Raw genomic sequence first — 72089 nt, 5'->3', positions numbered from 1 at the left:
CAGTTCTGTATCCAAATAGCTGGTTCTCCCTGTATTCCATGAGATCTAACCTTGCTAACCAGTCTCCCACAGGGAACCTTGTTGAACACTTACTAATGTCCATATAAATCACATCCACCACTCCGCCCTCATCAATCCTCTTTGTTACTTCTTCAAAGAACTGAAATCAAGTTTGTGAGACATGATTTCCCACGCACAAAGCCATGTTGACTATCCCTAATCAGTCCTTGCCTTTCCAAATACATGTAAATCCTGTCTCTCTGGATTCCCTCCAAACTTGCCCACCACAGACATCAGGCTCACCGGTCTATAGTTTCCTGGCTTGTCCTTACCACCTTTTTAAATAGTGGCATCACGTTAGCCAACCTCCAGTCTTCTGGCACCTCACCTGTGACTATTGATGATACAAATATCTCAGCAAAGGTCCCAGCAATCATTTCCCTAGCTTCCCACAGAGTTCTAGGGTATACCTGATCAGATCATGGGAATTTATCCACCTTTCTGCAGTTGAAGACATCCAGAATTCTTCTCCTCTGTAATATAGACATTTTTCAAGATGTCACCAACTATTTCCATACATTCTGTATCTTTCACGTCCTTCTACACAGTAAACACTGATGCAAAGTAGTTGTTTAGTATCTCCCCTATCTGCTGCGGCTCCACACAAAGGCCGCCTTGCTGATCTTTGAGGGGCCCTATTCTCTCCCTCGTTATCCTTTTGTTCTTAATGTATTTGTAAAACCCCTTTGGACTCTCCCTAACTCAATTTACCAAAGCTATCCATGTCCCCTTTTTTCCCTCCTGATTTCCCTCTTAAGTCCACTCCTACTTCCTTCATGCTCTTCTAAGGATTTACTCAATCTATCCTGTGTATACCTGATATATGCATTCTTTTTCTTAACCAAACCCCCCAATGTGTCTAGTCATCCAGCATTCCCTACATCTACCAGCCTTTCCTTTCACCCTAACAGGAATATGGAGTCTCTGGACTCTCGTTATCTCATTTCCGAAGGCTTCCCATTTTCTAGCTATCCTGTTACCTGCAAACATCTGCTCCCAATCAGCTTTTGAAAGTTCTTGCCGCATACCATCAAAATTAGCCTTCCTCCAATTTAGAACTTCGACTTTTCAATTTGGTCTATCCTTTTCTATCACTATTTAAAAGTAGTAGAATTATTAGTTTTACTAATTGCTAAAGTGCTCTCCCCAATACCTCAGTCAGCTGCCCTGCCTTATTTTCCAAGAGTAGGTCAAGTTTTGCACTTCCCTTGTGGGTAAATCCACATATTGACTCAGAAAACTTTCTTGTACACACTTAACAAATTCCTCTCCATCTAAACCCTTAACACTATGGCAGTCCCGGTCTATGTTTGGAAATTTAAAATCCCCTACGATAACCACTCTGTTATTCTTACAGATAACTGAAATCTCCTTACAAATTTGTTTCTCAATTTCCCACTGGCTATTAACAGGATTTGTAATACAATCCCAAGAAGGTGATCATCCCTTTCTTATTTCTCAGTTCCACCCAAATAACTTCTCTGGATGTATTTCCAGGCATATCGTCCCTAAGTACAGTGGTAATGCCACTCCCCCTCCTCTCTTGCCTCCTTTTCTATCCTTCCTATGGCGTTTGTATCCTGGAACATTAAAGTACCAGTCCTGTCCATCCCTGAGCCAGATTTCTGTGATTGCTATGGTATCCCAGTCCCATGGCATGGGTTCATCTGCCTTCCCTATTCAGCCTCTTACATTGAAATAAATTTATTAATCAGTTCCACCTTATCATCTGCTTTGTTCCTGCCCGCCCTGTTTGACTCGCCTCTGTTCTCAACTGTACCAGTCTCAGATTGATCTCTTTCCTCACCATTTCCCTGTGTCTCCTCCACCCACACCCTACTCCTTACTAGTTAAAATCCTTCTGAGCAGCTCTAGCAAATTCCCCCTGCCAGTATATTAGTCCCCTTTTAATTCAGGTGCAATCCATCTTTTTTGTACAGGTCACTTCTACCCAGAAGAGATTCCAATGATTCAAAAATCCTTCCAATGATCCTTCTCCCATACACCAGCTCCTCAGCCATCCATTCATCTGCTCTATCCTCCTATTTCTACCCTCACTAGCTCATAGTACTGGGAGTAATCCAGATATTACTACCCTCAAGGACCTCCTTTTTAAATTCCTGCTTAACTTTCTATATTCTCCCTTCAGAATCTCATCCTTTTCCCTTCCCATGTTATTGGTGCTAATGTGTACAATGACCTCCTTTGGAGAACATTCTGAACCCTCTCTGGGACATCCTTGATCCTAGCACCAGAGAGACAACACACCATTCTGTTTTGTTTTTGCTGCTGGCTATGGCCACATATGTCTGTACCTCTGACTAGAGTGTCCTGTATTAACATCAATCGCTTGGAACCTAACGTACCTTTCATTACATTATAGCCTGTCTCGATACCAGAAACTTGGCTGTTCATGCTATATTTCCCTGAAAGTCCATCACCTGCTACATTTTCCAAAACAACATACTTGTTTGAAATGGGGATAGTCACAGATGACTCCGGTACTACCTATCTCCTTCTCCTACCTTTCTTGGAGTTAACCATCTACCTGACTGTATCTGCGGCTTTTCTCCCCTCCTGTAACTGCTATCCATCTCGGCTCCTAGGTCTTGTAAATTCTTCATTGCCTGCATTTGTCGCTCCAACAATCCATTCAATATGACAGGATTCGCAACCAATGACATTTATTGTTAATATAATCCTCAGTAACCCGTAAACTCTCTCAAAACTCCCACATCCAACAAGAAGAGCATATCACTCTTCTAAAGGCCACTTTGCTCCTTCTAATCTACAGACCCCAGAAAATAGCATCGTCTTACTGCTCTATAAAACATTGCTCCAGGCTAACTTAATAGTTATGTGTTACATTTTAAAAATTTAATCAAGAGACAGATCCTAATAAAACACATAATCAAGAAAGCACGGATTCTGCTCACTATTGTGGATTTACAGTAAGACTATTCTTAGAACTATTCACTAATCTGTTTCTGTGCTGTGACTACTGCCAAACAGGTTCCTTCAAGAGCAGTTGTGAATTTTGTTGCTTGTTAAGTTTTCCTAGATGCATTCTGATGTCCAGCAATACATGAATTCAAACAGCAAAGGCAGTAACTGTGCAGATTCACTGCTGTGTCAGTTAGCAGTGTAGGTTTCTTTCTCTATCTCTCCCTTACAGACCATGTGCTCAATGCCTTTGTCTGTCTTTTAAAAGTGCTGTTCTATTGATTTGTGTTTTTTCCAAAGCATATAAAACAGTAATTGCCGCTCCTGGAATTCGAGGAAATCACCTCCAATGCCTAAAATACCTCAAAAAAGGAACAGCTGTTACATCTACAAATCTTTCCCATCCTCCATCTTGAATTAGTGTAGGAGAGAAGTTCCAGTCCCCCCACATTAGCACCAACTTTTACCAAATTGATATTCAATGATGATTATTGGGAAATTTTTTTATGTCTTTCACGGTAATGGCAAATGCAAAAAAACTTGAGTAAAGCTTTGAACTTTGATTTTATTCATTTGTGATGTGAGCTTCCATGTTGGTACCCATTCCTGTTTGCCCTTGAGAGGGTGGTGATGAACTACCTTATGGATCCTTTTGGCATAGGTAGACTCACACAGCTGTTAAAGAGCAACTTACAGAATTTTGATCCAACAACATTGAAAGAACAGCGACATATTTCAAAATCGGGCTGACTGGTGGCTTGGATGCGAACTTGCAGATGGTGGTGTGCCCATGTATCTGCTGTTGCTGTCATTCCAGATGGTAATGCATGTGGGTTTGGAAGATCTGTTATCAAAGAAACCTGGATGATTTCTGCATTGTGTCATGTATATTGTACACATTGTTGTTACTGAGTGTCAGAGGTGGAGGGAATGAATATTTGCAGATTTGATCTAATGTTTGCAAGGCAATCATAGGGTTACTTTGTCCTTCATGGCTCTCAATTTATTGAGTGCGGTTGGAGATGCAAGACTACTTAAGCAGTCAAGAGGTCAGTTTTTTGTTGCATTGGTCTTGTACCACAGTATTTATGTGGTCAGTCCAGTTTATGTTCTGGTCAATGGCAAAGTAATCCATAGAATGTGGATAGTAAAGAAATCATTGATGCTAATGCCTCTGAAATTCAAGGGGCAATAGTTAGATTTTGTCTTGTTGAAGATGGTCATTCCCTCGCCATTTCCTGCCAATCTATTTGTGGAGTGACTGATTTTCCCAAAAGTGTATTTTCTAGCTGTTTCGGAAACTTTTGGAAGCAGACTCACCTCCCACCACAGTGTATTTTGAGTGTTACTATTTATCTCAAATTCATGCGAATGAGCTTGACAATCATCTAGTAATAAAATAGCTTGATCCATCATCAATAGTTGCCTATTTTTCTCAAATCTGAAAATGTGTCACTGGAAAAGCGTAGTAGGTCAGGCAGCATCCAAGGAGCAGGAGAATCGATGTTTCGGGCATGAGCCCAACCTGCTGCGCTTTTCCAGCAACACATTTTCAGCTCTGATCTCCAGCATCTGCAGTCCTCGCTTTCTCCTATTTTTCTCAAATGTTCTTTGAGTACACATGAGATGAATCTTATTTGTTTTGGCTGAGTGTCAATTTTGTTGAGGTTCACAAAGAGTTTCCTTCAAATAAGCCAAACGATTTTCTCATCATGTCTTCGCACATTTGTCTCATTAACTATCTATCCTACCCCAATGGTGTTTCGTGTGTCCGATTCTACCACTCTCTATTTTCAGAACAACTCGCTCCTGTTGGAATATTCTGAAATGGACCAGCATCTATGGTCCATTTCATGGGGGGGATATAATTGATACATTCAGTATGCTGAATGGTCTAGATGTTAGGAAGATACTTCCATTGGTAGGAGAGACCAAGATCTGAGGGTATAGCTGTAGAGTAAAGGGAAGGTCTTTTCGAACGGAGATAAGGAGAAACTTCCTCAGCCAGAGAGTAGTGAATCTATGGAATTCATTGCCACAAAAGGCTGTGGAGGCCAGGTCATTGAGTATATTTAAGACTGAGATAGAAAGGTTCTTGAGTATCAAGGGGATCAAGAGCTATTGGGAGAAAGCAAGAGAACGGGGTTCAGAAACTTATCAGCCATCCTTGAATGGCGGAGCAGACTCAGTCTGAATGGCCGAATTTCTGCTCCTATGTCTTATGGTCTTATAGTTAGATTATGATGAGAAATGACTTCTTAAAAAAGATTCCCAGTTATTTTCTGTTGTTTTGTAGTCAGCTGATTTTCTTTTTTACCAGATGCATCTAATCTTCTGATGCCATGATGAAATTTAAAACACAAAAGCGACACATCACAAAATGTATATTGTTCATTTAATCTCATTTCCTCAGGTAGCTTAGCTTGCCATTTCATGAGCTTTAAACTGCAGATAGTGGCACCTTATCAAGGTTTGAATGAACCTACAAACACTGCTTCATTGCTCTTTAGATATATATGGAGTAAAATGTCCTTAAGCACATTGGCTAACATTATCATTCCTCTTATCACCATCCTGCAGTATTCCTTCGTTCTGGCTCATTTGTTTTTAAAATCTCTGTTTAATCTAAAATCCTGTCTTATTTATCACTTTCTAAATAAGTTATGGTGCTGAGTTTGGTCTTCACGCATATTGGGATGAATGATTCACCAAGTCACTTGTGTATACATTTACATGGGTTGTTTCCTGCCTGAGATAGTCTGTGTGTCTGTGAGACTGCCTTTAAGTCTTGTGTCTTAACCACATTTAGAATCACCAATTATCAGAAGTTAGAATGTTAATTACAATTATGTGTTAGGGCTTAACATGTCCTTCTACCAGATTGCAATTTAAGTAGTAACATTTTAGACTTCGGTAAGCACTGCACCTAGTAACTTCCCTTCAAAAAGGTCAAACCTGTGGTTTTTACTGATGACAGCACAAAGCACCATTCGTAGACCACCAGATACTGACACAGTTTCTGTCCATACGCAGCAAGAACCAGACAACATTGCGACTTTGGTCTGTAAGTGCAGTAATGTTTGTGTCAAGCATATGTCAGGCACTGGCTACCTTAAACAGGATAGAATTTAACTGAACATAATGAATGCTGGAGATCACAGCAGGTCAGACAGCTTCCATGGCAAGCTAATGTTTCAAGTCCAGATGATTCTTCATCAGAGTTGAAGTGAAGTGTGAATGCTCAGCATTTATGCTTTGGTTCAGGGAGTTGGTAGTGGGGATAGTGGGTGTAGGGTGCTGATGGAGAAAATATGTTGATAGTTCAGATAAAATGATTGGAATGTGAAAATGGCAGAACAAAGATGTGTCTCCTGCCAGACTTGAAAGGACGGCCAGTGCTACTGGGGTAGTGAGGAAGGAAAGAAAAAATAAGAGCTTCACAACTTGTTAATATTAGTCCAGAAGGCTGTGAAGTGCCTAGTCTGAAGGTGAGATGTTGTTCCTCTAGCTTGTGTCACGATTCACTGGAACATTGCAGCAAGTGAGCAATTTAACCATCTCCTCTTGACATTCAATGGCAGTATCATTGCTGAAATCCCCACTGTCAACATCCAAGAAGTTTGACCAAAACCGGAATTGACTGGCCATGTCAATACTGTAGCTACAAGAACTGGTTCAGAGACTAAAAATTCTACAGTGAGTTATATATATCATGTGTCCCCAGTAACTGCCTACCATCCAGAAGAAAATGTGTTGCTGGTCAAGCACAGCAGGCCAGGCAGCATCTCAGGAATAGAGAATTCGACGTTTCGAGCATAAGCCCTTCATCAGGAATGAGAGAGAGTAGCCAAGCAGGCTAAGATAAAAGGTAGGGAGGAGGGACTTGGGGGAGGGGCGATGGAGGTGGGATAGGTGGAAGGAGGTCAAGGTGAGGGTGATAGGCCGGAGTGGGGTGGGGGCGGAGAGGTCAGGAAGAAGATTGCAGGTTAGGAGGGCGGTGCTGAGTTGAGGGAACCGACTGAGACAAGGTGGGGGGAGGGGAAATGAGGAAACTGGAGAAATCTGAATTCATACCTTGTGGTTGGAGGGTTCCCAGGCGGAAGATGAGGCACTCCTCCAGCCGTCGTGTTGTTATGTTCTGCCGGTGGAGGAGTCCAAGGACCTGCATGTCCTCGGTGGAGTGGGAGGGAGAGTTGAAGTGTTGAGCCACGGGGTGGTTGGGTTGGTTGGTCCGGGCGTCCCTGAGGTGTTCTCTGAAGCGTTCCGCAAGTAAGCGGCCTGTCTCACCAATATAGAGGAGGCCACATCGGGTGCAGCGGATACAATAGATGATGTGTGTGGAGGTACAGGTGAACTTGTGGCGGATATACCACCCCCCATCTTTTCCTCCGCTACATCGATGACTGTATCGGCGCTGCCTCGTGCTCCCACGAGGAGGTTGAACAGTTCATCAACTTTACTAACACCTTCCATCCCGACCTGAAATTCACCTGGACTGTCTCAGACTCCTCCCTCCCCTTCCTAGACCTTTCCATCTCTATCTTGGGCAACCGACTCAACACAGACATCTATTATAAACCGACTGACTCCCACAGCTACCTAGACTACACCTCCTCCCACCCTGCCCCCTACAAAAACGCCATCCCATATTCCCAATTCCTTCGTCTCCGCCGCATCTGCTCCCAGGAGGACCAGTTCCAACACCGCACAGCCCAGATGGCCTCCTTCTTCAAGGACCGCAGATTCCCCCCAGACGTGATCGACGATGCCCTCCACCGCATCTCCTCCACTTCCCGCTCCTCCGCCCTTGAGCCCCGCTCCTCCAACCGCCACCAAGACAGAACCCCACTGGTTCTCACCTACCACCCCACCAACCTCCGCATACAACATATCATCCGCCGTCATTTCCGCCACCTCCAAACGGACCCCACCACCAAGGATATATTTCCCTCGCCTCCCCTATCTGCGTTCCGCAAGGACCACTCCCTTCGTGACTCCCTTGTCAGATCCACACCCCCCACCAATCCAACCTCCACCCCCGGCACCTTCCCCTGCAACCGCAGGAAATGTAAAACTTGCGCCCACACCTCCACACTCACTTCCCTCCAAGGCCCCAAGGGATCCTTCCATATCCGCCACAAGTTCACCTGTACCTCCACACACATCATCTATTGTATCCGCTGCACCCGATGTGGCCTCCTCTATATTGGTGAGACAGGCCGCTTACTTGCGGAACGCTTCAGAGAACACCTCAGGGACGCCCGGACCAACCAACCCAACCACCCCGTGGCTCAACACTTCAACTCTCCCTCCCACTCCACCGAGGACATGCAGGTCCTTGGACTCCTCCACCGGCAAAACATAACAACACGACGGCTGGAGGAGGAGCGCCTCATCTTCCGCCTGGGAACCCTCCAACCACAAGGTATGAATTCAGATTTCTCCAGTTTCCTCATTTCCCCTCCCCCCACCTTGTCTCAGTCAGTTCCCTCAACTCAGCACCGCCCTCCTAACCTGCAATCTTCTTCCTGACCTCTCCGCCCCCACCCCACTCCGGCCTATCACCCTCACCTTGACCTCCTTCCACCTATCCCACCTCCATCGCCCCTCCCCCAAGTCCCTCCTCCCTACCTTTTATCTTAGCCTGCTTGGCTACTCTCCCTCATTCCTGATGAAGGGCTTATGCTCGAAATGTCGAATTCTCTATTCCTGAGATGCTGCCTGGCCTGCTGTGCTTTGACCAGCAACACATTTTCAGCTGTGATCTCCAGCATCTGCAGACCTCATTTTTTACCATACAGAAGACACAAGTCAGGAGTGATTTGCCTGCATTGGTGCAGTTTCAAAAACATTCAGGGAGCTTGATACAATCCAGGTCAATGCATGCTGTTTGATCGGCACTCCACTATCACATTCAGTATTCACTCACTTCACCACCAGAATACAGGGGCAGTACTGCATACTGTCTACAAGGTACACTGTGGCAGCTTACCAAGACTTCTTTAAAAGCACCTTCCAACCTGCCACCTCTACTGCCGAGAAGGCAAGGACAGTAGATGAATGGGAGGACAACAAATTGCAAGTTCTCCTCCAGACCATCCATTATCCTGACTTGACATCATCCATGTTCACCTTTCTTCAGTGTTTCATGGGACATAATTTTGAAACTTCATTCCGAACAAAATTTTAGATGTCCCGACTGCAGCATTTCAAGAAGGTAGCTCCTCACCATCTTCTAAAAGGTAGTTGGGGATGGACAATTAACATCAGAGTCAAAAAGTGTGGTGCTGGAAAGAACAGCCGATCAGGCAGCATCTGAGGAAAGCTCAAAACATCGACTCTCCTGCTCCTCGAATGCTGTGCTTTTCCAGCACCACACTTTTTGACTCTGATCGCCAGCACCTGCAGTCCTCACTTTCTCCATGGACAATTAAATGCTTGTTTATCAGTATTGCCTATATCCAATGGACAAATAAAAGATAGGAAGAATTTACAGTGAGTAATCATGTTATTAAAGTGTTCTTTTCACAGTTGGATGACACAGTTATATATAGGACATTGCTACTGGATTAGTAATGCTGAGGCTAACACTTCGCAGATTTGAGTTCAAATTGCATTAGGACAACTGGTGAAATTTAAAATCAATTCATAAAATCTACAATTGAAGACTTTTTTACAGCATTACGTGACCATGAAGCTATCATCAAGTGTTGTAAAAACCCAAATGGTTCACTAATGTCCATTCAGAAATGAAACCTACAATCCTTACTTGGTGCAGCTGCTACATGACTCCAGACCCACAGAAGTGTGCTTGGCTCTTCTGTCTGATATGAGCCTAACAAGCCACTAAATTCAAGGACAATTAAAGGTGTACAACAAATGCTAAGAGGTGCTCATAAAATATATTTTAGAAGTTCTTATGCTCCTATCTTTCTGTCAATATTTGATAATCAGTCTAAAATGTCACACGTTTTGAGATCACCTTTGTTAGGTGTTAGTGGTGATGGGTGGAGGAGGTATTAGTGTGCATTTCAAAGTCAATAAGGTATAACTAATAATAATTACTTACCTTAATATTCTTATTATTTCTGTTCTATTATCTTTCTTTATGTTCTCATTTATTTTCCTCTTTGTTTGATACTCAGTTTGTCATCCAAGTAGTTATCCACATAACTATTTTCCACCTGCTTGTCTGTTCTAGTGGCTGTTAAAAATCAGAAGCATGAATAGATCCTATGTCAACTTCAAAGAATGCACACACAAGGTATGCCATTGGAATTTTATATTGACCAAGGGATGACTCTGAAGAAATAAGAACTTGATAAATTCTGCAAAATGCTTCATTGATTGCTAATTTTGGAGGGTGGCATCTTTATTACAGGAATCAGATTTATCTTCTAACAATGCTTCCTGAACATCATTAGCCTTCCTTTCAAGGCTAAAGCTAACATATCTCCTTGTCTTTTTCTTACACAGCATGATCTGCCATCTTTTGTCAGAAGATGGAATTACATTATCCTAGCTCACTATGAGAAGAAATTAATATTTAGAATCATCGGATGGGATTTATAAGGGAATAGGAGAAAATCCCAGAGCCCAGTGAAAATGTAAGTGGGAGCTTGCTCATTCTTGATCAATTCACCCCAATTTAATACATTTTGTTAATTAGCTCATGTTGAGACCATTTTGATGGGGGAGCAATTCTGCTTCTGAGAGTTGCTGGCCAATCAAAATACTAACAACCCTCTGGTCGCAACAACTGTAAACAGTGACCATTGCTGGGACTACACCTAATCTCTAAGTCTGATAATCAATGGAGCCATGTATGAAGGCAATTATTTCGTGGGTTGGTTGGGTAGTTGTTGCATATTGGGATGTCCTTTGAATATGAGAACACAGGTCTACCTCTCACATTATTTCTGTAATAGCTAACTGAATTGTAAGAGGTTCCCTTTGAGAACCATTAATTTCTTCTTCCATCTTCCTCTCTTGGCCTCTGTTAGTCGCCCCATTACTGTTATACCCTCACCCTTTGCAAGAATTGAACCCACATTGTTGGCATCACTAGTCATCTCTCATGAGAGAGCAACCCTGTTGTCCTCCAGGACTATAGTGACTTTACCTTTACACTTCCAACCTGACTCACTTGATCTTCCTTATCCTTATCCATACAATGATATCTCATCAACAATGTGATACCATTGATCTTTCTTCATCCAATCACAAGTATTTATCAAATGGGTCATTTTACTAACCTTCTGGTTTCAGCTACTAAAGCTCTTATTCACTTAACAAAATTATTTTGCTTAATCCTCATTCCTAAATTTTAAAACCTTTGCCCTTAGCCTCAGGCTCTAAAACATATGCAGCCAAGATTTGGAGGTGCCAGTGCTGGATTGGAGTGGACAAAATTAAAAATCACACAACACCAGGTTATAGTCCAATAGGCTTGTTTGGAAGCACTAGCTTTTGAAGTGTTGCTTCTTCACCACCTAATGAATAAGCAGTGCATTGAAAGCCACTTGGACTATAACCTGTGTGCTGTGTGATTTTTCTTTAACTATACGCAGCCAATACAGTTTTTATTTTACAATATTGTTATCCTGAGAAAACTTCTTTGGAAGTGAAGTATAAAATTCAGGTGGTTTACTCGTCAACTCACACTGCATGAGCCTTTTCCAGTTTTATTTTACCCAATTCATCCGTCAAACAATTTTCTTGAAAGACTAAAGAATGCCCACATGTTCTTGTCCTCAAACTTAGTCAGGAACTGTGCAAACTTGACAGTTCCTTATTGGACTTTAAATTAGGACTGGAAATTTCTTAATCAGAGCCTTCTCTGGTTTTTGGTATCTCCTTCCTCAATTGCATCATTTTAAGCTTACATTTTTATTTCTCTTTTTCCCTCAAATCTCTAGCTCCATTTTGATTTTGTTTATTGACTTTTCAATTCATCTCTCTTTCTATACCTTGCTCTACCATTTTCTTGTCTTTTTCTGCCTATTCTAAATTTCACCACTTATTCATGTTAAAACTGGGTTCAGTAATAACCAAATATTACCTGGTTTCACTGTTTTATTTCACAGGATAAATTGTCTCTCTTGTATACCTAACAATCATAACTGATTTTATTTCTGTCTTGTTAGCTCTGCCAGGCAAAGCTACCTTTGGTTTATAGGACAGTTCAATCAGCTTCAATTTTAAAAATTCACTTAAGAGACCAATTCACTTATCAAAGACATCAATCCTTTGCCATTACCAGTGTAGTTTTTATTTCAAATGCAGTACAAAATGTAATGTTTTTATTCAGCTTTGTTATTTACTAATATTACACCCAAATCCTCATTGTCTGTTTCAAAGTATCCCAGATAGTTTCAGAAACATTGTAATGCCTCACTGGTGTAGCCTGCTGGAAATCATGCCCTGCTATTTCTGGAGTCAACACAAATATGTAATAATGTCCTGATGGATAGTCTCAGGTTTAACAGACAGCACAGACTGGGTTTCTATATGCAACAGAAGTTACTATCTAATCACAGATGTCAAAATATAACTGAAATTGTTAATCTATTATGTCCTTCTAACACTCTCCTTCATGCACATCAACAGACAGGCACAAACAGACAAAAAAAACTTTGGTGTTATGGGTGGAGGGGGAAAGAAATCTGGGGAATCAGTTCAATGACCCCAGGCTAGAAGGTCCGTTGAGATGATCCTTCTGTCTGCCAGGATTTTCTGCCCATCAATCCCTTTTCTTCATGCTCTCTTCGATTTTTCAGGTACCTACAGACACTAGAAGAGAATAAAGCACAAGAACATTAAACCTTACCCCAGCAGCTGCCTCACCACTCCCTCTGAGCATAAAGTGTCAAATACCTCAACAGATACAGCACCCTCCACTACTGCAGAGACGTTCAGGTTATTGGGTCCACACCATTTGCAATATGCTCAGCATCAGCGATGGGTGAACACCTCACAGATGAAAATCATGGAATCCCTACAGTGTGGAAGCAGACATTCGGGCCATCAAGTGCACACCAACCCTCCCAAGAGCATCCCACTCAGACTCACCACCTTCCAACCCCTATTGTATCCCTGTAACATTGCATTTCCCCTGGTTAATCCATCTAGCCTGCACATCCCTGGACACTATGGATAATTTATCCTGGTCAATCCATCTAACCTGCACATCTTTGGACTGTGAGAGGATTCTGGGGCACTCGGAGGAAACCATGCAAATACAGGGAGAATGTGTAAACTCCACACTGGCAGTCACCCAAGGCTGAAATCAAATCTAGGCCCATGGTGCTGAGGCAGCAATGCTAACCACTGAGATATTTTGCCACCCAATGAGTCTACAGCCAGTGCAGAAAGCAACACCTGAGGTTTTTGATATTTGGAGCACTGTTAAAGACCAAGCAACTGCTGAGCCCTATGCAGATGATGTGTCTCTGTACTCGGCCATAAGTGACAAATTGAACATGCAGAATTGGGAATAGGAACATCAGGCAGTGATTCTAGAGGCCTTCCCTGACCCAGAGCAAAAGATGGAGGACTCCATCCAAGTTCGGTCTTCTGTTGTGGCTCCAGCATGCAAGGTCTTGATTCCCTCCATGCAAAGGTCTCCAATAGCCTCAGAATACTACATCTAGAACACTCACTCAGTCGCCAACAGATATCATCATGTTCCTACATCCATCACAGAGCATCCATGGCAAGGTGAGAGGAGAATAAGGCATCTCACTGTTATCACAAGCAGGGACAAAAAAGCACCCACAGGGAGAAACACCAGGTTTGAATCCCAAGAACTTCATCACAGAATACTCCAGAGGTGCCCAGCCTTTCCACCTCTCCACTGCCAATAACCTCTCTGTCTACAGCAGGTCAGGCTTAGCTGAATGCATCTGCATCTCAGTAGACTCCAATCCCGCAAAGGACAAAAGCTGAAGTTACCACTTTCATCAGGGCATTACAATTAGCAGGCTCTCTCTACTTCAGCTAGGTAATGAAAGAAAGAAGAAAAAAACGTTAAAAGTAACTAGGCAGCGTAGTATCTATTATGTATACTTCGTCTACACTTCTGTAAATATATAATCGCTGCCATCACTGTCACTTTTCCCGAAGACTAATTACATTGTTAGGTAATATAATTACCTGAAGTGAAAGTAGTAACTTTCCTGATCATAAGGAGATGCTGACCTTCCATCAGTGCCTCTCTCAATGTCCCACATTGTCAGAACTATGTGTGATTGAAGATTTTTCTTTGCAACACCCAGTGAAGTATACATTTGCATGTCACAGTGAAGGTTTCCAATTTTTCTTTCAGGAGCACAGGTAGAGAATGGAGAAATGCAGATTAAGTCTGCAGAGCATATAAAATAAATATTTTCCCATGACCTGCATAGCCAAGTCAAGCATTCTGAGAATATGAGATGAAATGTAAAAGGCTTCTTTCTTTAAGGGGAATATATGAGAACTGTTCAGATTTATGCAACCCATCTTAGTTTAAGCACAGTTACTGAGGATGCTCAGCCATTACAATGGTCAAGTCAAGGAACCTAAAGCGCCTTGATACTAAACAAGATAGGATTGTGAGTGGTGACATAGATGTAAAGAACCTTGAGGCGTTTTAGACAGTAAGTGGGCGAAGGCATGACCGTTATAGTATAACGTGGATAAGTGTGAAGCTGTCCACTTCAGTAAGAATATAGAATGGCAGGGCATAATTTCAAAGTGATAGAATGAAAATACTGATGTAAAAAGAGACCTGGGTATCTTTGTGTACAGTCACTGAAAGTAAGCAGGCAGGGCTGTAAGCAGCTATGAAAATAAGTCCTTTGTTTGGCTTTCATTGCAAGAGGGTTTCAGTTCAGAAGCAAGGAAGTCATACTTCAGCTGAAAAGAGCCTGAGACCATACATAGAATTTGTCTGCACTTTTCTTCCCCTTACCTAAGATATGATATACTTAACACAGAAGGAGTGCAGTGAAGATTCACCAGTGGATTCCTGGGATGGCAGATTTGTTGTATTCACAGGCATTGAGAAGGAGAGGGGATTCTTTTGAAACAGAAAATGCAGAAAATTTTGACAGGGCTGGACACGCCAGATGCAAGAATGACAGAGTAACATTATTTTATTTATTCAGTAATGGGAAATGGGCATTGCTGGTTGATCAGCATTTATTGTCAACACTTAGCTTCCCCTGAGAAGGTAGTGAGGGGCTGCTTTCTTAAACCACCGCAGTCCATGTGCTGTGAGTTGACCAACTGCCATTAGGAAGGAAATTCCAGAACTTTAACCTAGTGACACTGAAGGAATGGTGATATATTTCCAAGTCAGGATGGTGAGTTACACAGAGAGGGGCTTGCAGCCGGTGGTGTTTCCATTTATCTGCTACCCTTGTCTTTCTAGATGGAAGCAGCTGTGTGATTGAAAGGTGCTAAGGATCTTCAGCAAATTGTAGGAATAAATGGCCACAGATGCTGGAATCTATAGTGAAAACAACAGATGCTGGACATCACAGCGGGCCAGACAGCATCCATGGAAAGAGCACAAGCTAATGTTTTCAGTCTAGATGACTTCATTTCTGATGAAGAGCTGCCTAGACTCAAAATGTTAGCTTGTTCTCTCTCCGTTGATGCTGTCTAATGCACTGTGATCTCCAGCATTTGTTGTTTTCAGTAGCTTCAGTGAATTTCCTGGTGTCTCAAATTGTCTGAAGTGGTGGTGACGGGTGGGAGCTGCAGAATAAGCGGTCATGGTAACAGGAAACAAGATCGTCTATTTCTGGACTGAGATGAGTAATGATGTTATAGCCCTATAAGAGAATATCTTTGCTCAGAGAATAGTGTAACTGAAATTCTCTACCTTGTAAAGCAGTGGAGGCCAAGTCACAGAATACTTTTAAGAGGGGAATCAGTTTTCTAGAGGCTAACTGCATCAAGACATATCAGGAGGGAGCAGGGGTCTGCTGTAGATATTCAGTGTCTGCCATTAGTGATGGAAGTGATTGCTGGGTCTTTTGCTGAGATGTTTGTATCATCAATAGTCACAGGTGAGGTGCCAGAAGACTGGAGGTTGACTAATCTAGAGCCACTATTTAAGAAAGGTGGTAAAGACAAGCCAGGGAGCTATGGACCGGTGAGTCTGATGTCAGTGGTGGGCAAGTTGTTAGAGAGAATCCTGAGCAACAGGTTGGACATGTATTTGGAAGGGCAAGGACTGATTAGGGATAGTCAACATGGCTTTGTGCGTGGGAAATCATGTCTCATACACTTGATTGAGTTTTTTGAGAAGTAACAAAGAGGCAGCACGGTGGATCAGTGATTAGCACTGCCTCACAGTGCCAGGGACTCGGGTTCGATTCCCACCTCTGTGGGAGTTTGCACATTCTCCTATGTCTGCGTGGGTTTCCTCCCACGATCCAAAGGTGTGCAAGCCAGGTGAATTGGCCACGCTAAATCGTCCATAGGGTTAGGTGCATTAGTCACGGGTAAATATAGGGGTAGTGGAATGGGTCTGGGTGGGTTACTCTTTGGAGGGTCGGTGTGGATTTGTTGGGCTGAAGGGCCTGTTTCCACACTGTAGAGAATCTAATCAGGATTGCTGAGGGCAAAGTGGTAGACATGATCTATATGGGCTTCAGTAAGGCATTTGACAAGGTTCCCCATCATGGGAGACTGGTTAGCAAGGTTAGATCTCATGGAATACAGGGAGAACTAGCCATTTGGATAGAGAACTGGCTCATAGGTAAAAGACAGAAGGTGATGGTGGAGGGTTGTTTTTCAGAGTGGAGGCCTGTGACCAGTGGGTTTCCATGCTGTACATCTCTAAGACTCTATGGGTCCCCTACTTTTCATCATTTATATAAATTATTTGGATGTGGGCATAAGAGGCATAGTTAGTAAGTTTGCAGATGATACCAAAATTGGAGGTGTAGTGGACAGTGAAGAAGGTTACCTCAGATTACAACAGGGTCTTGATCAGCTGAACAAATGGGCTGAGGGGTGGCAGATGGAGTTTAATTTAAATAAATGTGAGGTGCTGCATTTTGGGAAAGCAAATCTTAGCAAAACTTATACACTGAATAGTAAGGTCCTAGCATATGTTTCTGAACAAAGAGACCTTAGTGGGCATAGCTCCTTGAAAGTGGATTCACAGATAGACAGGATAGTGAAGAAGGCGTTTGGTATGCTTTCCTTTATTGGTCAGAGTATTGAGTATAGGAGTTGGGAGGTCATGTGGCAGCTGTACAGGACGTTGCTTAGGCCAGTTTTGGAATCTTGTGTGCAATTCTGGTCTCCCTCCTGTAGAAAGGATGTTGTAAAACTTGAAAGGGTTCAGAAAAGATTGACAAGGATGTTGCCAGGGTTATATGGTTTGAACAATAGGGAAAGGTTGAATAGTCTGGGGCTGTTTTCCCTGGAGCATCAGAGGTTGAGGGGTGACGTTATTGAGGTTTGTAAAATCATGACGGGCAGCGGGCTCGTTCAGAACTGGAGGGCATAGGTTTATGTTGAGAGTGGAAAGATATATAAAAGATCGAAGGGGTAGCTTTTTCACACAGAGGGTGGTGTTTGTATGGAATGGGCTGCCAGAGGAAGTGATAGACTCTAGTGAAATTGCAACATTTAAAAGGCATCTGGATGGGTATATGAATAGGAAGGGTTTGGAGGGATATGGGCCGGGTGCTGGCAGGCGGGACTAGATTGGGCTGGGATATCTTGTCAGCATTGATGAGTTGGACCGAAAGGTCTGTTTCTGTGCTGTACATCTCTGCAACTTTGTGACTCTATTATCATGTTGAATGGCAGACAGGTATGATGGGCTGAATCTTGCTCCTATTTCTATGTTTCTATGCTGATAGTGAAGGGATAGGATGTTATTTAACATTAAACAAGAAGTGGGAGAACTGGTGGGGGGGAGGTGAGTGTGGAAGAGTGCTCACTATTTTGCCTTCTCTTTGCTTAAGGTAAAGCCCATAATCTGATTTCTTCCAGGAGCCAATGGTAATGGGCATATGTAATAGTTGTATGTGATTAACACAAAGATTAGTTTTGTCCATTATTACAGCACACTGGAAATTACTGACGTCAATACAGAAGTTAAAGCTTTTATCAAAGTACACAGAATTTCACAATTTGCCTGCCTTTTCAGACACAGGTTGAGAGAAAACAGAGACCAGGTTTCTGTACTTAATAAAAATTACTGTTGATTACACATAGATAGATTCTAGCATCAGCAGATAAATAAATATGAACATATAACTACTGTTTAAAATTCTATCAACCTTATAATCAACACAAAGAACTGTGATAGGGTTAGAAATCTGAAACAAAAATCACTGGAGAAACTCAGCAAGTCTGGCAGCATCTATGGAGGGGAGGCAGAGTTAATGTTTCAGTCCAGTGACTTTTCTTCAGAATTGTTGTAGCTCAGAAAACTTTGGTTTTTATGCTGAAGATGTGATGGATGGAACGGGAAGGAATTAACAATAGGTAGAGATGGAGCTCAGAGAGAGAGAAAATCAGTTGGGTAGACAAAGGAATGAACAGCTGCTAATGGGGACCATTAGTGGCTGACAATGGCTTGTTTGTGGTAGCAGCTCATGTGATGACATGGTGTTGTGGGGTTAGGAAGTATGGGAAAAGGTGTTCAGGCCCTAAAATTATTGAATCAACATTGATCCTGAAGGTTGCAGGGTTCCCAAATAGAAAATGAGATTCTGTTCTTCCAGCTTGCGTTGAGCTTCACTGGAGCACTGCCTGAGACAGAGACTTTGGGCAGAAAACAGGGTGATTGCTGAAGTGGCAGGAAACAGAGACTCAGGGTCATTTTTGCAGACTGAATGTAATTGTTCTGCAAAGCATGCAGCCAATCTGCATTTTGTCTCTCCAGTGTCAAGAAAACCACACTGTAAGTAGTGAATATAGTAGACAAGATTGAGAGAAGTGCAGGTAAATCACTGCTTCATCTGGAAAGTGTGTCTGGGGCCTTCAACACTGAAGAGGGAGGAAGTAAATGGGCAGGGGGTGCAAGAAGATGTTGGGAGTGGAGAAGGAGTGAACCATGGAATTCCAGAGGGATCAATCCCTGCTGCAAGCTGACAAAGGAGTGGAGGGGTTTATGGGTCTAGTGGAGGCATCCGCTGGTGATGGCAGAAATGGCAGCTAATGATCCTTTGGATTAGGAAGCTGGGATATGATAGGTACAGATGAGGAGAACCTTTTCGTTGTTGTGGGAGGAAAGTGGAGGAGCAAGTGCGTAAGTGTGGGAAATGAGTCAGACTCAGCTGAGAGCTCTATCAATCATGGTGATGGAGAATCTTCAGTTGAGGAAAAAAATGGACATCTCTCAGGTGTCCCTGTGGAAGTTGGCATCATCAGAACAGATGTGTGGAGATGGAGAAACTGGGAAAATTGAATTGTGTCTTTATAGGATGCAGGGTGTGAAGGTGCATAGTCAAAGTAGCTGTGGGAGTCATTGGAGGTTTAGTGGATATTGGTGGCCAGTCTGTCTCCAGGGATGTCAAGAAAGGAAAGGGAGGAGATGCACTAGGTGCAGGTGAGAGCAGGGAGGAAATCAAAAGTAAAATTGATACATTTTTACAATAAGAGAAAGAAGCAAAAACTGATGATGTCATCAAAATAACAGAGAAAGAGTTGTGGGTGGGGGCCCAAGTAGGATTGTAGCCAGGAATGCTATATGCACCCCTCAAAGAATTAGGCCAAAAACTGAAATTGCTTGAGAAACTCAGCAGGACTGGCAGCGTTTGTGGAGACAAAGCAGAGTTAATGTTTCAGGTCCAGTGAACCTTTTTCAGAATGTGTGTGAGTACCCATGGCCACACTTTTAACCTGAAGAAAGTGAGAGGGGTTAAAGGAGAAGTTGTTCTCCTTAAGTAGCTGCAAAATGTTAAAAGGTAGGCTGTGTGAACTTTAGGGTGGACAGGCTAGCAGTGCTTAGTGATGGGATGTCGCATCAGAGTGAACAGGCCAGGGCAGATAGGAATTACAACAGAAGAGGTCCTGGGGTGAAGTCCATTCAAAAGTTTGATAACAGTGGGGAAGAAGCTGTTCTTGAATCTGTTCATATGTGTATTCAAACCTTTATATCTTCTGCCAGATGGAAGAGGGTGGAAGAGAGTATAACTGAGGTAGAAGGGGTCTTTGATTATCTTGATTGGTTTCCCGAAGCAGTGGGAAGTATAAATGGAGTCAATGGATAAAAGCTGGCTTGTGTGATAGACTGAGCCGAGTTCACAACACTCTGTAGTTTCTTGTGGCATTAGGAAGAGCCATATCACACTCTGATGCATCTGATAAGATCCTTTCTATGATGTATCTATAAAAAGTGGTAAGAGTCCTTGCGAACATGCCAAATTTCCTTAGCCTCCATTGTTGTGCTCTCTTGACTGACGCATTGATGTGGGTAGACCAGGCTCGTGACCATCACTCCTGGGAACATGATGCTCTCAACCACCTCCACCTCAGCACCATTGATGCAGACAGGGGCATGCTCTCCATTCTGCTTCCTCAAGTCAACGACCAGCTCCTTCCATTTTGCTGATGTTGATAGAAAGAATGTTGGTGGAGAAATTCCAAACTAATACTTTGATAAGAAATTCATATTCATTGTTTGGACAATTTCAACTGTGGATGGATCAAATTAAATAAACTTTCTTATTGAAAAGAAACTGTTTCTAACATGATGTAGACATTTAAAGAGTTTAATTCTATAGTCATAATGTGAAAGGAACATCGGCTTTTAATGCTTATTTTATGAAAATGTTGGATGTTGGAAAGTTCATAAACAATTCCAGGATGTGGGATTCCAGTCCAGGACATCACAGATGTCTTCCTACTTCCAGGACTGTAATTTCCCCTATCTCATGATTAATAATGCCCTCAACCACATTTCGTCTATTTCCCACCCCTCTGCCTTTAAGCACCCTAATCATACAAATAGTTGCAGTATCACAATCAATACAATGCAGAGCTGGAAGAGCACAGCAGGTCAGAGAGCATCGGCTGAGCAGGAAAGTCAGCATTTTGGGTCAGGACCCTTCATCAGGACGGGGGAGGGGGAAGGGAGCTCAGAAATAAATAGGAAGAGGTGTCACTGGGGTGAAGGTGGGTGGGGAATGGTGATAAGTGGATGCAGGAAAGATGGTTTGGGTCGTGAAAGGTGGATGCAGATAGCGGGTTATTGTGATTGGTCAGTGGGAAGGGTGGAGTAGATGGGTGAGAAGGAAGATGGACCGGTTAGGTCAGGTCAAGGAAGTGGGGGGAGAAGGAGAGTTGGACATGGGATGAAGTTGGGGGTGGAGAGGCTTTGAAGCTGGTGACTTTCCTGCTCAGCCGATGCTGTCTGACCTCTGTGCTCTTCCAGCTCTGCATTGTATTGTCAATGCTGCAACTATTTGTACGATTAGTGTGTGCTGTGATATTAGCACAATGGAATAACTACTTCTTTAAAAGTGAGGAGTTTGTTTTGTGGGAAATGGTCTGTGGATTGACCACAATTTGTAAAAAGACCAGCGACAAGTTCAGAACCTTACAGACAGCTTTGTATTTCCAAGGGATAAAAGCAAATTACTGCGGATGCTGGAATCTGAAACCAAAAAAGAGAAAATGCTGGAAAATCTCAGCAAGTCTGGCAGCATCTGTAAGGAGAGAAAAGAGCTGACCTTTCGAGTCTAACTGACCCTTTGTCAAAGCTAAAAAAAGGAGAAATAGGGAGGTATTTTTATGAGGATATACCTAGTACCGAGTATACCTAGTATAAATACCTCCCTATTTCTCCTTTTGTTTTAGCTTTGACAAAGGGTCAGTTAGACTCGAAACGTCAGCTCTTTTCTCTCCTTACAGATGCTGCCAGACTTGCTGAGATTTTCCAGCATTTTCTCTTTTTTGGTTTCTGTATTTCTTACTCCTAAGAGTCAGCACCAAACCGACTTACCAGCAGCAATCACAAGGAAAATGTGGAGAAGTATCAATCTGCTTGTTTACATTTCACTTCGAACACAGTGTAAGAATACAGACTCCGTTCTGGAGTCTGCCAAATAGATAAGCACTTAATAATTTACAGCAGCCTTCAATATTTTCCTTGAAGACACAATAGCGTGGTACAATGTCAACACTTGAAAGCCCTATTGTGATATCACAGATTTAATTTGACTGAGAACTTCTGCCACTCAAAATTAAGATCGGCAGGTCTGTCTCCAAAGTGCTCAGCTTGGATTCTGCAAGAACCATTTGCCTCCAGACCTCATGACAGACTTGGTCCAAATATGAGAGTCGAAGTCCAGAAGTGAGGTCAAAGTGACTCGTTTATTTAAGTGAAAATGCACCATTTCCAAAATGTTCCAGACATAGTATTATAGTGTCAAATTCATGAACAGAAGTAAGACTCTTTTTGAGTTGCTATTGAGTATTCATGTAACGAGATAAATCCTAATCTGTTGTGCAATATAATTGTCACTAAACAAGCTATACTCACTTACATTAACAAAGAGCAAAGGTTTCTAGCATAGTTAAAAGATTTTGATCTTGATTTCACATACAATACCATTGAGGAGTGACACAGTGGCTCAGTGGTTAGCACTGCTGCCTTGCAGCACCAGCGACCCAGGTTCAATTCCAGCATGGAGTTTGCACATTTTCCCTGTGTCTGCGTAGGTTTCCTTCGGGTGCTCTGGTTTCCTCCCACAGTCCAAAGATGCGTGGGTCAGGTGAATCAGCTATGCTTTAGGAGGGAGTAGGTGAGTGGGTCTGGCTGGGTTACTCTTCGGAGGGTCAGTGTGGACTTGTTGGACTGAAGGGTCTGTTTCCGCACTGTGGGGAATCTAAAAATAAACTTCTACAATATTAACAGCATGGCGTAGCATGATGCTCAGTAGTTCGTACTGCTACCTCACAGCACCAGGGATTGGGGTTTAATTCCACTCTTAGGTGATGGTCTCTGTGGAGTTTGCATATTCTCCCTGCGTCTGCGTGGGTTTCCTCTGGGTGCACCAGTCTAAGGATGTGCGGGTTAGGTGAGTTGGCTAGGGGATATGCAGGAATAGGGTTGGAGTGTCGGTCTGGCTGGGGTGCTCTTCAGAGGCTGAATGGGTCAAATGACCTGCTTCCACACTTTACGATTCTACCTTAAGCATCACTTACAGATGCTTAATGCATTCAAATATCCCCAGGTTTTCAGAGATTCGTTTTCATATAAAATATGGTGCTAAAATATGACGTTAGTACAGATACTCAAAAGCTGAACCAAAGAGATAGGCTTTAAGGATTATATTTTAGGAGCAATGAAATATTGGAGGTTAGAAAGGCATAGAGAGGAAATTCCAGAGCTTGAGGGCCAGCCAGTTAATATTATGGCCCTCAAGGGCATTTAAATGGGCATTGGACATACATATGGATAACAATGGAAAGGTGTAGGTTAGATGGGCATCAGATTAATTTCACAGGTTGGCACAACATCGAGGGCCAAAGGGCCTGTACTGCGCTATAATGTTCCATGTTCCATATGTTCGATAATCAAGCAGGCAAAGAAGAAATGGCTAACCACCAGACAGGCAAGAAGGACCAGACAGACAGCACAAGAATTCCCTGAGTGCATCTTGCTCTTGAAGTGGCACTCAATTCAAAATGTTAGCAAGGGTGCTTTTCTTTCTGGAGATTACAGCCAGAGTCAAGCCAAATGTGGTTCAGTTATACATGAGGAACTGGGTCAAAAACAGAAATTGCTAGAGAAACTCAGCAGATCTGGCAGTCTCTATGTGGGGAAGGCAGAGTTAATGTTTCGAGTCCAGTAATTCCACATCTGATGCTTTCTCTCCACAGATGCTGCCAGACTTGCTGAGTTTCATAGCAATTTCTGTTTATGTTTTGAATTCCAATTCCCACCTTTTCCCAATAACCTTTCTTTCACTTGCCGAACAAAATCTATTTAGCTTTTTCTTAAAAATATTCAGTAACCCACCTCCAACCTATTCTTAGTTAGAGATTTCCAAAATCACAAAATCCTCTGGAGGAAAAAAAATACCTAAGCTCAGTCCTAAAAGCTCCCCTTCGGGGTTCACCCACAAACAGGAAACATTTTTTTCATGTTGTCCTTGTCAAAACAATTCAGGACCTTACTGACTTTAAACAAGACACCATCCACTCTTCCAAACTCTAGTGGAAGCAAATTAGTCTATCCAACTTTCTATTGTGAGACAAGCCATTCATTCTAGATATCAACCCAGTAATATTTTACTAATTCTGGGAGAATTGAATATCAACTTAAGGTACAGTGTAAAGTTATTTTTTAGTTGTGTTAAAAGTAAAAGGTGAAAGCTGTTGCCTCTAGTTTAAAGTAAACTGTAGTTGACTATAAAAGCAGAGCTTGCCCTATAGTCTGGGTCTGGAAGTTACATGAAAAGTCTTAAATGCAAATGCCCTGGTATCTTTTCAAGTATCAATTGGAAGTTCAATTTTATCAGTCTCTGCAGGAATGCCAATAAAGCAGCAATATTGGATTACATTCCCTACAGTGTGGAATCAAGCCATTTGGCCCAACGAGTCCACACTGACCTTCAGAGAGTAACCCACCCTGACCCATTTCCCTCTGACTAATATACCTGGCACCATGGACAATTCACCTAACCTGCACATTTAGGACTGTGGGAGGAAACGGGCACAGAGAATGTGCAAATTCCTCATAGACAGTTGACCAAGGCCAGAATTGAACCCAAGTCCCTGGCACTGTGAGGCAGCAGTGTAAACTACTCAGCCACTACATTGCCCCAGAAAGTGAGCTGCAATTAAGTACAATGAGGTAAAAACAATGACTGCAGATGCTGGAAACCAGATTCTGGATTAGTGGTGCTGAAAGAGCACAGCAGTTCAGGCAGCATCCAAGGAGCAGCGAAATCAACGTTTCGGGCAAAAGCCCTTCATCAGGAATAAAGGCAGTGAGCCTGAAGCGTGGAGAGATAAGCTAGAGGAGGGTGGGGGTGGGGAGATAGTAGCATGGAGTACAATGGGTGAGTGGGGGAGGGGATGAAGATGATAGGTCAGGGAGGAGAGGGTGGAGTGGATAGGTGGAAAAGGAGATAGGCAGGTAGGACAAGTCCGGACAAACCTTCGCATAAACCAAATCATCCGCCAACATTTCCGCCACCTCCAAAAAGACCCCACCACCAGGAATATATTTCCCTCCCCACCCCTTTCCGCCTTCCGCAAAGACCATTCCCTCTGTGACTACCTGGTCAGGTCCATGCCCCCCTACAACCCACCCTCCCATCCTGGCACCTTCCCCTGCCACCGCAGGAACTGTAAAACCTGCACCCACACCTCCTCCCTCACCTCTATCCAAGGCCCTAAAGGAACCTTCAAAGTTTTACCTGTACATCCACTAATATCATTTATTGTATCCGCTGCTCCCAATGCGGTCTCCTCTACATTGGGGAGACTGGGTGCCTCCTAGCAGAGTGCTTTAGGGAACATCTCCGGGACACCCGCACCAATCAACCACACCGCCTTGTGGCCCAACATTTCAACTCCCCCTCCCACTCTGCCGTGGACATGGGAGGTCCTGGGCCTCCTTCACTGTCGCTCCCTCACCATCATACGCCTGGAGGAAGAACGCCTCATCTTTTGCTTCGGAACACTTCAATCCCAGGGCATCAATGTGGACTTCAACAGTTTCCTTATTTCTCCTCCCATCTCACCCTAGTTCCAAACTTCCAGCTCAGCACTGTCCCCATGACTTGTCCAGACTTGTCCTACTGCCATCTCCTTTTCCACCTATCCACTCCACCCTGACCTATCACCTTCATCCCCTCCCCCACTGTATGCTATGCTACTTTTTCCCCACTCTCCTCTAGCTTATCTCTCCATGCTTCAGGCTCACTGCCTTTAGTCCTGATGAAGAGCTTTTGCCCGAAACGTCGATTTTGCTACTCCTTGGATGCTACCTGAACTGCTGTGCTCTTCCAGCACCACTGATCCAGAATTAAGCACAATGAGCCAGACATGATTTGAACACACTACCTGCTGAACAGGAGTCAGACACTACTGTTACGCCACAAGTCAGGATGATGTTTAGGTTAGCTGGGAACATAGAACATAGAACAATATAGCACAGAACAGGCCCTTTGGCCCTTGATGTTGCACTGACCTGTGAACTAATCTAAGCCCATTCTCCTACAATATCCCATCATCATCCATGTGGCTATCCAAGTAGTGCTTAAATCTCCCTAATGTTAACTACATTGGCAGGCAAGGCATTCCACACCCTTACCACTCTCTGCATAAAGAACCTGCCTCTGACATCTGTCTTAAATCTATCACTGCTGTACCCCTTGTACAAGCTGACATCATCATCCTAGGAAAAAGATTTCCACTGTCTACCCTATGTAATCCTCTGATCATCTTGTCTGTCTGTATCAAATCCCATCTTAGCCTTCTTCTTTCTAATGAGACCAGACCCAAGTTTCTCAGCCTTTCCTCTTAAGACCTTCCCTCTAGAACAGGCAACATCCTGGTAAATCTCCTCTGCACCTTTTCCAATGCTTCCACATCCTTCCTGTAATGGGGTTACCAGAACTGTACGCAACATTCCAAGTGCGACCGCACTAGCTTTTTATATAGTTGCAGCAAGATATTACAGTTCTGGAACTCAATCCCTCGATCAATAAAACCTAACACAATGTATGCCTTCTTAACATCACTATCAACTTGGGTGGCAACTTTCAACGATCTATGCATGTGGATTCCATGATCCCTCTGCACATCCACACTATCAAGAATCTTTCCATTGATCCAGTATTCTGCCTTCCTGTAATTCTTCCCAAAGTGAATCACCTCACAATTATCTGCATTGAACTCCACTTGCCACTTCTCAGCCCAATTCTGCAATTTATCCAAGACCCCTGCAACCTGTAACATTCTTCCACACTGTCCACTACTCCACTAACTTTAGTGTCAGCTGCAAACTTACTATCCATCCACCTGTGCCTGCCTCTAAGTCAAGTATAAAAATGACAAACAGCAGTGGTCCCAAAACAGATCCTTGTGGCACACCACCAGTAACTGGACCCCAGAATGAATATTTTCCATCAACCACCACTCGTTGCCTTCTTACAGAAAGTCAATTTCTAATCCAAACTGCGAAATCACCCTCAATCCTATGCGTCTGCATTTTCTCCAACAGCCTACCATGTGGAACCTTATCAAAGGCTTTACTGAACTCCATGTACACCATGTCAACGGCCGTACCCTCATCCACATACTCAGTCATCTTCTCAAAACACTCAATGAGGTTTGAGAGACATGACTTGCCCTTGACGAAACCATGTTGACTATCTGCAAAAAATTGTTGCTTCCTAGATGATTATAAATCCTACCTCTTATAATCCTTTCCAAAACTTTTTCTATAATAGACATAAGGCTCACTGGTTCATAATTACCTGGGTCCTCACAACTGCATTTCTTGAACAAAGACACATTTGCAATCCTCAAGTCCTCTACTACTAAACCTATAGATAATGACAACTCAAAGATAAAGGCCAAAGACTCCAAAACTTCCTCCTTAGCTTCTCAGAGAATCCTCAGGTAAATCCCATCCAGCAGAGGGGAATTGTCTACTTCCACTCCTTCTAGAATTGATAACACCTCTTTCTTACTAACCTCAAGCCTTTCTAGTCTAATATCTCTAACATTCTTCCACTCTACAATATTCTCTTTTTCTTGAGTGAAAACAGATAAGAAATATTTGTTTAGCACCTCTCCGATCTCCACAGGGTCTACATACAACTTCCCACTTCTGTCTTTGACTGGCCCTATTCCTACCCTCGTCATTCTTTTATTCCTCACATACCTGTAGAAAGCTTTAGGATTCTCATTTATTCTATCTGCTAAAGACTGCTCTTCTTAACTCTCTCTTTAATTCATTTCTAGCTAATCTGTAACTCTCCATCACTGCATCTGAAACATCTTCTTTCATCATCACATGAGCTTCCTTCTTCTGCTTAACAAGAGATGCAATTCCTTTAGTAAACCACAGTTCCCTTAGCTTGTCACTTCCTCCCTGCCTGACAGGACATTACCTATCAATGACATGCAATATCTGTTCCTTAAACCAGCTCCACATTTTGATTGTCCCCTTCCCCAGCATTTTGCTATCCCATTCTATGCATCCTAAGTCTTGCCTATATTTGCATTATAATTGCCCATGCCCCATCGATAACTCTTGCCCAGTGGGATGTACACATTCATTTCCATCACTAAACTAAATGTAATCAAATTATGGTCAGTCTCTCCAAAGTGCTTACCTACCACTATATCAAACACCTGGCCTGGCTCATGACTAAGTACCAGATCCAGGGGGGCCTTCCCTCTTGTTGATCCTTTGACACACTCTGTCAGGAAGTCCTCCTGCCCACATTGGACAAAAACTGATCCATCTGACATACTAGAGTTATAGCATTTCCAGTCAATGTTGGGGAAGTTAAAATCCCCCTATAATGACCACCCTGCTCCTTTCACTCCTACCCAGAATCATTTTGCTGATCCTCTTCTCCACACCCCAGGAACTCTTGCAGAAGCCTATAAAAGATTCCCAGCAGTGTGATTTCTCCTCTCCTCTTTCTAACCTCAGCCCACAGTACCTCAGTAGACGAGTCCTTGTCAAAAGTCCTTTCAGCCACTGTTATGTGGCCCTTGACTAAGAAGACCACATCTCCCTCTCTTTTACTGCCTTCCATGTTCTTAATGAAAGATCTAAATCCTGGAACCAGCAACATCCATTCCTGACCATGCTCTAGCCATGTCTCCAAAATGGCCACAACATTGAAGTCCCAGGTGCCTATCCATGCTGCAAGCTCATCTACGTTATTTCAGATACTTCTGGCTTTGAAGTAGTCACACTTCAAACCAGCTTGCTGTCTGCCAACACACACCTGTGACCGTGAAATCCTGTCTATGCCCTCTCTACTCTCATATCCTCTGCATTGGAACTGCACCTAAGGTTCCCATCCCCCTGCTGAGCTAATTTAAACTCACCCAAATAGCACCAGCAAATTTCTCACCAAGGATATTAGTACCCCTCTGGTTCAAGTGAAGACTGTCCTGTTTGTAGAGGCCCCACCTTCCCTAGAATGAGCCCGAATTATCCATATACCTGAAACCCTCCTTCCTGCACCATCCCTGCAGCCACGTGTTCAGCTGATATCTCTCCCTATTCCTTGCCTTGCTATCACGTAGCGCCGGCAACAAACCAGAGATAACAACTCTGTTCCTTCTAGCTGTCAGCTTCCATCCTCGCTCCCTGAAATCCTGCCTTACACCCTTATCCCTCTTTCTAACTATGTTGTTGGTACCTATGTGGACCACAACTTGGGGCTAGTCACCCTCTCCCTTCAGGACCCCAATGACATAATCGGAGACATCATGGAACCTGGCACCTGCGAGGAAACATACCAACCGTGAGTCATGTTCATTCCCAACAAACCTTCTATCTGATCGTATAGTCCTCAATGACTAACACTCTCCTCCTTTCCCTCCTTCCCTCCTGTGTAACAGGGACAGACTCTGTGCCAGAGACTTGGGCCCCACTGCATACCCATGGTAAATCCCCATCCATGACAGTATCCAAAATGGCATACTTATTTTTCAGGGGAATGAATGACTGCAGGGGATCCCTGCACTGACTGTTTATTCCCCCTTTGAACAGCTACCCAGCTTTCTTTGTGTCTAGGAGTAACTGCTTCCCTATAACTCTTATCTATCACAGCCTCTGCTTCCCGAATATTCTGAAGTTCATCCAGCCCCTGCTCCAGTTCCCAAACGCAATCTTGGAGGAGCCAGAGTTGGGTGCACTTCCTGCAGATATACTTGGATGGGACACTAATGGCGTCCCTCACCTCAAATATCATACAGAAGGAACATTCCTCTCCCTGCACTGCCATCCCTGCTAGCCGCTTTATTAGAAAAGTAAAAAAGAAGAAAAGCTTACCTGCTGTGTCCCTGGTGTTTAAGGTTAGAGGAGGTGGTTGGATGGGAGGCCCTACAAAGGTAGGGCCTTGGGTTTAGAAAACACTCACTTATAGCTGGAGGGAAATAAAAAAGTCCCTCCTTTTCCAGAAACCTCCGCTCTCTGATGTCCGATGTAAAGACTCAAATCAGTGTCTCACCTTTCCTAACAGGCCCCTGTTGGAAGGAGTTGTAATTGTTGTTAGTTAATCATTCTCTGTTATACTTTAAGAAACAAAGGGGTTAATTTTTACTTTAAATAGTTCTTGGCCTCTCGCATTTTCACAGATTATTGCATGGGATAAATCTTTTCTGTGTTGCTGGTTTAAATTAAACAGGAGAGTTTATCCTGTGCCGTAACAAATACCATTCACTACTCCTTAGATCCTGTGCCCAGCCATCTGCATCTGCTTCATTAATGAATTGCCTCCATCATAAGATCAGAAGTGGGAATGTTCGCCATTAATTGCATAATAATCAGCACCATTTGTGACTGAAGTAATCCACATTCAAATGCAAGATCTGGACGATATCCAGTGTTGGGTTGAAAAGTGCAAGTAACACATGCACCACACAAATGTCAGGCAGTGATCATCTCCAGTAAGAGACAGTTAAATCATGACCTCTTGACATTCAATGGTGTTACCATCACTAATGGGTTATCATCGAACAGAAACTCAACCAGACTTGTCAAATAAACACAGTGGCTACAACAGCAGGTCAGAGGCTAAGAATTCTACATTGACTAACTCATTTGACTTCCCAAAGCCATCCATCATGGATGGAATTGAATACTCCCCACTTGCCTTGATGGATGTAGCTTCAATAATACTCAAGAAGCCTGACACGATCCAGGACCTAGCAGCCCATTTGATTGGCATCACATCCACAAACATCCACTCACTCCATTACTGATGCTCAGTAACAGTGGTGTATACTATCTATAAGATGCACTGCAGAAATCCTTAGACAGTACCTCCAAACCCATGACCACTTCCCTCTTGAAGGACTAGGGCAACAGCTGCATGAGAATACAACCACCTATAAGTTCCACTCCAAGCCACTCAAAATCCTTACTTAGAAACATTTCACTGTTCCTTCACTGTCACTAAATCCAAATCTTGGAATTCCCTCCATAAGGGCATAATAGGTCAACCTACAGCAAATGGACTGCAGCAGTTCAAGAATGCAGCTCACCACCATCTTCTCAAAGGCAATTAGGAATGGATAATAAATGTTGCCCAGCCCAGAAATACTAACATCCCATGAGTAAGTAAAAAAAATGTTGAAGCAGACCATATCCATAAGCAGAAGGTCTTTGATAAGCTAGGGAGTTGGTGACATTCTGTCTTGTGGGAAATGATAATTACCTAACACCTGTGTAGAATAAATGTGGCTTGCCACTCATCATTCTAAGTCTGAATGTTGTCCAGATCATGCTGAATATGGGCACAAACCATTTCAGTATCTGGCAAGATGTGAACAATGCTAAATATTGTACAATCATGAGTGTCGTGGGGAGTGATGCGTTCCCATTTCTGATGTTATGTTACAAGGCAGTTGATTGATTAAGCAGCTGAAGATGGTTGTGCCTAGAACACCATCCTGTGAAATTTTAAGGGTCCTCTTGTTGCACAGTGGTGGTGTCCCTACTATTGGACCAGGAGGCATGGGTTCAAGTCACAGCTGCTTCAGGGTGTATAAGAACATTAATGAACAAGTTGGTTAGAAAAATAGGTTAAATAACAGAATAATAGTGTGAAATGTAGGACTCTCATGACATGGTCGAGTCTCTACCTCTGAGCCAGGAGGCCTGCGTTCATGTCTTATTTGCTCCAGAAGTAAGTAACAGCAGAGGAGAGGCATGACGGCACTGTTGCCTCACAGCACAACAGACCCAGGTTCGGTTCCAGCCTCGGGTTACTGTTTGTATGGAGTCTGCATGTTCTCACTGTGCCTGTGTGAGTTTCCTCCAAGCGCTGGAGTTTTTGCCCACAGTCCAAAGATGTTCAGATTGAGATGTATTAGCCATGCTAAATGCAGCTTAACGGGGACAGGTTGGGAGACTTAGTCTGGGTAGGATGCTCTTTTGGAGGATCAGTCCAGACTCAATGGTCTAAATGGCCTCATCCTGCACTGTAGGGATTCTATGATCTCTGAACATGTTGATTATATACACTTACCAGGGTAGATATTTTCTAGTGATGATTGTCCTCTATTCAATTATGGCCATTTTTGTTTTTGCGACCGTGACTCTAAGCAGAGTTTCCTCTCTGATTTCTGTAACTTGGGCATCTTGAAACCACGATGAGTGAAATCCTATGTTGATAGCAAAACTGGAATTCTGTTCTTTTGACCATGTTTGGACCAGGACAGTCAAGAGGTTTGGAATCTAATGTCCCTGATAGAATCCACTCTTACTGTGCATTAATAGGGAAGCTATCGCTGAGTAATTGCCTGTTGATAGAACTGTTGATGACACATTCTATCACTTTGGTAGTGATTGGAAGTATAGTAATAGACCAGTAAGAAGTTGGATTGCATTTGTGTTGATGTACCTAGGCAATTTCTGAACTGTCAGGTACATGCCAGTGTTGTAGCTGCACTGGGACAACCTGGACAGGCCTGCAGATATGGCTGGAGGATATATTTGTAATATGGCTGGCAGAACGTGTTGGAACCAAGACTGCTGAATCAGCACCTTCAGCTATTTATCACAGAATCTTCCAGTTTTACAGGACAGGAGGAGGCCATTCAACCCATCGGTTCTGTAACAGCTCTCAAAAGAGCTACTCAGCTAGTTCCTTTCTCCAGCCTTACCTCCATAGCCCTCTCAATTATTCACTTTCAAATATATATCCAACTCTCTTTTGAAACCTCCCATGGAATCCATCGCCACCATTCTCCCAGACAACACATTCCAAATCCTAACAACTCTGAGTGAAGAGGTTTCTTTTCACCTCACTCCTTGCTCTCTTGCTGACAATCTTGAAATTGGGACTCTCACTTATTGACAGACCAACTAGTGGAAATAGAACATCCTTCTTTACTCTGTCAAAATTGTTCAAGGAGCTCACCTCTTAATCTTCTCTGCTCCAAGCTGAATAACTTCCCTGTCTCCAAAATCCCTAATCCCTGGTATCAATTCTAGTAAATCTTGTTTACACTCTCTTAACCTTAAATAAGGATGGATATCAGTAAACCAATTGAATATTTGCAACAATCCAGTAATTTCATGATTATCATTACTGAGACTAGTGTGAACCAGAGTATCACTGTTTTGCAGAAAAACAACAGTAAGCGATAATTCACAAAATTCAACAGGACAACAGAAATCTGTAAGAAGCATCCTGAAATATAATATAATAGAACACAGCACAAGATCAGACCCTTCGGCCCATCAAGCCTGCTCTGATTTCTAGTCCTTATTTAGACACGTACTTATTGCCCATGTGCAGTTTCTATCCTTCTGTTCACCTCACATTCATATGTCTATCATGATTGCCCTTAAATATTGCTAACATGCCTACTTCCACCATCTCCACTGACAGCGTGTTCCTAACCCTAACCACCCTCTGGGTGAAAAGGTTTCCCTGTACTTCACCCATAAACCTTCCCCATCTCACCTTGAACATGAACCCTCTTGTAGTTGGCCTTTCCATCCTGGGAAAAAGCCTCTGACTCTCCACCCTATCCATGCCTCTCAAAGTTTTGTAGACCTCTAATCAGTTCGCCCCTCAGCATCTGTCTTTCTGGTGAAAACAATCCAAATTTATCAAACTTTTCCTCATAACAAAAACCTTCCAGACTAGGCGACATCCTGATAAATTCTTTGAAAAAGCTCAACAGAGGTTGGTATCCCAACACCAAGTCACCCTTTGTTTGCGTGTGGAAAGTTCTTGACACTGATCCAGATCCCTCAGAGCCAGCTGTCAGAGTGAACAAGATGTCTGACATTGTTTTTTTTTGTCAGCCAGGACTCGCTGATTGGACCAGATTAACAGCCCTAATCGGGCAACTCATATTCTATGAGATCTACCTTGTTGATCTTGTTACAATCACTACATTTCTCTGCACCTTCTCCAAAGTGTTCACATCCTTCTGGTCATGTGGCAACCAGAACTGCAAGCAATACTCCAAATGTGACTGAACAAAGGTTTCATAGAGATGTAACATAACTTGTCAACTTTTATATTCAATGCTAAGATCAATTTGATGATTTTACCCAGAAGCACTGGTTCACACTTACACTGGTAATAGAAAATAAACAAAGGGAAAACTAATGTTTCAACCCACTTAGAATCTAATATGAACATATGAATATACAGACAAGAAACAAAAGTAAACCACTTGGCCCTTTGAGTCTATGGGCCCATTCAATAAGATCATGATTTTAACCTCAACTTTATGTTTGTGGTCATTTTCTAGACTCCTGAAATGATTTGGGAATACTTACATTTTATGACAGATTATAAAACATGCTCAAACACATGGCCCTTCGTCACACAAAATATTCATTTCTTTTTTAATTAAACTTCTCTTATCCCTGATAGATGTTTAATCCACTGAGCAGTTCCTGCAGTTTTTGAATTTAAATTTCTGATTTAGGGGCAGCATAATGGCTCTAGCAGTGATACAGTGGCTCAGTGGTTAGCACTGCTGCCTCACAGGGACCCCCAGATTTGATTCTAGCCTCGGGCAACTGTCTATGTAGAGTTTGCTATTTCTCCCAGTTTCTTTGTGGGTTTCCTCGAGGTGCTTGAGTTTCCTCCCACAGTACAAAGATGTGCAGATTTAGTGGATTGGCCATGCTAAAATTGCCCATTGTGCCCAAGAGTATGCAGGTTTGGTGGATTAGCCATGCAAAATGCAGGGTTACAGGGATGGGGCAGGAGGGTGGGTCTGGGTGGGATGCACTTCTGAAGTTCAACGTGGACTTTACCGGCTAAATGGCCTGCTTTCACACTCTGTGGATTCTGTAATTCTTACAAGTTTTCCAGTATTGGCAGTATTTTGCATTTATCCTTGAACTTCCCTGGCTTGACTGAGTCATAGAGTCAAGGAGGTGTACAGCACGGAAACAGACCCTTCTGTCCAACTCGTCCATGCCAACCTGATATCCCAATCCAATGTAGTCCCATTTGCCAGCTCTTTGCCCATATCCCTCCAAACCTTTCTTATCAAATACCCATCCAAATACCTCTTAAATGTTGCTATTGTACTAGCCTCGGGTAAAAAATGAGGTCTGCAGATGCTGGAGATTACAGTTGAAAATGTGTTGCTGGTTAAAGCACAGCAGGTCAGGCAGCATCCAAGGAATAGGAAATTCGACGTTTCGAGCATAAGCCCTTCATCAGGGCTTATGCCCGAAACGTCGAATTTCCTATTCCTTGGATGCTGCCTGACCTGCTGTGCTTTAACCAGCAACACATTTTCAATTGTACTAGCCTCCACCACTTCCTCTGGCAGCTCATTCCATACACACACCACCCTCTGCATGAAAAAGTTGCCCTTCAGGTCCCTTATATATCTTTCCCCTCTCACCCTAAACCTATGCCCTCTAGTTCTGGACTCCCCGGCCCAAGGGAAAAGACCTTGTCTATTTACCCTATCCATGCCCCTCATGATTTTATAAACCTCTATGAGATCATCCTTCAGCTTTTGACACTCCAGAAAAAACAGCGTCAGCCTATTCAGCCTCTCCCAACAGCTCAAATCCTTAAACCATGGCAACATCCTTTTACATCTTTTCTGAACCCTTTCAAGTTTCATAACATCCTTCCGATAGGAAAGAAACCACAATTGCACGCAATATGCCAAACGTTGCATAACCAACATTCTGTATAGCCATAACATGGCCTCCCAACTCCTGTACTCAATGCTCTGACCAATAAAGGAAAGCATACCAAACGCCTTCTTCACTATCCTATCTACCTGTGACTCCACTTTCAAGGAGCTATGAACCTGCACTCCAAGGTCTCTTTGTTCAGCAACACTCCCTAGGACCTTACCATTAAGTGTATAAGTCCTGCTAAGATTTGCTTTCCCAAAATGCAGCACCTCGCATTTATCTGAATTAAACTCCATCTGCCACTCTCAGCCCATTGGCCCATCCGATCAACATCCTGTTGTAATCTAAGGTAACTTTCTTCGCTGTCCACTACACTTCCAATTTTGGTGTCATCTGCAAACTTACTAACTATACCTCTTATGCTCGCATCCAAATCATTTATATAAATGATGAAAAGTAGTGGACCCAGTACTGATCCTTGTGGCACTCCACTGGTCACAGGCCTCCAGTCTGAAAAACAACCCTTCACCACTACCTCTGGTCTTCTACCTTCGAGCCAGTTCTGAATCCAAATGGCTAGTTCTTCCTGTATTCCATGACGTCTAACCTTGCTAACCAATCTCCGTTGGGGGATCTTGTCAAATGCCTAACTGAAGTCCATATAGATCACGTCCATTGCTCTGCCTCATCAATCCTCTTTGTCACTTTTTCAAAAAACCCAATCCAGTTCATGAGACATGATTTCCCATGCACAAAGCCACGTTGACAATCTCTAATCAATCTTTGTCTTTCCAAATGCATGTAAATCCTATCCCTCAGGATTCCTTTCAAAACTTGCTCAGCGCGGACGTCAGGCTCACCGGTCTATAGTCCCTGGCTTGTCCTTACCACAGTTCTTAAATAATGACTGGTTCATTGTTATTTCTGATTGTTCTTATCTTGCCAGCAATAATCTCCAGATCCAATATTTGTTACTGACTTAGGATTTTTCTCTTTGTAAAATTGGTCACCTTTGTAAAATTGGTCTTCAAATGTGTTTTACTTATTTTTCCTCTTGTTTCTTTCATTTGCCATATTCCTCAGTTATCTTATTGTTAATTATGATGCTTAATCACTAGCATTTGAGAGCTGTGCAAGAGTGTTTGAGGTGTTACATCTGCAAACAGAAGCCTTATAGTTTAATATATAGCTTACATTTCAAGGACATACAAATAAATGGCTGAATGCTTTTCTACATGATCACAAAATAAATGTTTCTAATAGAGTAATGATAAAATGCAGTGAACTAAGATTAGGAAGTAAGTCTCACAGCTATTATTGACTAAAATATTGTCTTCTTGCAAGGTCTGAAATTCTGAGGAAATCCATTTGTATCATGTACTGCACACTGAGAGTTTATGTTTCTAATGCAATTGAATACACAACACTGCCTTTGGTTGCTTGTTTCATATGAAGCTTGTGGTGCTTATGCTGCTTTTCATCCTGTCTCTCCCTGGCCTCCTGTACATTCCTATATGTTAGTAGGTGGAATTAGAATTTTCAACTGGCCTCAGCAGGCAAGTATTTTGATTACCATTAACTTCTGTCACTGACATTAATGAAGGTGAAGGGCACAGGACCGCAGTGCAAGTGTAGCAAATGGAGGCTAGGACTATCAGCAGGAAGAAAAATTATGGGCCCTGGTGCTTCTGTTTTCAGGTTCCATACTTACCTGCCCACTCTGCACCTTCTTTTAACCCTTAACAATCTCTGTCAAGCAGCTTCACAGTATGCATCAGGTCCAAATATAATATTCAGCACAAAAGGAGGCCCTTCAGCCCATTGAGTCTGAACCAGCTCATTCGTAGAGAGCTCCAGTCTCCCTCCATCCTAATCCATCTTTTTCTTTTATTCTTAACTCCAACTATTTGCTTAATTTCCTCTCAAATGCTAATTTGAATTTATACTTACCTCAATATCAGGGATTCCTTTTCAAATCCTAACTTGAGTAGAAGACTTTCCTTGTGTCACCTCTGATTCTTTTGCTAATCCACTGAAATTAAGTGAAATCTGAGCCATCTGAAAATTGATCCTTTAGCAATTAGAAACAGTTTCTACTTATTCTATCTACAACCTTCCTAATTTTATACACCTCCATGAAAACTTGTTCAGGCTTCTTGCTCCCTCAAAGAGTAACCTCAACTTCTCTGTGATCCCTCATCCCTGGATCCATCTTTGTAAAATGCTCCCTCTACAAACCCTTTATACTCTCCTGGTGCCCAGATAGGACACTATAATCACTGTGGGGTCAGCCTGCATTATGCAAGTCCAATAAAACCTCTTCACATTTGTATACCATGCCTCTATTTATAAAGTGGATCAAAAGCTCAGCTTTCAAGATGGACAAGTGGCTAAGTCTCATGGATCATCCATAAAGAATGCGTGGATTTTGCCTGTACTTTGAGAGGTAGTGCACAGAGGAGAAAAATTGCAGTGATCTCTATGATCCATGTCTCAGACCAATTTGCAGAGGTCTGCCTCCATGTAAAGCCTCCACACTCTGAATGCAGCATCAGACATGGCAGCCAACTGAGGTCATGCTGCCAATGACCAATGGTCTGTACACCTAGCATACCATTAAAAAAGACTGGAAGGAAACTCACCTTAAATGCTCGGAGCCTTTCTGAATGTTATCCAGGTTGTAGTGAGCAGCGACTTTTGGGTGGCTTATGAGAGGAAAGATGAAGAAAAAGCACATGTACTGAAATACAGTGAAAAGTGTTGTTTTGCATGCTATACAGGCAGATCTAACCATATAAAGTACATCAGATTTGCAGAACAGAGTGCAGAAAGCAAGGTTACAGAAGCAGAGAAAGTGCACAGAGAGAGAAATCAGAATTAACATTCAAGAGGTTCATTCAAACGCCTGATGTCATGGTGCCTCCACTTCTCATCCTTCATTCAACACACACCATTCACAGCTCTGCTGCATCCTGATCCACAGACAGCGTTTGACCCAGCACAGATGTAGGTGGAGAAGTCTTTGGTGGGATTCTTATGAACTCGAAAACTCAGAAAGGGAAATGAGCATCCTGTTTCTAGGTCTGCTGAAGCCAGATGTGTAGTACCATTCAGAGGTAATAGGAAGAGGAACTGTAATACACTTTAAATGAACAAATTTATTTACTTGGTTGATATTACAAATAATAATATTACAATGTGATATTACGTTTTAAAAATCGTAAATGAATTATGCATTTCATTTCAAATCTTTAATATTTAGTTATTTATATATTTATTGCCTTTAATTGGACATTTAGAGTGAAAATGGGCAAAAGAGTGTGAAAAGTGAAAGAGGAGGGATTTTGGACTGTGGAAATATTGTATTGGGATATTGTCATGTTTCTCAGTGCCATGCTGTAGACTGAGAAATCTCCAGCTGCTTCGTCAATGTTACTTTCCATATTATAAATTCAGAAACAACATTCCCTCTGAACTGCATGGCTGCATGTAGTCACTTTCAGAGTCCATACACACTGATCGGTGTCCATGGAGAAAGTGAGCACTGCAGATGCTGAAGATCAGAGTCAAAGAGTGTGATGCTGGAAAAGCACAGCCAGTCAGGCAGCATTGAGGAGCAGGAGAATCGACTTTCCTGATGAAGGGCTTATGTCCAAAACGTTGATTCTCCTGCTCCTCAGCTGCTGCTTGACCAGTTGTGCTTTTTGAGCACCAGACTCATTGACTCTGATCAGTGTCCAGCCACTACTCACAGCATTTATTTCTGATTCTGGAAGTTGCAACCATACACAGATCTCAGAGGTCTGTGCAGAGAAACAAAATGGGAGCCCTGGTTAGAGCTGGAGGTGTTTGCTGATGATTGATAAGTTTCAATATTCCATTCTCAGTTCATGTCTGCGTGTAATAAGACTTGGATTACGTAGAGGCTCAGGCTGATAAATTATGAAGAAATTGTCACCACATAAAAAATTATCATCTATCTCTGAAACAAGTGAGGAAGTTTTCGTATCCTCTTGACAATCAGTGGCAATGCCCTCATATCATCTTCCACCAACAACATGCTGAGAATTATTACTCAACATGAAACTTAATTGGAATAGCCATCTAAGCATCATAAGAGGTCAGGAACTGTGAATTCTACTTGGAGTAACCCAGTTCCCCAAAGCCAGTCCGCCATCTACAAGGAACAAGTCAGCTTTGAGACTGAAAGTTCCTGACTTGCCTAGATGAGTGCAGTTCTGCAAGCAATAAAGAAATTCAACACAATCCAAGACATAGCTTGAGTGGAATCCCATTCACCTTTTGAAATATTAACTGATTTCATTTTTAATATAGTTTGACAATGTAGTGTAACATCTACACATTCCCTTGCATTATCTCACCGAACTTTCTTCAACTGTACCTATCTATTCATGGTTTCCAGTGCCTAAAAGGACACGGGCAGAAGGTGTATATGGCAACACCTCCATATGCAAGTTCCCATCCATGCTGCATGCCATGTTCATTTGGAACTGTATTATCATTTCTTTATTATTTATTCTGAGTTAAAATCCTGGAGCTACGTCTGCCAACATTCCCACATAGGAGCTGCAATGGTTTAAGAAGATGCCTCAACAACATCTTTTCAAGGGTGAGAGTGTGGTGCTGGAAAAACACAGCTGGTCAGGCAGCATCTGAGGAGCAGGAGAATCTGCGTTTCGGCAGAAGCCCTTCATCAGAATTGTCAATTCTCTTGCTCCTTGATGCTGCCTGAACTGCTGTGCTTTTCCAGCACCACACTCTTGACTCTGATCTCCAGCATCTACAGTCCTCACTTTCACCTATCATCGTTTCAAGGGCAATTAAGAATGGGCACTAAACTTGCCATCAATACATATGCCCATGAATGAGGGTTTTAAACATGTTGGGTTTCATGTTAATATCATAATGTTGCTGATCCACGTATACACTCTTGTCTCATTAACCAATGTAGAAAAGCATTTTAGAGAAGTTATTATTATGACAACATAAAAGTTTAAACAAAGGTAAACAGTGTCTAAACCATTTTTTATGCCAGTAAGGGAAAACATATTGTACTTAAAACATTAAATCCTACCAATTACATTCCTAATAGTTAATTCTCAAGAAGGTTGAAGAAAAAGCTAAGGCATGTAAATTAATCACGATTTCTACTTAAAAATGTATGTTAACTCACAAATATATTTAATCTATCCAAGCACACACTAACAGGGATATGAAGTGAACAATATTCCTCTTTGATAATTGTTCCAGTTTCTGTGGCTCTGCATCAATCAAATGGGGAGTTTCTTTTTATAATGAGCCCAACTCTTCTCAGCTTCAGGTATTGCCAGCTCAGTGCAACCGGTATGGGAAAGGGGCAGGAGATGTGGAAAGAGAGAAACCATGAATGACAAACAATATGTTTATTCTACACTGTATTGAAATGAGTTGTTGGTTCATTTGTGTCCATTATGAACTTAATAGTCATTTTCTAATAATGAAAATAACATTGAATTTTCTGTTTTTCTTCCAGTTTGAAGATGTGAAGGCTAAAAGTAAATAACCTTAAACAGTTACTCACTTAGTTAAAACGAATAATACCTGAGCCACTACTATCATAAATTTTCGTGCGTGATGAGTATTTCTGTGAATCGTGAATAAAACAGCAGCAAAGGAGACCACTCAGTCATTGAGTCTGCACTTACGCTTTTGAAAATCTTTCCAGTTAGCCCCACTGCTCTGTTTTTTTCTCTCATATCCTTGCAAAAATCCTACCTTTAACTACTGATCAAATTTCCTTTTGGAAATGCGAGTTAATCTGAGTCTGCCAGCCCATCAGGAACTACACTCCAAATTGTAACCATTCATTACGTATTTAAGTTTTTCTCAATGTTGCCTCAAATTCTTTTGTCAGTACCTTTAAATCTGTGCTCTCCAGCTGTCAACCTGCAGGCATTGTAAGCAGGTTCTCTACTATTATCCCATCCAAAGTACGATTTCACAAACTTCAATCAGATCTCCTCTTACTTTTCTCTGCTCTAAGGAGAACAAGCCGAGCTTTTGTATTTTATCCACGTAACCTTAAATCCCTCATTCCTGAAACCATTCCAATAAATCTCTTCTGTATCCACTCCAAAGACTTCATGTCATTCTTAAAGTGTTCCCAGAATTGGAAACAATACGCCCGGGGCTGAATTAGTGTTTTATTTTGGTTGAACGGAACTTCCGGGCTCTTGTTCTCAGTGGACTGCATTTTAATGTTTGAATTCTCTCGCAATGGGGGGAGATCAGTGGTAAGGTTGAGAAACTTCAGTTTCACGGAGTAGGTTCCTCTGTGGCTGTTTTACTGAAACAAAGTGATTGCATTCAGCATCTACATTTGCAAAGCAATCAGAGGAGATGGATGTTGTCATGACCTACATCTGACTGTGAACACTTTAGTATTTAAAGGGACCTGATGAGAGATAGAATGAATCAATTGTACAACAAGCAGACAACTAAAGTGATGGAATCTCAATTAATGGAAGACAATGCCTGGATATTTTGGTATCATTATGGATTATGCCGTAGGCCAAGAGCCCACAGAGAACTATTTTTCCCAGCAGATGGGAGGAAGTAAACACCATGGAAACTAAGCAGGCATGACTGGAAGTCATTGAGGAAGTGAACAGCAGGAGCGTGGTCTCTCACAGACCATGGAGCCCCAGAGATTCAATGAGGTTGATCAGTGCAAGGATGATGTCTAGCAAGACTCATTGAAGCAGCAACTATACCAGAATGATTCTCAGTTTCCCTGGTAAAGAGTTGGCAGATCAACCCATTCCTCTCCCACAAAGTGTTTTTCTCACATTAACACCTGAACAGCCACCAGGTATATTCATTCTCATCATATTGCCATCTCAAATCCATCATCAACTTCAGAGACAGAATTAGATATTAGACAGACACAAGACAGATAATGCATACTCGTGGTGACTTAACGCAGCAGTTTCAATGAGCAATAAATACATGCTTAGCCAGCAACTCCCACAATCCTATGAATGAAGAAAATTCACTGAAACGTATTGGTCTATCCAATGTGAAGTTTGAAGCAAGTTGTTTTAACTTCTATTGCATGTCTGTCATCTCCAGTAGGCCCTTTAAGTGTCACTCAGCAGCTACTGCCAGAGGAGGAGACAGACACCTCAGATGATATTCTCTCAAATGCTTCATGTGTTCTCTTCACAAACTCATTTACACAAGTCTGGGGGCATTCCAAGACAAGTAGTTGATTTGTCACACGGTGAGGCATATAGTATAAGCCAGCAGGAGCAAGTGACAAAGCAGCAAAGACAACAGTAGAGTAACCACTTTAGAGAGCACTAGACACTCCAAACAATACTCAGCTGGGTGCAGATGCTAAATCGCTGGTTTCAGAGATTATGAAATCCATTCTGAATCAGCAGCAGATTATGGGCAGTTTTCTCAGCACTCCTAGAGACTTTGTTGGCATTGCTAGAAACACTGCTGAAAATGTGTTGCTGGAAAAGCGCAGCAGGTCAGGCAGCATCCAAGGAACAGGAGATTCGACGTTTCGGGCCGAAACGTCAAATCTCCTGTTCCTTGGATGCTGCCTGACCTGCTGCGCTTTTCCAGCAACACATTTTCAGCTCTGATCTCCAGCATCTACAGACCTCACTTTCTCCTCGAAGATTGCTAGAAACACTGCACACTCTTGGCGGAAACTTGGAGGAGTCTTTCAACTATTAGTGCCAAGAGATTTCTCAGGCATTTCCTCAGATATCTACCTCCATTGGAAGAATGACTACATGCATAGAACATCAAATAATGTAAACAACAAGAGCATCTCACCTCTCAACATAATGCGCTCACTCAGTTTGGCAAATCAAATTGCTTTTGGAGTGCAACAGAGAGATTTCAGCACTTGTCTAACAGGGAATAAAATGGAAATGGAGAATGGAACATGTAAGTGGGTATTGTACTCAAAGTGCTCCCATTCTTCTTTCTTTGCTCCTTACCTCAGTCAGAGCCCAATATATTCCTTCTTGCCGTAATGGTCATTTCAGCTCCTGCACAAGTAAGATAGGACAGTGTTTGGGAGGAACCACACAACTCCAAAATCTGGAATGCATGAGCAATTGACATCTGAGCAATGAGCACAAGGGATTGCACAACTTTTGATTCAATCCCATGTCAGTTTGTGCAAACTGAAAATAGCAGCCTCTTTTAATCTGGGATTAATTACAGAATGCAGCCAAACCAATATCTACTTAATACATTCTCACCCAGTATCCCAACAGTCTCTCTTTATATAGTTCAGTTATCTTCAAATCAACTTGTTCTGAGATGATGTGAAATATCTCTGAAGAAGGTGGGACTTGTCCCAGGCCTCCAGGAGAGTGAGTCAGGAGACTACTTCTGCACCACAACAGCCCTATTTTATACTGATTTAATAAGCAAGCTAAAATTTACCAATTATAACAAATGAAACCCAATTAAAAGGTGACAGCCTTTTAAAGGAGGACTGTGGATAAGGCCAAAATCTCAAAGAAAACTTTAAAGTAAAACAAAATGCTATTTTTGTTGGGATAAGTCTGATTGTACCTGTGAGTTTGCCACGTTCCCAGACTAGGCAAAATAGGGTATGAACGTACCTGTGGAAAAGGCCAAATAGCCCTTCAACATGGGCATCTTTCAAGACCAAGAAACAGATATGGGTGACCAATATTCAGTAGCATGGGGTTAAGTGCAAAGAATAATTAGAAGAAGCCTCTTCAAATAAATAAACAAAGGTCTGTAGGGTTCCATACATTGTGTAAACATGGAGTATGGACTCCTCAAGTCTATGCAAATCCTAGGGAACCTGGGATTCAACTAACTTACTAAACTGCAAAAGTGAGACAGATATTTAGATGTAACAGTATTGTCCATTACCCATTCTTGGATCTTGGCCAGGTCACACCAGGTGATCAAGGTTCAGGAGCGTGAAGCTGAAGAAAGTCTCTTTAAATAGCTCAACAGCAGTTGTAGTCCAATACACTTTATGTAGACAAGACCCATGAATTCCTCAAGGCCACAGTACATATCAATGACCTGAGATTCCGTGAACTTCGTTAACCTATAATTGTATAGATTTGTTGTATGTAAACCCAGCCTCTCTCGATACTTTTTTGAAACCCAGATACTTAATGGTAAGGTCTTGGGCAGTGTTGCTGAACAGAGACTTTGGAGTGCAGGTTTGTAGTTCCTTTGCTTGCCTTTAATGGTTGGTGCATTAAATATAGGAGTTGGGAGGTCATGTTGCAGCTGTACACAACACTGGTTAGACTACTTTTGGAACAATGCATTCAATTTTGGTATCCCTATTATAGGGAGGATGTTGTGAAACTTAAAATGGTTCAAAAAAGATTTACAAGGATGTTGCCGGGTTTGAGGGAGAGGCTGAATAGGCTGAGGCTGTTTTCCCTGGAGCGTCAGAGGCTGAAAGGGTGACCTTACAGAAGTTTATTCAATCATGAAGGCCATAGATAGAGTGAATAGCCAAGGTCTTTTCTCTGGGTGGGGGAGTCCAAAGCTAAAGGGCATAAGCTTAAGGTGAGAGGACAAAGATTTAAAAGGGACCTAAGGGGTAATGTTTTCAAATAGACGGTGTTGCAAATATTGAATGAGCTGCCAGAGGAAGTGGTGAAGGCCAGTACAATTATAACATTTAAAAAGCATCTAAATGGCATCCTGTATGAATAGGAAGGGTTTAGAGGGATATGGGCCAAATGCTGGCAAAGTGGACTAAATTAATTTAGGATCGCTCATCGGCATGGACGTGTTAGACTGAAGGGTCTGTTCCCATGCTGTACAGCTCTATGACTCTATTACTCTAAAAATAAGCCCCTTACATCAATTTAACCAAATGAAGAAGTAACTGCTCCTCAATGTGGCACTGCAACTAATGTTATGATTCTCAGTTGACTTTAATCCTGTAGAAGTTAGACCCTAGAATGATATATAGATCATATGTTTATTCTTCTTTTGTGAAGGAGAATGTGAGGACTCCAGATGCTGGAGATCAGAGCTGAAAATGTATTGCTAGAAAAGTGCAGCAGGTCAGGCAGCATCCGAGGAGCAGGAGAATCGACGTTTCGGGTATGAGCCTTTCTTCAGGAATGAGGAAAGTGTGCCCAGCAGGCTAAGATAAAAGATAGGGAGGAGGGACTTGGGGGAGGGGTGTTCAAAATGCGATAGGTGGAAGGAGGTTAAGGTGAGGGTGATAGACTGGAGTGGGGGTGGGGGGCGGAGAGGTCAGGAAGAAGATTGCAGGTTAGGAAGGTGGTGCTGAGTTCGAGGGTTGGGACTGAGACAAGGTGGGGGTAGGGGAAATGAGGAAACTGGAGAAATCTGAGTTTATCCCGTGTGGTTGGAGGGTTCCTGGGCGGAAGATGAGGCGCTCCTCCTCCAGCCATCGTGTTGCTATTGTCTAGCGATGGAGGAGTCCAAGGATCTGCATGTCCTTGGTGGAGTGGGAGGGGGAGTTGAAGTGTTGAGCCACGGGGTGGTTGGGTTGGTTGGTCCGGGTGTCCCAGAGGTGTTTTCTGAAACGTTCCGCAAGTAGGCGGCCTGTCTCCCCAATATAGAGGAGGCCACATCGCGTGCAGCAGATGCAGTAAATGATGTGTGTGGAGGTGCAGGTGAATTTGTGGCGGATATGGTAGGATCTCATGGGGCCTAGGAGGGAAGTAAGGGAGGAGGTGTGGGCGCAAGTTTTGCATTTCTTGCGGTTGCAGGAGAAGGTGCTGGGAGTGGAGGTTGGATTGGTGAGGGGTGTGGGCCAGATAAGGGAGTCACGGAGGGAGGGGTTTTTTCGGAACGCTGATAGGGGAGGGGAGGGAATTATATCCCTGGTGGTGGGGCCCATTTGGAGGTGGCGGAAATGACGATGGATGATACGATGTATATGGAGTTTGGTGGGGTGGTAGGTGAGGACCAGTGGGGTTCTGTCCTGGTGGCAATTGGAGGGGCGGGGCTCAAGGGTGGAGGAGCAGGAAGTGGAGGAGATGTGGTGGAGAGCATCGTCGATCACGCCTGGGGGAAATTGCGGTCTTTGAAGAAGGAGGCCATCTGGGTTGTACGGTACTGGAACAGGTCCTCCTGGGAGCAGATGTGGTGGAGATGAAGGAATTGGGAATATGGGATGGCATTTTTACAGGGGGCAGGGTGGGAGGAGGTGTAGTCTAGGTAGCTGTGGGAGTCGGTCGGTTTATGGTAAATGCCCGTGTTGATTCGGTCGCCCAAGATAGAAATGGAGAGGTCTAGGAAGGGGAGGGAGGAGTCTGAGACAGTCCAGGTAAATTTGAGGTCGGGATGGAAGGTGTTGGTAAAGTGGATGAACTGTTCAATCTCCTCGTGGGAGCACGAGGCAGCGGCGATATAGTCATCGATATAGCGGAGGAAAAGGTGGGGGTTGGTGCCAGTGTAGCTGCGGAAGATGGACTGTTCCACATATCCTACGAAGAGGCAGGCATAGCTGGGGCCCATGCAGGTGCCCATGGCAACTCCTTTGGTTTGGAGGAAGTGGGAGGATTGGAAAGAGAAGTTGTTCAGGGTGAGGACCAGTTCAGTCAGTCGAAGGAGGATGTCAGTAGAAGGGCACTGGTTGGTAGGCGGAAAAGGAAGAAGCAGAGGGCTTTGAGTCCTTCGTGATGGGGGATGGAGGTGTACAGGGACTGGATGTCCATGGTGAAGATAAGGCTTAGGAGACCGGAGAAGCGAAAATCATGGAGGCGGCACGGTGGGCGGCATGGTGGCACAGTGGTTAGCACTGCTGCCTCACAGCGTCAGAGACCCGGGTTCAATTCCCACCTCAGGCAACTGACTGTGTGGAGTTTGCACGTCCTTCCCATGTCTGCGTGGGTTTCCTCCGGGTGCTCCTGTTTCCTCCCACAGTCCAAAGATGTGCAGGTCAGGTGAATTGGCCATGCTAAATTGCCCGTAGTGTTAGGTAAGGGGCAAATGTAGGGGTATGCTTCGGCGGGTCGGTGTGGACTTGTTGGGCCGAAGGGCCTGTTTCCACACTGCAAGAAATCTAATCTAATCTAAAATGTTGGTCTGTAGAAAGGTGGAGGGTGTGGGTGGTGCCCTGAACGTAGGTGGGGAGTTCTTTGACGAAGGGGGACAGGACCGTGTCGAGGTATGCAGAGATGAGTTCGGTGGGGCAGGAGCAGGCTGAGACAATGGGTCGGCCGGGGCAGTCAGGTTTGTGGATTTTGGGCAGGAGGTAGAAATGGGCGGTGCGGGGTTGTGGGACTATGAGGTTGGAGGTGGTGGATGGGAGATCCCCTGAGGTGAGGAGGTTATGGATGCTCTGGGAGATGATGGTTTGGTGGTAGGAGGTGAGGTCATGGTCAAGGGGGCAGTAGGAGGAGGTGTCCGCAAGCTATCATTTAGCCTCAGCGGTGTAAAGGTCGGTGTGCCAAACTATTACCGCGCTTCCCTTGTCTGCCGGTTTGATAGTGAGGTTGGGTTTGGAGGGGAGGGAGTGGAGGGCTGCACGTTCCGAGGGTGAGAGGTTGGAGTGGGTGAGAGGGGTGGAGAGTTTGAGGCGGTTAATGTTGCAGCGGCAGTTGGCTCTGAAGAGTAAGTTTAGTATTTCATCACTGAACAGAGGCATAAAAAGGCTACAAATATTCTTTAACAAAATCACAGAAGTTTATTACCAAAAAAACTAATAAACAAAAGCTAAACAATTTAAAAGTCATAACATAAAGAGCAAATCAAGTTTTATCCTGTTTCCCAACACTACTTTTATAGCTACTCAAAGAATGATAACTCATATTTCAACTTTTAATTTCATGCTTAACTTATTCTTTTCATGATTTGGAGATGCCGATGTTGGACTGGAGTGTACAAAGTTAAAAATCACAACACCAGGCTATAGTCCAACAGGTTTAATTGGAAGCAAACTAGCTTTCGGAGCGACGCTCCTTTACACAATCACCTGGTGTTATGCGATTTTTAACTTTGTTCTTTTCTGATCTCCTTGTTGGACTGGTGAGAGTGTTTTGAAACTTCTTAACAAATCTGCTGGTATTAGCCTTTTGTCCAATTCTGATGACCTAAACCTCATTCACTTCTAACTTAAGGTCTTCTCCACAAAACGTCCTAGCTTGAAAATGTTGCAATTAAACCACTTTTGCTCAGGTGATGGTTGTCCTGAACTGAAAACCTAGTTCTTCTGATTTCAAGTCAAACCTAAACTGATACCTCTGATCTCTTTCCCCCGTCTGTCAGAAACTCAGCAGTACAAACATTTCATTAATTCATGCCACAGGTATCCTACTGAACCTTGACTAGATCGTATGTCTACTTGGAAATGTTATCAGTTAGTTTCTGCTTCAAATGATTTTCTGACCTTTAATAAACAAAACTTCACTGAACTGACCCAAGTCCATCTACCACTATTTTAAACATCCAATTTCAAAAAATGATGTTTCTGTTGTATATATATTTATCACATTATATCAGGAGTTCAAATGAAACGTTCTAAATTGAGCAAAGGGCAGGAATGTCGAAATGTCAATTCGCCTGCTCCTTGGATGCTGCCTGACCTGCTGCTCTTTTCTAGCAACACATTTTCAGCTCTGATCTCCAGCATCTGCAGTCCTCACTTTTTCCTCAAAGGGCAGGATTTCCTACTTCAGTGCTCTAAGCACTAAATTAAACAATATCCTTCAATTCCATATTTGAATGATATAATTACCATTCTATAAACAGCATTCATCAAGTTATTCGGAAACAGAAGAGATAGCACTATATCGGAAAAAAGTGAAGAGGAAGCAAAATACTCTGGAGTTTCACAGGAGCAATATTTGGCTTTTTTAAAAAAAGCTTATTAACTCATCACTTTTATCGTCAAAGTTTCTGCCTCAAACATTATTTCAGTGTTCCAGTCAACTTTATTGTTGTCTGTTACCTATCAAGCAGATTTCAATTTTGAGGAAAATGGTATGGTAAGACAAGAAGAAAATGAATGGTTGAGCATAAGAAGGATGGATTGTTGCCTGTTGTATTGTTCTGTGCTGAGGACTTGGGTGGGGACAGTGGGTTCAACATTGTTGTCCAGGTGATTGCATCTAAACATATGCCCTCTAGTTCTGGACTAACTCCACCCAAGGGAAGTGACTTTGTCTACTTATCCTATCCATGCCCCTCATGATTTTATAAACCTCTATATGGTCACACCTCAGCCTCCAACGCTCCAGGAAAAACAGCACTAGCTTATTCAACCTCTCTCTCTAGCTCAAATCCTCCAACCCTGGCAACATCCTTGTAAATCTTTTCTGAACCCTTTCAAGTTTCACAACATCTTTCCAAAAGGAAGGAGGCTAGAATTACATGCAATAATCCAACGGTGGTCTAACCAATGTCCTGTACAGCCACAACATGACTTCCCAACTCCTGTACTCAATATTCTGACCAATAAAGGAAAACATACCAAATGCCTTCTTCACTATCCTATCTAATTGCGACTCCATTTTCAGGGAGCTATGAACCTGCACTCTGAGGTCTCTTTGTTCAGAAACACTCCCTAGGACCTTATCATTTAGAGTATAGTACTGCTAAGATTTGCTTTCCAAAAATGCAGCACCTTGCATTTATCTAAATTAAATTCCTTCTGCCACTTCTCAGCCCATTGGCTCATCTGAAACATGTAGTGATCTGTCTGGATATCTTATAACCTCACTGCTTACAAAGCAACTTCCTGTACATTGAATAGTCCAAATTCAGATTGTTTGATTATTTTGTTGAGGTCTTACCTTCATTCGACAAAAATGAATTGCCTTTCTGGCTGGTTGCAGCATCTCACGCCTGTCACTTTTTATTTCAATGAAGTTTAATACAAGCTTGAAAGCTTTTTCCAACTGCCATGTAGCTTGGTAAGAATAAATAAAATTATTAGAAAATGAGTATCAGATCAGTATTATTTGTATTTTTCCTGACAACACCAGAATTGGAGATGTAGTGGACAGCGAAGGTTACCTCAGATTACAATGGGATCTTGATCAGATGAGCCAATGGGCTGAGGAGTGGTAGATGAAGTTTAATCCAAATGAATGTGAGGTGCTGCATTTTGGGAAAGCAAATCTTAACAGGACTTATACACTTAATGGTAAGGTCGTGGGGAGTGTTGCTGAATAAAGAGACCTTGGAGTGCAGGTTCATAGCTCCTTGACAGTAGAGTTGTAGGTAGATAGGATAGTGAAGAAGGCGTTTGGTATGCTTTCTTTTATCGGTCAGAGTATTGAGTACAGGAGTTGGGATGTCTTGTTGTAGCTGTACAGGACATTGGTTAGGCCACTGTTGTAATATTGCATGCAATACTGGTCTCCTTCCTATCGGAAAGATGTTGTGAAACTTGATAGGGTTCAGAAAAGATTTACAAAGATCTTGCTAGGGTTGGAGGATTTGAGCTATAGGGAGGGGTTGAATAGGCTGGGGCTGTTTTCCCTGGAGCATTGGAAGCTGAAGGGTGGCCATATCGAAGTTTAGAAAATCATGAGGGGCATGGATAGGGTAAATAGACAAAATCTTTTCCCTTGGGGTAGTCAGGAATTAGGGGGCATAGAGTTAGGGTGAGACCGGAAAGATATAAAAGAGACCTAAGGGGAAACTTTTTCCCGCAGACGGTGGTGCATGTGCAGAATGGTATGCTTGAGGATGTGGTGGAGGCTAACACTTAAAAGGCATCTGAATGGGTATATGAATAGCAAAGGTTAAAAGTGAGGTCTGCAGATGCTGGAGATCAGAGCTGAAAATGTGTTGCTGGTTAAAACACAGCAGGTCAGGCAGCATCCAAAGAACAGGAAATTCGACGTTTCGGGCCAGAGCCCTTCATCAGGAATGATTTCTGATGAAGGGTTCTGGCCCGAAATGTCGAATTTCCTTTTCCTTGGATGCTGCCTGACCTGCTGTGCTTTAACCAGCAACATATTTTCAGCTATGAATAGCAAGGGTTTGGAGGGATTATGGGTGCTGGCAGGTGGGATATCATTACAACATTTAAAAGGCATAAGGATGGGGGGTACATGAATAGGAAGGGTTTAGAGGGATATGGGCCAAATGCTGGCAAATAGGACTAGATCAATTTAGGATATCTGGTCATTATTGACAAGTTAAACCAGAGGGCCTGTGTCTGTGCTGTATAAATCCATGCCTGCAAATACAAACTGTCAACACATAACTCTACTGGTTAAAATTGAAACCCTATTATAACATTTACCTTAAACACATACAGACAAATATAGATAGGCAAAAAAAATACTTTTATGGGTGCAGGGAAAGATCCAGAAGGCAATTCAATGAGTCGCCTACCTAAAGAGTTTAATGAGATTATCCTTTTGCTTGACAGCACATAATAGTTGCTGGTTTCTTCTTTCCCCAGGTGCTTTCCAAAGTTTTGCAGGAGGTTCAGAGTGACTGGTTCAGGAAGTTCAGAGTGATTGGTTCAGGAAGTTCAGAGTGATTGGTTCAGTGTACTGGTTCACAAATTATAAAATTGGTAACGTATTGGATTAAGGCAACAGCTTACAGCAACACAAGAGAAAAATAACTTGGATTTGTTCAGACATCAGGTGGTTTTTTTCTGCAAAAAAACACAGAGACCACCTCCTTTTCTGAGGTCCAAAGGCTTCTGGTCATATTGTTCACAACCACAAGCTGTTTATTTACCTGGGAGCCAATCGTGTAGCTGTTGGCAGGCCCAAAGGCCTTCATCATTGACAACAGGTCACTACCCTGCCATCCAATCAACTACTTGTTGTTGATTGAATCTCCATTTGTACAAACGGCCTGGCTCCAGCCTACTTGTAATAAACCTCCTGATTGTGTGAGCAAGCAGCAATGCAAACAGAACTTACAATGAACATCGAGAGCCTGCTTTTTAAAAGTACAGCAATCTCATCCGTAAGCCTTACGTTTCAGACAGTCCTTTTCATTTCAGTCCAAAACAAAAATGCAAAAAAAAAGACATCATCAAAAACACACTTCAGAAATATCAAAACTGGGCATGAGATGATCTAGAAAATCAATTTTTCATGATTAGTATTCATTTCTACTTTCAAAAGTTTCTAAATCCAAAAGTTCAACTATTGAGCTTTTAGGATTTATTTTCACTTTTAATTTAACAATGGAATATTATGTTTAGCTATAGCTTTAGCCAGAAATTGTTATTATCCCACTGTGCCCGTTTTAATTACGTATTTTTACATATCATACATGAGGTCTTGTAGATTTTGTTTTCTCAGTAAAATACAGAATGTGAGCTCAATGCATAAACAGTCCTGAAATCTAATCTAATAAAAATGGACTTAAGCTGTAACCTGGATTCTAAGCCTCTTTTCAGGGTTGTTATTTACTTGAAATACCACTTTAAGTGGCCAAATAATGTTTTGGAAGCTGTTTGTCAGCTTTTCAAAACTTTTTGTCGTTTGAATGCAGCTTTCAGTCAATAGTTCTTAGTCTCCAAGGGCAGGGATTTTGAGTGCCAGCAGCTCCTGTCTCTCAGCAGCCAGATGGGTCACTGGCAATCATTATGTTACAAAACCGAGTCTACTAAAATGAACAATCATGCTTCTGGATTGAGATCTGATTCATGCTCTAGCTACCTCAAAGAGAAAGCAATGGTTTTAGGGACATTAGTGCAAAGACTCAGCCAATCCCTCACCACCATCAACCCCTCCCCCTCATTCAAAAGGAAACCAGCAAACAGTACCATTTCCCACACAGATGGACACTTTAAACAAACCTTTAGGTGACTTATCAAATAAATTAATCAATCTTTTATCTCCTCACAAAAGATGTAGGGATCAGCGCTGGAGTTTCAAAGTATTTTGTCAGTGCATGTCCCATTTGAAAATAAATTCCTTTTTTTGCTCTTTTGTAACTATTTGAGAATTTCAATCAAATACAAGAGCGTACAAAGTTATGTTACCAGATACGTTGGCATGTAAAACAGCCACATAAACATAAAGGTACAATATTAAATCCAATGATATGGGATTCTAAACATTTGAACTACTTTGATAAGCTTAAAAGTTAAAAACGGTATATCTCTCGCATTGAGGGGAGGAGAGGAGGAACTGGTTGTTCAGTCTCTCAGTAGTTGATTGAATCATTGGCAGCCAATATGCTTTGCTGCTTAAGTAAGTGGGCAGATAAAAGTCAGCATTGAGTCATGCATAAGGTTTTGTGCACACCATTTTAATTTCCAAACCAATTTCAAAAGAAATGCTGCTTTGTCTCAATAAAGACAGATAAATCCAGAAAGCTCATTGTCCACCAGGAATGACAGTGTCCACTTTCTCATGTTTGACATTATTATGGAGAGCAAATCTGTTGCTTGCTCCCTTGGTGAACAATAATACATGAAACGGGGAACACAAATGACACAGCAAAAGAGGGATTGGGTGGAAAATCTAAACAGCCATTTTATGATAACTTTAAATGCGATTTGCCAGACTGTGCAAAATATTCTATTTTACCAAGAATCTTATGCATGGATTAAAACCTATGTTAGTTTTGTTGCAATCAAACACCATCACTGGAGTCACTTTCCATTGATGTGTTATAGTATGCGTTGAATTCACTAAATCTGCCCAGTATTCATGTGCCTATAGCATTACTTCCCACTTGGTCCCAGCACAACAAACCCCTCCCCCAGCTCCACCTCCCACCCCCCAATTCCAACCTCTGTGCCAATAACTCACATGGGTAGCTATGAATTCTGTTCTCTTGAGAAAATTAATCTTCAAATAACATGGTTTGGTTTCCATTGAGTTTAAGTGTGGCAATGCAAAGTACATTATTGTCATAAGACATATCATACATAAGATAGTACTTTACTTGTGGGAGTCTTTGCATCATAAATTCTCACATAATTACTAAAATCCTGTTCATCTAGCTTTTGTTTCTGTGTTCCTGTCATAACTGATGCTGTTAGTATGTTCTTTTCACCAAGTACTATTTCACTTTCTTTCAGAACCACCATTTAACAACTCCTCAAGGCTCCTGGAATCACAAACTACTTAGTTCTCAACATTTCTTTCCTCATCCAAAACATTGAAATTTTGTGGTTTGTCTCATAAATGCCCATGTCTCCTGCATTTCTTTGTTGAAATCCATGCAAATGATTTTCACTCTGCCTACAGTATTGAAATTGCCTACACTAAAGTAATAACCCATCTCACTGAATGTGATTGCAGTTCATCATTGTTCTTCAGCCTGCTCAACCTCCATGTAAAGTTTGGAATTGTCAATGCACCATCTTCCACCACTATCTCTCCTCTGAATTGATAGATTAGTGATCAAAATGATTCATATCATGGTGATAAGACACAAATAAACATGTATACATGTTATTTTTTTAAAAATGATTTTATAACTAGCATCATCTTTATCCAACACCTCTCCAATGTTCACCAGCTCTATGGGAATTTACCTGATATTATTTGACCCATTGAATTGGGAAGTGTCTCACTATGTGTCTAATCAGGTTGATTCAAAATCTGTTTGAAGTTTCGAGACTCAGTGGTAGCACCCTTACTTCCAGAGGATCACATTCATGTTCTACCTGCTCTGAAGGAGTGGTCATAACACATTTGAACAGGATGATTAAAATAACTATTTTTGGGCCGAATCTGACAGGTGCCAAAAATGAAGTTGGATATACTTGTGGCAGAATTAGATGAGAAATACAACAAGGCCTATCTGAACATCAGGAACAATTTGTTGCATCTTTTGTGTATTTGCTGAGTGATAAGGTGAACTACTCGCTCGGAAGTGAGGAGTTGCCAGTTAAGGAAGATTACAACTTGTTGAACACTTTATTAAAGGTACAACCTGCCTCAGTAATTTTTAGTTTCCTGTTGCCAATTGCACCAAACAAGCTGGACAGCAAGAAGAATTTATGGACATTTAGAGAGGCAAGGATTGATTAGGGATAGTCAGCATGGTTTTGTGTGAGGGAAATGCTGTCTCACAAACTTGATTGAGTTTTTTTGAGGAAGTTTTCAAAATGATATTATGATGGCAAAACTGCTGACGTTGTTTCTTTGGATTTTAGCAAAACCTTTGACAAGGTTCCACATGATAGACTAATTAGGAAAGTTAGGTCGCATGGGATTCGGGATGAGCTTGCCAATTGGGTACGTAATTAATTTAATGGCAGGAGATAGAGAGTGGTGGTGGAGGGTTGGTATTTTGACTGGAAGTCTGTTACCAGCGGTGATCCATAGGGATCAGTTCTGGCCCTCTTTTGTTTGCCAATATATAAATGATTTGGATGAGAATATAGAAGGCATGTTTAGTAAGTTTGTGGATGATACCAAAATAGGTGGCACAGCCCAATATGAATAGATTATTGTTGATGTCCATGCAATCAGCATTGCTAAACATCATGTAGCTTTGATAATTCTTTCCCTTTCTGAAAGTTATTAAGCTCTTTTAAAAAACCTTGATGTGCACAACCTCAATCATTGCAAGGATTTTTCGGCAGACCATTGGAAGGATAGTTCTACACTGTCTTAACGCCACAAATAACTTTCTTATACAGAACGGCAATCAGAAATTACAAACTATGAATTAGCTGTTTGAAAATATTATAGAATAAAATTACATAAATTGTCATAACTTGTCAACAAATAACACTTGCCATTAGTTAGACTTACCATTTCCCATTTAACCCCCATGGTATGGCATTTGTAAGTAGTTGCAGTTGGGAGATTGGCATGGTGCAAATACCTCTGCAGAACGTCTGGGTTCTGAAGGAACAATTGTGTATCTCCTGAACAAATCATAATGAAGGATTGTGAAATGAGTAAAGTGAGGTCTGAACAAAGAATTATACATTCAAACAATAAATTCAGTAATAAACTTGGTGTAATAAGAGAAATTGAGAGGGAAGGAAATATTAGGATAAGAGTGGTAAACAAAGAGAAAATAGTGAAAGCAAATTGAAACACAATGGATTTGCATGAAATTTGAGAAATTCTCCAGTACACCCAAAATGGCAGACAGACGCCCAGATCTGGAAGTTTGCCCCCATATCGGATAGAAATTTTTCTGACTGGGAGTGGAAAGTAGGGTGAATGGGTAAACAAGACTCCCACATGTTCCACATTTGAATGCATTGGTGACCTCAAATAGACATATCTTTTACTTTAGTAATGACAGTGTCCTGCAGTTTTGTAGTTATAAATCTTTGGGGAAGTCATAAATATTTATGAAGGGCAGATAAAGACTGTAGAACCATTGAACTGTCAAGTTATTTAAAAAGCCAGTTTTTAGAAAACTGAAAAAAACACAGCGAATGCAAGAATTGGACGATAATCCATTCTAGCAGTTTCAGTAGCTTGTATTATCATAATCCTAAGAGTATCATTTTGGAAGTATCAATGTTTGACTACTCAACTGGTTTCCACAACCAATCAATATCAAAATGTATGGGGGAAGAAAGATTGTAAGACCATAGTTTGATTGACAGCTTAAAGAGACTACTAACCTGGGAGAAGTAGTGGATCCAGCAATGTCACTGAACTGGTAGAGAGAGAATGGATAATGTCAGAAAACCAGGGAGATAAGTAGTGCCGAGGTTCCCAGAATCTATCTTGCTGGCTAAAATGTATTCCATTGGGATACTGGTGAGGGCAATGTTTCCTCAGGGGATTGCAGCCAGAGACAAGCTCATGGCTTCATGGGTGACTCAGCTGTACAGGGGAGAAGGAAGAAGAATGGAAGGCTTCCACAACCAGGGATCCTATCAGATGCTTAGGTAGCATGAAGCACGATTCCATGGTGGTGTATTGCCTTCCTGATGCCAGGGTCAAGGATGTCAAGGACCGGATATTGGACATCTATTGAAGAAGAGAAATCAGCCGGAAATCATGGTCCATACTGGTAACAATTCCACAGGCAGGAAGAGGGATGAGGTCCTGAAGGCAGATTTCAGGGATGGCAATTAAAAAGCAGAATGTGACACACCTCTAAAGCAGGTGGGACTTGAGCCTTCTTGCTCAGAGGCAGGGACATTACCTGTGTACCGCAAGAGCCCTTTGATGGATATAGTATACTTTGATTTTCAGAAAACTTTTGATGAAATCACCCACTGGAGACTGTTTAGAAAACTAAAACATTTGGAATAGGATATAATTTACTGGCATGGATTACTGATTGGCCAGCAGACAGAAAACAGAGAATAAGAATTAATAGGTCACCCTCACATCAGCAAGTTGTCATCAGTGGGGTCCCACAAGTACATGGGTCCCCAAGCTGTGTATATATATATCAATGATTTGTAGGTGGGGAGAAATGAGATATTTCCAAATTTATTGATGATATGAAGTTAGGTGGGGATGTGTGCTGTTCAAAAGAAATAATGGAATGTCACAAAAATTTAGTGGGTGGCATGGTGGCACAGTGGTTAGCATTGCTGCCTCACAGCACCAGAGACCCGGGTTCAATTCCTTCCTCAAGTGACTGACTGTGGAGTTTGCTAATTCTCCCTGCGTCTGCGTGGGTTTGCTCTGGTTTCCTCCCACAGTCCAAAAATGTGCAGGTAAGGTGAATTGGCCATGCTAAGTTGCCTGTAGTGTTAGGTGAAGGGGTAAATGTAGGGGAATGGGCCGGTGTGGACTTGTTGGGCCGAAGGGCCTGTTTCCACACTGTAAGTAATCTAATCTAAAAAAAACATTTGGACAAGTTTATAAATTCATGATGATGGGCTCCTGCCTGAAACATCGGTTTATTTTTCCTGCTCCTTGGATGCTGCCTGACCTGCTGCGCTGTCCCAGCACGACTCTGATCTTGACTCTAATCTGCAGTCTTCACTTTCACCAGGTTTAATAAAATGTCAAGAGCATGGCAAATGCAGCAAAATTGTAGAAAAATATAAGATTATCGACTTTGGGAGGGAAAACAGATGTGCAGCAGATTTTTGAAAAGAGGTTAGAAGGAAGTGTAGATATCTGAAGGGACCTGGGGTTGAAAAGTCATTAAAGGCTAATGTGCAGTGCACAAGCTATTCAGAAGGTAATGGAATGTTAGCTGTAATTGCAAGAGAATTTGAGAACTAAAGTAATGATGTCTTGTTTCAATTGTATAGGAGTTTGATTAGGCTGCACCTTGAGTACCATGTGCAGTTTTGGTCTCCATATCACAAGAAAGATACTACTGCTACAGTGGTGGCTCACCACACCAGTTCTTGCTGGAACTGTCCAATGAAGAGAGATTTGCAAGTTGGGCCTGCTATTCTTTAGAGTTTCAAAGAACGAAAGTTAGTTCAATTGAAACTTAAGAAATACTTAGAGGGATAAACAGGCAGGAGGCACAATTTAAAATAAGGGGGATGTCATTTAGGACCAAAATGAGAATTTTTTTTATTCAGACAGTTGTCAACCTTTGAAAATGTTCACTACAAAAGGCAGTGGAAGCTCAGCCTTCAAGTGTGTTTTAAATAGAGGTTGATAGATTTCTGACTACCAGTCACATATGTAGTTATGCAGGTAGTTTGAGTGAAGGGCATTGATTGTATGGTGAGGCAGGCTCAATGAGCTGAATTGCTTATTCCTGTTCCTATGCCTTAGGTGCTAGGTGACCAAGCTGTAAGACAGAAAATGAGCATCCTTGATGTGCAGCCTCGTCCAAAATGCCAGCTACTTTTCAGTACAAGTTTCTGATCAACCCTGCAAAGCAAGCCTGTGCTTCCAGAGCATACTGGTGCCATTTGGTGGAATAGGATGGCTGTGATACATTAGCAGATGCCAGAAATAGCTGTGGAGGAAAGACGTCTTTGGCTAATGCGTTTCCATCATGCTCTTTCATCATGCTCAGGGCTGTGATCTTCTCATCAGCAACATGGACATCTATCAGAGCAATCAGTGGTTGAATCTACTAGGTACATGCTCTGATTTCCTTGTTAAGCTTTCCCAACATAGAGGTTGATTGGTAAAATGGAATTGTAAGTATTAATGAGGTGAATTATGGTATTAACATATTGTTTAACCAGCAATAATGACCATCAATTGATATCTTGCTACTGCCAGTGAGAATCTCATAACACCACTTGTGAAAAACATTAAAGGTAGAGTAAGGTGACAGCAACATTGACAAGGGCCTCAGCACACTTATGGCCTGATGCTGCCACACATTTCATCATTGCTCACATCACACAGCCCCTTTAAGTTTCTGCCCATTGCATTAGTTTTCAAATGTACACTGATTACCCTGGATCTCATTCACCACCAAACTCACTCAACAACTCTGAGTAAATTATCAAACTACTTTTCTGACAACTAGATGAGCAGAATATTTTACCAATTAAAAATCAGGAAGATTGAAGTCATTGTCTTTTGTCCTTACCAGAAGTTCTCTTCCCTATCAACTCTATCCCTCCCCCTGGAAATAGGCTGAGAATGAGTTTGAGGGCTGAGAACCTTGGAGTTGCATTTGACCTTGATGTGTGCTTCTGCCTCCATTCTCTTTGCAGTACTTAGACTGTCAATTTCCCACCTTTATAATATCTCCAACTTTGCTGATGCCTTTACATATCTGGTGCTGAAACTCTCCTTTGTTACCTCCAGACTTGACTCGCCCAATGCAGCCCTGGCTGGTTCACCACATTCAACATCATAAACTTGAGATCATCTAAATCTCTGATGCCTGTGTCTTAACTCTCAGCATGCCCCATTCACCCATGACTTTTGAACTTGCTGATCGAGAATTCCCCAGTTAAGCTGTGTCTTGATTTGACAATAGTCATCCATGTTTTGAATGCTTTCATGTTCTAGCCCTTTCCTATCTCTGCAATCTCCTCCAGCTCCACAATGTCCCATAACTATGCTCATCTAATTGTAGCAACTTGACTTTAGGGTAGGGTTTCATTAACCTGTTCAGAAACGTTATTGCACACCTCTGGAGCAGGTAGAACCTGAATCCAGGCTTCCTGGTTGAAAGATAATGATGCTACCATTGCAGCCCAATAGCCTATAACTTCTTTACCATTGTTGAATTCAGTTGCCTAGGTCTTAACCTCTGGAATTTCCTCAATAAAGCTCTCCACTCCTGTTTCCTTCTTTGTATGATGCTCCTTAAGACCAACCTCTTTGACTGAACTTTTAGCTGTGTGCATTAATATTTCCTGGTTGCTAAATGATGTTTATTTCTTATAACAATCCTGCCAAACACCTTGGGTATTTGTGGCATGAGGGGCACAATAATACAAACACAAATACATCACATCCATATTATTGTAGGTCCCTTTCTTACCATTATCTGCCTATGACTTCTTGTTGATATCACCTGTGGACATGGGATCAACTTCAACCTGAATGTTGATGACAGCCAGCCCTCCCATTCTCAGATTCACCAGTGACTTTGAACTGTCAGACCATTATTCCAACAACCAACAGTTTTGAATGAACTCCAAGCTCCCAATTTTAAACAATGAGAGAATCAAAACCGTAACCTCCAGTCCTGCTGCAAATTCACTTTCTTATCTATAATCTTCTTGTCGCAGGCTGAACCAAACCTTTGATTTTCCATCGGCCTTTCTGTAAATTTCTAATCACTTATCCTCTCTATCACTTATATATGATCACTTTCAGCTCTTTAGCTTCATCTATTTCTTCCTTATTGAAGTCTTTTGTCACTGAATTCCTCAATCTGACCTGACTTTTCCACTGGTATCCCTGCCAGTCTCCAGTTTTCTACACTCTTGTAAACTTAACTTCATCCAAAACCTTGCTACTGATTTCCCATTCAACAACAATTCTCATGTGTTCATCATTCCTAACCATATTTAACAAAAGTAGCCTCCACTACACTGTACCTAAGATATAAAACTTCCATTTTTTACATTAATTTCTTCTACAACTCATCCAATCCTATAGTCTCCTCAAACTGTAGAAATTTGCAAACTCTCCATTACCATTGCAACAACCTCTTGACTCTACCAATGTTAACTATGTAATTAGTCACTGAGGTTTCACATTCTAGAATTCCACATTTAAATGGGCTGAGAGGTGGCAGATGGAGTTCAACCTGGATAAATGCGATGTAATGCATTTTGGAAGGTCGAATTTGAAAGCTGAGTACAGGATTAAGGATAGGATTCTTGGTAGTGTGGAAGAACAGAGGGGTCTTGGTGTGCAGATACATAGATCCCTTAAAATAGCCACCCAAGTGGACAGGATTGTTAAGAAAGCAAATGGTTTTCGCTTTCATTAACAGGAGGATTGAGCTTAAGAGTCGTGAGATCTTGTTGCAGCTCTATAAAACTTTGGTTAGACCGCACTTGGAAGACTGCGTCCAGTTCTGGTCGCCCTGTTATAGGAAAGATGTGGATGCTTTGGAGAGGGTTCAGAGGAGGTTTATCAGGATGTTGCCTAGACTGGAGGGCTTATCTTATGAAGAGAGGTTCACTGAGCTCAGACTCTTTTCATTGGAGGAAAGGGGATCTAATTGAGATGTACAAGATAATGAGAGGCATAGATGGAGTCGATAGCCAGAGACTATTTCCCAGGGTAGAAATGGCTAACACGAGGGGTCATTTTTTAAGCTGGTTGGAGGAAAGTATAGAGGGGATATCAGAGGTGGGTTCTTTACACAGAGAGTTGTGAGAGCATGGAATGCGTTGCCAGCAGTTGTGGAAGCAAGGTCATTGGGGACATTTAGGAGACTGCTGGACATAAATTTGAGGGTGCATACATGAGGATCAATGGTCGGCACAACATCATGGGCTGAAGGGCCTGTTCTATGCTGTACTGTTCTATGCTCTAAATACCTCAGCCATGACTTTCCTTAAAACCCATAGAGCAGATTTTTGGATCCTCCTGTAATTGTGAATCCACAACAAAACAGTGTCATTTTCTTCATGACAAATTTAAACTTGAAGAGAAAAAGGGTTCACATACTCTTCGATGGGAAGAGATTCAGGTTGGATTAGACAATTACCCCAGATGCACATCTAAGGCCATTAGAGCCATCAGTGATTGGAGGAAATTTTGTTTTCCTGTCCCCAAATTTTGACCAAGGTCAAGTTGATTCTGGAAAGCTCCTGAAAACCCAATTCTTATTTGAGAGTCTGAAAACATTGGTTTGGCGATGTGGGGGAATGGGAGGGTGCGGGGAATCTGCTGAAGTGCTAGGAAGATTCTGAGATTCTGACAGGCAAGGTTTTAATACTTTAATGATTTTGAAAGCTAATAAGCAATGTTGTTTATAATATTTTACACTTTTTTACTACAATGATTGATGATAGGGCTCTGCAAGGTAAATTGATTTTTATATTGATCTTGTGTAAGGATTGACATGCCTTAGAGTACTTTGCAACTGGAAAGAGTACTTTTATACATTTAAACTTCAAGAAAACAGAGCTTGAAAATTCTAATGTAATGACCTGAAGAGATTTAAATGTTCACATCCTTTTAAAATTAAAAAGGTATTGGTCTGCAGTGTCACCTAGAGAAAATAAAAGTCATTTGCCTCATGGACAGTCCATCTGGTTTAGTTTAGAAAGACATATCAATCTTTTCTGGTTTCTATAGCTTCTGTTGTTTGCAACTGCAAGTTTGCTTTGACAGAGTAACCCATTTTGAATGCTGTGTGGAGTGGTTGTGTTCTCAGCCAAACTAGCAATAAAGATTATTAAAGGATTATTTGTCTTTGATGTTGTACTGAGTTGATGTTTGTTGTTACAAGTGAATAAGCACTTGAAGGGGATTTAACATTTTTCAATCAAATTGGATTTCCTTCAGTACGATTGGTGGGTGACAGGTTTATTAGATTTTATTTTCGTTCACTCATGGGATGTGGGTGTCACGGGTTAGGCCAACATTTAGTGACCGCCCCTAGTTGCCCTGGAGAAAGAGGTTGTGAATTGTCATCTTGAACCACTGGAGTCCTGTAATGTTAGTAGAACACAATGCCATTAGGGAGAGAATTCTCTGATATTGAACCAGTGACTGTGTATGGACAGCAATTTAACACAAGTCAGGATAATGAGTAGCTTGAAGGGAATTTGCAGGTGGTGCTGTTCTGCTGCTGATTCTTCCAAATTCTAGTGGTCATGGAGTTGGAGAATTGTAGCAGCATCTGTGGAAAGAGAAACAGTTAATTTTTCAAATGCTGTATGACTCTTCTTCAGATCAATAAGTTTGGAAGGTCTGTCTAAGTAGCCTTGATGAATTTCTGCACTGCACTTTGTAGTTGGGTCACATAATGCTACTGAGCATCAGTGGTGGAGTTGACTAATTTTCTTGGTATTGTGCCAATAAAGTGGGTTGCTTTGTTGTCAAGCTTCTTGAGTGTTGAGGGAGCTGCAAACATTGAGGAAATTGGAAAGTATTCACCACATTCCTGAATTGTGCTTTGTAGATGGTGAACAGGCTTTGGGGAGCCATGAGATGAGTTGGTTATTGTAGGTTCCCTAACCTGTGACAAGCACTTGAAGTCAACTGTACTTATACAGCTAGCCCAGTTCATTTTCTGGTCAATGATAACTATCAGGATGCTGATTTTCGGGTATTCAGAGATAGGGATGTCAGTGAATGTAATGAGCCATTAGAAACATACTATTTTCATGTCCACTTTAAACATTTGCAATTTGTATTATGGGCTCCTGAGAACTGTACAGAGTGAATATACTGTGTGAGTATCTCTGGAGGATAATATAGGGCTGAGAGGGGAATGGGAGAGAGGTCTGGGGTATATGAATGGGACATAGAGGGATCATGGTGCTATGGAGGTTAATTAAAATATGAAATGGGCATGGAGGTAGAAGAGGTTATGAGAGCATGGGAGCATGAGAAGAAATGGGAAATGGGAAATGGAGAAATGAGGAGAAAGGGAATAAAAATGGAAAGTAATGGGGTTGAGTGGGAAGTTAAGTGGGGAGAACGGTGAGGATGAGAGGGCATAAGAATTAAATTGATGAGGTAGACTGACATGCTAGTGAATCAAAGTAGGCCTTCTAGCCAGGCTACTTTGATATCTGGTCACCTTCTGTCTTGTGAGTTAAGCAACTCAAGGTCTGCCTGTTTATATCTCCAGGAAATGAAAATGTTGTGACTGTGAGCAGTGGTATAGGTTTGGATTTCCAAAGTTGGGAAATGACCCTACTTGTGTTTCCTGAACCCAACGTAAAATCCAGTCCTGTGTTTTTGATCATTTTTCTGCTCAGTATTTTTATAGCTGGTGTGTTTCTATGAACTTGCTTGAGATTTCTTTTTCTCTTGCTATATGGATCTCAGTTTAAGTTTGAAGGCTTTACGAGTTTAACTTGTTGCATTTATATTTAATGTTAGAATGTGCCAGGGAAAGGTGCCTTTGTTCAATGTTCCCAGTAATTATAACATCAATGTGAAGGAACTTGTTCAATGATTGCGTACTTTCAGAGCAGAATCCTGTCCATTATGAACAGATATTGGGAAATTGTGGATGCATACTTATTCATCCAATAATTTTAATGGATAAGGAGCACCGCCATGAGGTCCCAAATGAATACTCCTAAATGTTGAGGGTCCATGCGAGAAGCATACATTTGGAAAACCAGCCCATTAGCCTGTGATGTGCATGATGTAAACTAGTGTACCTTCCATTAAATTTAGGATTCTGTATGTTTTACTAGACCTTTTAGTATTTGGCACATTCCTGGTGGGACCTCATGTGCCCGTTCTATAATATATATGCACAGTGTGCCCAACAGCAGTAAGAAACCTGGGTTTTGGAGTGGGCTGATTGGCCTGCAGGTTGGGCAGCACCATCTCACCTTACTTTTTTTTATGTTGGTAGGATAATAGCTTCAACTCTGCATGTTGTTTGGAAAATAAGAAGCTTTGTTTCATTATCCCAATACACACAGAAAATTCACAAATCTATGTGTATATGTTGAAAATGAAATGAATGGAGTCATAAAATGCAGAAGCTTTCTGGCCAGCACATCCCATTCTACTCATAGTCTATGTGTCCCTCACCTACCACCTTAACCCATTATCTGAGTTGCAACTCACCACCATCTTCTCAAAGGCAAGCAAGGATGGACAATAAATGCTGGTCACCAGCAATGTCCACATCCAACAAAATGAATTTGAAGACTACTGATATAAGTGAAAGCATACACCAGTAAGTGTTTGCAGAAGACTAGGTGAAGTCTTTTAAATGATTTCTTTGTGTTGTGATCTTAAGCAATAATATAATTTATTCCAATTATTCAGGATAGTTGAATATCCACATTCACAGTACATTGGTCATTGGGAAAATGTTACAGTCTAATGTAAAGGATGTGAGAGCAGAGAATTTAGAATATGGCTTCATGTAGCAAAAATAACTCTGGTCAAACTTAATAAAGGAGTTAACAAGCAGGATAAATAAAGTGAAACCAGTAGATCTAATATATTTAGATTCCCAATTCGATACAAAATTGCCTTGACAGTAGGAGACAGAGGGTTGGGGTACAGGGTTTTTCTTTAGACAGGAGGCCAGTGACCAATAGTATGCCACAAGGATTGGTGTTAAGTCTACTATTAGAGTCATAGTTACAGAGTCATAGAGATGTACAGCCATAGAAACAGACTCTTCGGTCCAACTGGTTCATGCTGACCAGATATCCCAACCCAATCTAGACCAACCTTCCAGCACCTGGCCCATATCCCTCCAACCCCTTCCTATTCATATACCCATGCAAATGCCTCTTAAATGTTGCAATTGTACCAACCTCCACCACTTCCTCTGGCAGATCATTCCATACAAGTACCAACCTCTGTGTGAAAAAGTTGCCCCATAGGTCTCTTTTATATCTTTCCCCTCTCACCCTAAACCTGTGCCCTCTAGTTCGGGATTCCCCCACCCCAAGGAAGAAGCTTTGTCTGTTTATCCTATCCATCCCCTCATGACATTATAAACCCCTATACGGTCACCCCTCAGTCTTGGCGCTCAGGATTCATCATTCATATAAATGATTTGGAGGAGAATATAGGAGGCATGGTTAGTCAGCATATGGATGACACCAAAATTGGTGGGTATAGTGAACAGTGAAGAAGGTTATCAAAGCGTAGGTGGCTGAGGGGTGACCTTATAAATGATTTTATTGCCACATGTATTTGATAGTGAGAATGGGGAGGTAATGGCCTAGTAGTATGATTGCTGGACAGCTAGTCCAGAGATCCAGGTAATATCCTAGGGATATGGGTTCAAATCCCACCATGGCAGATGGGGAAACTTGAATCCAATAAAAAGCTGGAATTAAGAATCTAACGATGACCATGAAATCACTGTCGATTGTTGGAAAAATCTATCTGGCTCACCAATGTTCATTAGGGAATGAAATCTGCCATCCTTACCTGGTCTGACCTACATATCACAGCAATCTTAACTGCCTCTGGGCAATTTGGGATAGGTATGAAATGTTGACCCAGCTAGTAATGCCCTCATCCCGTGAATGAACATAAATAAAAACCGTACAATAAAAAGCTTTCATTTGTTGCCACGATTCAGTATCATTTTAAATAATTTAAGAATAAGGAAATAAAAGAAAGGTAAAGCTTCAAAAAAATGAGTCCACCAGTCCTGAGGCAGCTTATCACCACCAACAACACCTAGGCCACCATCCCTCCTCCACCCTTTCACCACTGTGTACTCTGGACCCAACCAATGTCGAAGTTGCCGATCCTCAGATGCCATCATTCTCTACTGGGCCAATACTCTGCTGCCGCTGCCTCATCACCGCCTGCACCAGACCAACCAAATCGGAGTAGTGTCTTTCACGCACTGGGCCCTCCTCAATATCGCTGTGATGCCCTTCCCAGGCACCAGGTCACTGGCCTCCTTTCTAAAGAAAAACCCTGTACCCCAACCCTCTGTCTCCTACTGTCAAGGCAATTTTGTATCGAATTGGGAATCTAAATATATTAGATCTACTGGTTTCACTTTATTTATCCTGCTTGTTAACTCCTCTAATAAGTTTGACCGGAGTTATTTTTGCTACATGAAGTCATATTCTAAATTCTCTGCTCTCACATCCTTTGGCTGTTGGGCCTAACGCGCTGGCATTGTCTTCACTGATTCTGATGCCAGGTCTGTGCTCAGCCCAGGACAGTAAGTAAGGGCTCACTTGAGGTCTGCCCAGGGTCCACTCTATTCCACAATGTGCCCACTCGAATTTGGTAGTGGTCTCGCTTGAGGTTCATGCTAGGCTCACACCATCGCTAATGCTGTCCGAGCTCAGGATAAGAAGCAGGTAAAAGTATAGAGAGAAAATAATAACAAGAGGAAAGAGGGAAAAACACAAAAAAAAGGGTAAAGTGGTCGGAGTGGATGACTTCAAGCTCAGGAACCCTACTCTGATGCCAAGGCATTTTTCCTCAGGGTAGAAAAGTCCCAAACTATAGGGCATAGGAGCTGAGGAGCAACACTTCACACAGAAGGTCATGCATAAATGGAACAAACACCAGGGGAAGTGGAAGAGGTGGGTACATTTACAACACTTAAAAGACATTTGGACAGGTACATAGCTGGGAAAGGTTTAGAGGGATATGGACCAAATGCAGACAAAAAAGGGACAAAAGTTTAGTTTAGGAAATCTGATCGCCATGGATGAGTTGAACAAAAAGGCCTGTTTCCATTCTGTATTGATTCTATGAATGGATTTGGTGCAACCTGAAATCATGACAGGCCCTATATAAATGAAAGCATTTGTACAGTGTTCACAGAAAATGAATACAAAATGGCAATTTATTAATGCCCCTTTTATTTTTATCCTGCGTTGCTTACTATTGTTGCCAGAAGTTTAATGCTTGATGTTTGAAGACTCCAGCATATTTCTGAAAGATTAGGAACTGTTAGAAAATCTGGGCTAACTTTCCGCATTTCCAATAACATTTTAGATCATCTGAAACAACGGAGATCAGGCAGTAAAATTGGCATTTGCTGATCTGTAGCTCACAATACTCCAATTAACTTGTTTGAAAAATGAAAAACATGATTACAAGATGATGCACGATATATTTTGTCATGAGGAAGCTGAGGCACAGCCATGCTTTGAAACGTGAGTGCGTTCCATTATCGTAGAATCTGAAGCTAAACCTTTTTGTATTAATTAAATAAGCCTAATCTGGGGTGAAGGATTTTTTAAAAATCTGTCTAGTGAAATGTGTAAACTTTCAGTTAACATTCTTTTTCGTTTATCATGGTGCAGTTTTTAATTTGCTTATAGGAACATATGTAGAAATACTCATGGATATCAGAGCTGTTTTTCTGAGAATGGAACAACTGGGAAAATGTGGTCAGAGAAAAGGAGGACATTTAAGCCAACCTGATACAGATCAGCAGCAATAGAAATTATTCATTTTTTTTCCCCAAAGTTACATCATCTTTGAAAAATCACCTATTGATATCACCTTAGCAATGTAATACTCAGAAGTCATTATCAACCACTGAGGTCACAGGATACTATTTTAAGTTTCCTAAACCTTTACTTGGAGCCAATGTATTCTTGTTAAACAAAATATTATGTCATGATCTGGGCTAAAAAGAGTTTGATATGTGCATTTGGACAACAGACAAAATGGAACATGCTGGTCGGCTGGTTGCCAATACCTACAACAAAGAAGCAGTCACAGCATTGAAGTACCAAGCCTCATAAACATCCAGAGACCAGAGACCACACTGTCGAACACAAAAGGCCATCTGGCCATCCAGGGTTCAGCGAGTTCAAGCCTCCTGTATCTGGCTGTCCAGCCTGTAGAGAGGTAAAAACAATGACTGCAGACGCTGGAAACCAGATTCTGGATTAGTGATGCTGGAAAAGCACAGCAGTTCAGGCAGCATCCAAGGAGCAGTAAAATAGACACTTCAGGCAAAAGTCCTTCATCAGGGATACAAGCAGAGTGCCTGAAGGGTGGAGACAAAAATAAGAGGAGGGTGGGGGGGGGAGAGAGAGGCGAGGAAAAAGTAGCATAGAATACATTGGATGAATGGGGGTGGGGATGAAGGTGATAGGCTAGAGAGGAGTGTGGTGTGGATAGGTGGAAAAGAAGATAGGCAGGTAGGACAAGTAATGGGGACAGTGCTGAGCTGGAAGTTTGGAACTGGGTTGAGGTGGGGAAAGAGGATATGAGGAAACTGTTGAAGTCCACATTGTTGCCCTGGGGTTGAAGTGTTCTGAGGCGGAAGATGAGGCGTTCTTCCTCCAGGCGTCAGGTGGTGAGGGAGCGGCGGTGAAGGAGGCCCAGGACCTCCATGTCCTCGGCTGAGTGGGAGGGGGAGTTGAAATGTTGGGCCACAGGGCGGTGTGGTTTAATGGTGTGGGTGTCCCAGAGATGTTCATAAAAGTGCTCTGCTAGGAGGCGTCCAGACTCCCCAATGTAGAGGAGACCGCATCAGGAGCAACGGACACAATAAATGATATTTGTAGATGTGCAGGTAAAACTTTGATGGATGTGAAGGCTCCTTTAGGACCTTAGATGGAGGTGAGGGAGGAGGTGTGAGTGCAGGTTTTGCAATGTCTGCAGTGGCAGGGGAGGGTGCCAGGACAGGAGGGTGGGTTTTAGGGGGGCATGGACCTGACCAGGTAGTCACAGAGGGAATGGTCTTTGTGGAAAGCAGAAAGCGATGGGGAGGGAAATCTATCCCTGGTGGTGGGGTCTTTTTGGAGGTGGCGGAAATGTCGGTGGATGATTTAGTTTATACGAAGGTTGATAGGGTGGAAAGTGAGCACCAGGAGTGTTCTGTCCTTGTTACCATTGGATAGGTGGGGTCTGAGGGCGGAGGTGCGGGATGTGGACGATATGCATTGGAGGGCATCTTTAACCACGTGGGAAGGGAAATTGCTGTCTCTAAAGAAGGAAGCCACCTGGTGTGTTCTGTGGTGGAACTGGTCCTTCTGGGAGCAGATATGGCAGAGGTGGAGGAACTAGGAATACCGGATGGCATTTTTGCAGAAGGTAGGGTGGGAAGAGGTGTAATCCAGGTAGCTGTGGGAGTCGGTGGATTTGTAAAAATGTCGGTATCAAATCGGTCATCATTAATGGAGATGGAGAGGTCCAGGAAGGGAAAGGAGGTGTCAGAGATGGTCCAGGTAAATTTAAGGTCAGGGCGGAATGTGTTGGTGAAGTTGATGAATTGCTCAACCACCTCGTGGGAGCACGAGGTGGCGCCAATGCAGTCATCAATGTAACGGAGGAAGAGGTGGGGAGTGGTGCCGGTGTAATTACGGAAGATCAACTGTTCTACATAGCCAACAAAGAGACAGGCATAGTTGGAGCCATACAGGTGCCCATGGCTACCCCTTTGGTCTGGAGGAAGTGGGAGGATTCGAAGGAGAAATTGTTAAGGGTGAGGACCAGTTCGGCCAAATGAATGAGAGTGGCGGTGGAAGGGTACTGTTGGGGACGTCTGGAGAGGAAAAAATGGAGGGCTTGGAGGCCCTGATCATGGAAGATGGAGGTGTAGAGGGACTGGATATCCATGGTGAAGATGAGGCATTGGGGGCCAGGGAAATGGAAGTCTTGGAGGAGGTGGAGGGCATGGGTGGTGTCTCGAATGTATGTGGGGAGTTCATGGACTGGGGGGATGGGACAGTTTCGAGGTGGTAGAAATGAGGTCAGTGGGCAGGAGCATGCTGAGACAATGGGTCGGCCAGGGTGGTCAGGCTTGTGGATCTTGGGAAGGAGGTAGAACCAGGCAGTGCGGGGTTCCCGGACTATGAGGCTGGAAGCTGTGACCGGGAGATCTCCTGAGGTGATTAGGTTCTGTATGGTCTGGGAGATGATGGTTTGGTGATGGAGGGGGTGGGGTCATGGTCGAGAGGGCAGTAGGAGAAGGTGCCCTCGTGTTGGCGTCTGGCTTCAGCGGCGTAGACGTCAGTGCACCAGACTGCACTGCACCCACTTTACCTGCTGGCTTGAAGGTGAGGTTGGGATTGGAGCAGAGGGGAGTTGAGGGCAGTGCATTGTGAGGGTGTGAGATTGGAGTGGGGGAGTGGGGTAGACAAGTTGAGGTGGTTAATGTCCCGGCAGCAGTTGGAAATGAAGAGGTCGAGGGTGGGTAATAGGCCAGAACGGGGTGTACAGGTGGATGGAGTGAGTTGGAGGCGGGCAAAGGGGTCCTCAGAAGGTGGACAGGAGTTCTGATTGTAAAAGTAAGCTTAGAGGAGGAGGAAGACGTGTTCGACGTCACGGCGTGTATTAAATTAATTGATGCATGGGGGGAGGGGAATGTAGGTGAGTCTTTTGCTGAGGAC

This window comes from Hemiscyllium ocellatum, chromosome 16, assembly GCF_020745735.1.
Source record: "Hemiscyllium ocellatum isolate sHemOce1 chromosome 16, sHemOce1.pat.X.cur, whole genome shotgun sequence".
Taxonomy (NCBI): Eukaryota; Metazoa; Chordata; class Chondrichthyes; order Orectolobiformes; family Hemiscylliidae; genus Hemiscyllium; species Hemiscyllium ocellatum.
The sequence above is the reverse complement of the archived record's forward strand: the minus strand, read 5'-3'. Positions refer to the sequence as shown.